Here is a 72,089-nt window from a genome sequence, read left to right as displayed (position 1 = left end):
TTCTAATCATTCTAACACAATCGAGTGTTGACAACCGATGTAATTGTAATCTAATTAAACACTCAGCCCAGGCCCACTACAGACAACAATCAACGATGACGTCACACACGACAATGACGCCCTCGTCTGTGTTTTATAGCGTAATTTTTGACAGTCACTCGCTATCGTGTTTTTTCAAGAGGTGGTGGGCGGAATAACGCGAGTGGAGTGAACAAGTCGACAAGAGGTGCAGAATGTCGCTGGAACCACTTGACACTTGTGGACAAAAATGTGCAGTAAAAGTGGAGGGGTTTTGTAAAACGTGTTTGATAGTTTGAGGTTATGTGTGCTGGAATTGAAAGAAATGGTACATTGTAGGTGATTTAATTAAAACTGTCAGGAAACAGTGACTCAGCTTTAACAGCCTATTACCAATATATTTCTTAGAATTTTAATGTCTGACTGTTGAAATGCGATTGAAGGAAGTATAAACTGCTGATTTTCAATAAGTTCGTTTATAAATACAATAATCTGTGTAAACTCGATCAATTCGTCCTTATGGCGATTTGAAGCTTCTTTTTTCTATAGTTTTGTCCATCGATATAGGATTCGAATTTGTTTAAATTCTTATAAAACGATTATGACAGAAATCCACCGGAAGTAAACGTTATCATTTTATGCAATGGCGATTCGAAACTTCCGTTCACTACGTTTTTTCTACAATTATGTTCCTATTGCTCTGCATTTTATGGAATAAAATATAACCTATATCATCAAATAGTTTTTTTTTTTTCATTTTAATAAGCCGAAACAGAATTATTCCATAGTGGATTAGTGAGAAAAATGCTATGTAAAGTACGAAATAAAATATTACGAGTTGATGTAAAAAATTAGTTCTACAAAAGTTATTATTTGTTTGTGTCAAGTAAAAACAGCATATCAAAGACTCAGCGAGCACAGAATAAAAATTTTATTCAGTGCTCGCTGTAAAGACTTTTAAGTTCTGTGTAAAATCAAAACAGAAATATTACAATATGTTCTTAAATGTAACGTAAATAATCTCACAAGATGAATATTGAAGATCAGCGCCCATCTTCGACCTTGTACGGTTACTATTGTTAGTTTATCGGTGTGAATTGCAAGCAGCTCAGAGGTCCGGCTAGACTAATTCAAATGTCAATCACCCTGCTACTCACACATACACACACACACACTGACACACAGATGTGCAGGATGCTATTCCGTACACAACCACATTTTCGCACTTGTCAATTGTTTCTTTCCTTATCCAACAACAGCTGGACTACGGTCAGTCTGCGCTCCAAGTACGACCATTCTATGTTGGATCGAGCTTTCTTGGGTTTTCAAATATTTGCTTTGAACTGTTGATGCATTTCACTATTGCATCTTCTAATTTAACCAATGAGCTCATATAATGCCAAATTTAAAATTACTATACCAAAAAAAAGTAAAAAATAGCGTAACAGAAATAAATGGAAAATAAAATTGACAACAACATAATAGTAAGATACATAGATGGATAGCCTACTGTAATATAATTGATAAATATCAAGTTTAGTGTGATGGAATAAAACCTGATATGGTCCTGTATTGGTTTGATACAATTTTGTGTACTGATTTAAAACCACTTATGCACCTCGCTTTGTATTTATTTTATTTTACGAACTAAATTCAAACCCCATCCTCTATTTTTCCCCTTTAATTTGTTTGTAGTCCCTAGTACAATGATAATATCATCATTTAACAAAATTCAACGAAGCAAAACATCTTACTTTCTTATTAAAAGAAAATTTATAAAAATTAAACAAGATTATGTATGAGTATTCGTTGGAAATACATTACAGTTTTGGTAGACAAGACAACAACGTAACAAACACCTACTTTTTACCATCTCTAACCTTACAAATAAAACGATAAATTGTAGCAAAATAATGTTTTACATACTCTAAAATCCATAAAAAATCTAAAACTTCCCAAAATTATTCTGAAACGCAAGCACGAAACAGCGTAAACATAGGAGAGTTGTAAAATCGTTAGTGACGGTCAGATTGTGTTAGGGACGGCGATATCGAAGTCATTGTGAGGGGGTTGTCATCCCCCTTGCCCCCTTGACCCCAACCCCCCCTAAACAACCAGGATCGTGTTAATGTCCCTCTGGACTTCCCGTCAACCTTTTTTGAATCTCACATCGCCGTTGTTGGTTGCGCCATTTTTGTGAGGGAGTAATTTAGCTCCAACTACACGGATGTTCTGGTTGCTTTTGTGAAAAAACATGTTGCAAGAGAAGTTGTATTATTGCAAGTTGTAAAAGATATGTTATTAAAGTGTTTTTTTTTTATTTTTTATTATGTAGTACCACAGAGAGTAAGATGCGGAGGATATATCTTACTTCTCTGTAGTTAAAGCAAACTCTATACATTATAGAAATTAGTATCACATTACTACGTTGAAAACTTACTCGAAAAAAGCAATAATAATCCGTATACACATACTTCAACAAATACACGCACTTAAAAACGCTTTAAAGTGCCGTGTCATTTTACAACATCACGATCACGTGAACGTATAAGTTTGAATCCGCATGTTATAGTGTTTGCCGTTGAACATATTTTACTAAAACTCCTATATTCAATCGAGAAAAATATCCATCAATCATATGGATAAAGAAATTATGTTTTCTAACACTTCTAAATGTCTAAACCCGCTGTATACAATAGCTAAACGAGTTAAAATTAAACCAGTAACATTGGTGCTCATGAGGACCAATTGAAGACCAGTTTTTTGTTTTATACATATATGCCGACTTGTAAATGTTTACAAAATGGAAAATTGGCAGAAATAAATAAGTAAACCAAGGAGTTATTTGTGCCACCTTTAAAGATTGTAATATTTTAAAACAAAAACTGTAAACATAATTTGTTTACACATGAATCTGCTTACTAAAAAACTCAACAACTAACTAAACTAACTACAACAATCAACAGTTTCCACTTCCCAACATTTTTGTTTTCAATAAAAGGTCAGCCATTGTGCCCGGCCATGCTTGCCCGGTTCGTTTCGCTCCTTTGGGAAACGCCGTGACGTGACGATTTGGAAAAAAGCCCCCGGCCACGGGCGCAGCTGCCCCCTCCCCCCAAAAACGCCCTGGGCAGACGGGGCGACGACTCACTTGCCCGGCTGGCGGTTAGAGAATAGCCGGGCATTTCACGCACATTGTGGTTTCGGGCGGGCTTTCAGTTGGGCATTCGACAACTATTTTGTAAAAAATCCGTGGAGTTTGTTTTGGTTTGTTGTTCCTACAGAAGAGATGTGTACACGATTGTGTGCAAATACTGATAGATATCTTTTTCTGAAATGAATCAAATGAGGATTGATAGTGACAATTTTGGGGTATTTGTCATATTAGAATCCAATTAGTATACAAGAAGAGCAGAACACGATTCTTTGTAGTTCAGTAGTATGACTGTGTTCTTTTTATTATGTTAGAGGGGGTTTTTACTGGGCTGATTTTAAAAAACTTCATAGTAAGAATTACTGCAGAATAATTGTATCTAAAATGAGGTTGACAGAATAGTTCTCGAATGCGTTTATCTGTTAATAATTTTACAGTGTGATTGGTCATACTATAAGTTATATAAATTTCACAATATACTTCTCTTACACATCTGGTCTTCATTCACATTCTGCAAAATTCATATTTTATCTCCTCGACCTCCCTTATATTTTAAAATATATTGTTTTCCTTTTACATTTTATATTTCCGTTAATACATTTCCTTTCCGAGCAAAGTCTTCCTCACCGACAGCCACGTAGCCGTCGACGTGTTTGGAATATAGAAAGTGTCAGGCGTCCAAGGTTCAGACCCAAGTGCGAGGCATACCAAGTATCTTATCATGGGATTGGCCCAGGAGTCACAAGCTAGGCGGGGTTAGGGCCACTGGGTGTGACAACAACCGAGAGCAATGTGAGATTAACAATGAAACAAAAAATGATCACCCAACTATGACTTAAGGCATCATATTTACTTATAACATAGCTGGTAGCTGAATGGTTATTGTGATCTGTTGGTTATCAGAAGGTCCTGGCAACATAACAGCTGGTAATATTCATTAAAAAAAAGTTGGGCAGGTCCACTATATTCTACACCCAATTGAATTACGACCAAATGTGCGTCATTGTCTTACAGAGTTGTTTAATCGGCTATTTTTTATTCGTTTCCGGAATTTGAGTATGTGTACTTGTTCTGGAGAACGTATACAATGCCGAAACGTGTTCCCCAAAGGTAAAGTACCCGGCCAATAAATATTGTGTCCTAGAAATACGCACCAAAGTAAGTATCGATTTATAGAGCTAAAACTGTTATGAATACATTCAATTTTGTGTGCATTTTGAAACGTTATAAGTTTAACACGACTGGTTCAATTGAACGAAGAAAATTTACAATACGTATCATTGAGATTGTCTAAATATTAATAAAGCTATTCAATCAAAACGTCTACCAAGGTAACGTTTTCAAGACGAACAGTAGGAGCTGGCCAGGTGGGATGTTTTCAGGTTTGGTTGGATTGTGACTTTAAACGAAGGGTTTGGCTGGACTGCGCGGCTACATGGAGAGATATATACCTGGCCGTGATGTTTGCTGGACCCTTGACTGACAGACGCGCACTCACACACACACACACACACTCACACAACTAGAGACGAGGCTCGTCCCTTCTCAAGATGTCTGGGGTTCAACGGTTGACCAGTAAAAAATTGAAACGCAATTTGGAATAACCCGTCACCTTTCAGAGATTTGATGCTTCCTAGTTTAAATTCTTCTAGGAAAATGTAGTAATATACCCCTAAAAAGTCGTCAATCTATTTTAGGCGAATCCCTCTTTGTGGTGTGTAAGATATTTAGGATATATTTCATTTATATAATATCAAATAATTATCTAATTTAAGTTCACAATGTTGACGTCAATGAAGACTGTTGACGAAAAACGTTAAACAAAAAACTGTTGTTCCTACGATAACTACATATATGACTTATATAAGTTAAATTCAATTAATTCATTTAAGGTAAACAAATGGTCAAGTAATGTTCAATTGGATTAAAGCATATTCATAAGTATTAATAATAATTTAGTTCGGAATTGTGGGACTAAACTCTGGCGATTTTAGAGAAATCAGTTGGCTTCGGTCAAACCGTGCGTTGGGGTCTTTTGTAGTAAGTGAGAAGCGAAATTATTTTTTGATACTACATGAATTCAAACACAAGCTTAAAGTTTCAAATCACATTACTCTGTTAATTTTCATTTTATATTCGATATATAAATTGCACAAACTTACAATAGGGCATTTAAACTCCCAATAAAGTTTAGTCGCAAGTTTAGTATACGGTAATTAGGTTAGTTCCGATAAGCCATGATTACAAACAAGATAAAAATTTAATTATCCAGTAACGTCGTCAAAGAGTTTATAAAAACACATTGCAGTAAAGTATAAAATAATAAAACCAGTTAAAGGCTAACAACTACTTATAGTTGCAGAAAAGTCTTAGATACGGCTTATTAAACTTATTAAAACATGATTCCCAATATTTGTTTTTGAAAAGTAACTCGTAAATACAGTAAGATCGCGGATATAAATAATTATTTTATTTTGTCCGATTCCCAACTTGTTTCCTACAAGCCCTGTATGAAACACGACTTGTCAAATTATAAAATAAGAAAGTAACGCACGAGAGCTTCACCGAACGCCAAAACACGTCTTTCAGAGCTTGTGAATCATTAATTACTTGAGGCAAGATGTAATGCTCTTACTGACATCACAGCCTTCTATAGTAGACGATCAGCTGGGCTGTTGTGGGCGATTTAGATGGCAGTGATTAATTCTATTGTTGAACATTATTCAAGTTGTACCTTGTCAATGTTTACGATTTTATTAGTACGATGAGCTATTACGTAAACCAAATTTAAGTTATTTTAAAACCTCGAGATTTACATTACAAATGTATATGCAGAACAAAACGTAATACTTAACTGAAGTTTTCTTGTATTAATTTAATATTAATTTGTATTAGTTAAATATGTCTATGAGTACAAAATACAAAAGACCATTAAATTAACTGTTTTTATAGACCTATTAATAGTTAAGTGTATTGTATCTATGAGTGCAATAAGTATAGGCTTATTTATTCCTATACATGTTATACCTTCTATGCGCTGTTCTAATTGGTTGTTTCAAATTAACCGAACACAACAGGATTTTATTTTTATAGCTTTGTTTATGTAAACAAACAACATATTACCATTTAGCCATGAATATAATGTGAGAGAATAAATTAATTACGACTTTTCTCAACTCCTACCAAGTGTTTTCGAAAGCACAAGTTTCAAAGCCTACAACCAATATCTAAGGTAAGTCGTTGGATAAAAACTTTGCAAGAATCAAAAGCGCAACAACCGGCTCTTTTCGCAACTCCTTCCAGGTGGCTTCGAAAACATAGAGGCTTATTGAAAAGAGCTTTAAAAATACAATCGATCGAAGTAACGTCCATTGGGGTCAAAATTGGGGTCAGAACTGGTCAAGGGAGATGGTCAACCCAGCTTCTGGATCTTCCACAATACAATGGCGAAAACAATACAGAACTGGTTCTCGGTTCTCCATGGGAAAAACCTACAGGGTGAAGTGGGATTCGGCGATAGTGGGAAAGTTTGGAAGACACAGCGTCTCATCTAGAAAGTTGACTATTACTTAGATAATAATTGTTAAAAATGAAGCAAAACTTACTCACGATTACAATATGTAGCTTGGTATTTTATAACTATAAAGCTGACGAAACAGAATACGAATCTAGACATGACAATCCGTATGGAAATTAAAAATATATTCTAGTCTTTTTTGTCTTGTTTTTTTTTTAATTTAAAATAAGTTTGCGACTCTGCTGATCCAATAGTGAAACATTAGCTTAGGTTTTGAGCAATGTAATATTTTTCAAACCGTTAGGAAAAAATAGGAAAACAGAACATTTTGGTTATTTATTATTTTCTTGCCTTTATCAGGAAATTGACTATGCACCCTAAGTTTAAAGTATTAAACACTAGTGTACAGTTAGAATACATTTTCTCGTCATTCAGGCCTAAGTTAACAGTATTTATACTAATAAAATGTAACCCTAATCGTCAATTAAAAATTAAACATGTTTATGTTGTCCAACTACAACTGAATATACTAGATACTAGCAGTAGAAATATTTTTGAAGGTGCAAAATTGCACAATTTTCCACAAGTATTGGTTGTACAATTCGTTTAGTTGAGGATTGTCATAACATTCGAGATAAAATTAAACAGATCAGCCAATGTCTGCTATGGACGCATTTGCAAACTAGAATTCGCTGCATAAGACCTTTCTAAGTTCATCAATATAATGTTACATTTCACTCATAATTTATGATATTATTGGTAACCAACAACTTTTTAATGATAATGCATCTCAACCAAAACATTTTTCTACAATACAAAATGAAATATCAAGGAATAAACCTCTACCTGATTAATGTATCGTTGCAAACGAAATCTCTAGTCTTTCCTAGTAGTTTGTTTCCATACGTTTACTATCCAAACGCGTTACCATTTTCATTATGGATAAATTATTTTCCCAACCAAGGCAAGTGACAATCCACCTACCAAATCACTCTGCTACGAAACGGATTAAACCGGAGTAAAAAAGCGGTTGTGAGCAGGTGGCCAAATTAGAGGCCGAAGTGATAATTCTAGTGTCAACTGGACAATCAGCTGCTTTTAGCCTCTCATAATTTTCGTTACGGTTTTCGTGTAGTACACTTCTTATCTGGGATCGCGTATTTCAAGTCCTCCGCAGCACCTGCCCCGGGTAGGCTGTCCGTCTTCAGTTGCCCGTCCACTCCCCAAGTTTCCGGCTGATCATTATCGCTTGGATGTGTTTCGAAATTTCGTCGACTGCTATCGGCTGGATCTGTTACGGTGTTCATTCATAATTATGATTGAGAGCACGCGTACCGCCCGCCAACCGCGTCTGGGTGCGCGATTGAACTGGGTGTCTGGGTGTAACTGGGTGTCTGGGCATCTTGGGTGCAAAAGTACATGCTAGAGTGTAAGCTAGACGCCTAGAGTCCACGACCAAATTGTTATTCTGTGTGTCTAAATGTCTTATATTGACTGTTTCAAAGTATTACGCAAATTGAAGTCAGCAATAAACTTTCATTGTTCTGGAAAACAATCTTCGGCATAATATAGTACTTTTGTTTCCCAAATGGTTATTTTTAGAGTATTTAGTATTTGGGTTGTATGTATCGATATTTTATTAGTATTAAGAGTATTCATGAAAATCATGTTGTAAAAATATTTATTGAACAAACCAGGTTTTTGTGTAGAGTGTTAGCATAAACAAAGAAATTCAAAAACGATCATTGTATTTACAATATAAAATAACCGTACACTACACAAAAGACGAGTGCCTATACGATTTTCTTTAATTTATAAGCTGCAAACCCTTTCCTTTTCCTTAATTTATAATTTAAATTAATGTTTCCCCCTTTACAAATATTAGGCTGTACTGTTAAACCATACGAAATCATTTTCATTTACAAAGATCACTTTATTTTACTTTTTTTGTTTTATATTGTAAATAGGTTATTTTAGGCCTACCATGAATGCGTTGTAAATACAAATGAAATATCTTAAGTTTAAAGTGTGACATGTAAAATAATATACAGAAACTGGAAAATGTGAATTTTCAACCAAAGCTAGTACTTAAGGCTGCTTAAATCCTCCCTTCTACGAGCAAAGCTCGGCCCCCAAAGACCAGATATGAATAAAATGAGTACATGTACTACAGAGAATGCCTTGTGGCTGGTTCAGTTTATTACACTATAAATTCAACCGTAATCAAGTTGAGCATATAAACCTGCAGCGTAGGCATTGATTTTTACAGTTGCATCATAAACTTCAATGACGATTTGTTTATTAATAATCTCCTTGGTTTAAAGCTTCTTGACAGCAACACGGTTTCATGGAGTGTTTATGTAAGGTTTTATTAGTTTTATGAATTTATTATGTATCTTCACGGATAATGCTTTGGAATTACTTTTAGAAAGTGTGTGTATATAGCTTGTTGATGATATAAAACTAAATACGGAAAGTGCGTAAATTTTACTTCCTATGAAAGTGTGCGTGGTTGATTTTAAAATAAAAGCGTGTATGAATAACAATACATTATGTAATGTAACATTAATTGTTCGTCAACTATGGCATCCTTCTTTAAAATGTGATACTATTTCTTCTTGACTTTAACCTGTCTTTTACTAAGAACATTAATCCAATTTTAGGAATGAGACTGAGTTATCTTAGATAATCCATTCACGTTAACCATCAAGATCCAAACTGGTTGAATTTTACGCTCGAAATTAATTAAAGGAACACATGTCATATTACGATTTCGCTAGATATATTTCTCTTGTCGTCTAAAATAATGTAAAAAACTAGAAAGTGTCGTGAATAATTTGATATTTGACAAAAGCTACAGTACCTACTCCATTTATGTCCTCTTCATTTTCATAACTTCAAATCGTAAGAAACTTTGTCATACATTTTTTTACAGTTTATTATTTAAACTTAGAAAATATTACCTTGTCAAACCAGTCCATTTAACATGATTTGTTTCTTGCACCATAGTCGCCATTAAATGGCCATGTTAGTTGTATTCCATGTAATCAATATATGCATTTTTTATGAAAAATACTTTTACGTGTAAACTACGCTAGACACTTTGTGTAGGGCTTGTTTTATCTCAAACAAACTTTTCAGACAAAAATATATTCTGCTTTGTTTTCTTCTAAAAATATATACTTTACCTATTAATTGTTGAACACTGTCTTGTTAAATACTTTTCTGAGAGGTAAAGTAAAATATTTAGAAGTTTTGTTTTAATTGTAAAAATGATTAACCTTTAGGCTGTAAACTAACAGTTCAAACTGACGAATCTAACTAGAATTGCTAACGAGATCTTTACATTATTTGTAAACCAATTATTTGTTTAAAGTTTTGTATCATTATTACAAAGATTGACAGGTCCTCAGAAGTCTGTTTATGTATACAGAAGAAATCTAACTCTTTTGTGTGACATAAAAATGTGATAGTTTTGTGATCTCGTGCACTAAACATTAAAAGTCATCAATAAGCCTTCATATTGTTCAATTGGGCCAAGAGCAGTTTAAATCTGTTTCAAAACATTGTTTGAATTTCTCTTTTGTCTGCACACTTGAAACATAGCCTTTATAGAGTTTGATCTCAAATTGAGTAAAACAAAGTCATCAATACGCCTGAATATTTTTTTATTTCGGCATACAGTCTGTTTCAAAATATAGGTACCTCAGAATCTAGAACTTTTCTCTTTTGTTTCACATAAGATTAAGATAGAGTTATGTTCTTATCTCATTTATTTTAGTATGACAAATTAATAAGATATTGTCAATTTTTGAACACTTTGAAATAAATTATTTCAACAATAATTTGTCTTTGAACAAGTCAAGTGTTTACTCAAATTCTAGTGAAATTCTGTTTTTTTTTTTTAGCTTTGATGCTATAAATCTGTAGGAATTTGGCTCACGCCTAAGTATGTTTTTAAACTTTTTGATGGTTCAACATAAAAATTACTTTAAAACACCTAAAATCAACCATTTTAGTGCATCAGCATGTTATAAGTTAAAGAAGCATTGCTCATAAAAAGGCTACTTGAAGCCATATGGTGAATACACATTTTATAATTTTTCTATCAAACCAAATTAATTTAGAACATACTATAGGCCGGCTGTTGAAGGTGCCCAAATAAATACACTGATTGACGTATTATGACAAAAACACAATATTTATTTCTTAATAAATCCCTCATCAACTAGATTCTTTTGTTACACAAACGAAGCCCCCAAATAGGGAAAAGGAAAACAAAAATACAATAATCGATATTAAGAAACTACTGTACACAGGGGCTTCGCACTATACTATATTTACAATTCAGTTGATGATTGCATTTATATACTGTATTATATACAATATGAAGTAAAGTCAGTCCTGTAGGGTTTAGTGATATTGAGTTATAATCACAAATAAAACAACAAAACCTTAACGAATAAGTTAATAATACATACATTTGAAAAGCTAATCTAAATGACTAAAACATCACAACTCTTGCTACACACTGTTTTATACCAAATTAAATAATGCCCTATAATAATCATTCTAATGCTGTATACTCGATTTATTTAAGTCTACTTTTGCCTAACCGAGCTTGTTTTATTTAATTAAATTTTCAATGTATTTTATAAGAACATATACTGAAAAAAGACGTATAATTTAGACGTTAACGTTGAATCAAATATTTTTCCACGACGTTTGAAGATCTGTAGAAAACAAGTACAGTAGTTTACACGTTTAGTAGATTTTACTCTAAGATCTTTAATCAACTAACGATTATAATTTGAACTGCTATGACGGTTTACTAGTTACGGAAAATAACAAAAAATATGTTTGTGCTTATAAACAAATTGTTTAAAACTTAAATTTTGTGTACGCTTATGTTATTCAAAAATATTTGGCATAGGCCTACAAAAGATTTAATTTAAAAAAAAAAATCCTTAATACACGTCCCACTTGTAACTCAGGTAATTGTGTTATAAACGGTGTTTTATTGACAAAAAACTTTTGACCAAATGCCATTTTTTTATATTTAAGTTAAACGTCTGAAATAATGTTAACTACAGTAGCTTAATAAGTTGCATTATTTTGCAAATTTTTAATCATTACAAATTAAGTGTATTGTAGCGTTTTAAAACAAATCTTATTTTACTATCCTTAAATCATATCGAAACAACAAAACAAACAATTTATCTATTTTTAAATAACAAATACTAATAGGTAATATTTACTATTTTTGATCTTAAAACAATATTTTCATAAAATTAATGCGTTTGAACACTCTAAACTGACCAAGACCATATTTAAACCATTAGGATCTGAATACAATATAAATTACCCTGTTATGCGTTATAGTACATTAAAAATTGAATTACAATGAAATATTAGGTAACTGCAAATAAAATTCTAAATTTGAAAATGTTAAATATTTTGATAGGCCTGTAGGACGTATATTTTATATGAATAAACAAAGAGATTGAACGCGATTTAATCTAAATTAAATCAAATATTTCTATAACATCTACGTGTATGGGCAGTTTATTTTTATCTGAATATTGCTTGATAAAATGTACATTTTAATTTAGAAGTTCATTTGCAGAATGAACACATACTTATTGAAACATTGACTCGTAACGAAAATGAATTGGAAAAACATTCAAAATGAAACGATGGATTTAAAAGGTTTGTGCATATATACTTCAAAATCACTGAATGCACAAGATCACAATCTATTTTGGTATGACTTAGGTCTCCTAAGGACAGACCTAACCTCAACACTGGCCACTACACTGGATTGGAGTATCTTATGTTAGGAGAAATGGAAGTCTCCTACCTTGAGAACGATGCTGCAGACGATGAAAACACGGCGTCCTGCAGGGTTCAATCTTGGGCACTTTGATGTTTCACAAAAATAATTTTATTTAAAACACTGTCACTGTTCTGGGGGGCTTAGAAACACTTGTACTCGATTTCGATGGTCCGTAAGAAGCTGATGACGTTGTTATTCCGGCAACAGTTTCTGGGTGTAATTTATCTTTCGAATTAAGAAGGTTTTTCGGATTCGGGCCTGGACGAAGTCAAGATTTATACTCAGGGAATTCCGAGCGAGGAACTCAGGTGTGCTGGCTAGGGTCTGTGCCATAAAATTCTCGTTTTGACACTTCTAAAGGGAGTCATTGTTAGTCGGCCCTTTGTAGAAGGTCGGACAGGGCGATGTGCCTTTGTGGACCCACACCCTCCGATACCTGGCCTCGGCTGGCCGAGATTCTTATCGTGTCTGGCCCCTTTTTGTACCTCGACTAACGTTTACGGTCCAAAACTCGCTTTGATTTCGCCGTCAAGGAATCATGTTTCGATCGGGTTATCAAAAAATACCAAAGCCGTAAAATCGGGAAAAATCTTTAAGTATTTCGAGAGGCAATAATTTATGTCCGTTGTACTTACTGGAATGTCCAATGGTGGTAAACATTAACTATAGGCCACTGTCGGAGATATAGTCTGTCCTAGGGTAACCGGAACTTAGCGGAAATATTTACAGTTTCTATATTCAGCGTCTATAAACACAGACAGTCCCCTTTAGAAAATACACATCGAATATATAAACGATCTTATTCCCCCCGAACAAATCTACACCGTTTTCACAAATATTTACGATACACTTTATTTACATCTGTTAAATGTCCATAGGCACCCGCGGGTGCGGTAGCGACACAGCAGGAATTGAAAATGTCCATCCTCACGATCTAATCTCCAGGCATAAGAAAACAAGGCACGCGGCATCTTTAAAACATTGTCCGGCCGCATATGCGATGAATTCTTATTAATTATGCACACAAATCACTCCCCACGTGCGTCCTCCCCCTCCACACTCCGGGGTTTGAGCAGTCGGGGTGTCCGGCGAGGGCACACTGGGCTTCCAGGTTACACGTACTCTCGTTGCATCTTGGAGATATGTCGTGAGTATTCAATATCCCACTGGGCTAAACGTTAGTGAGCCGCAAGCGATTGGTGGGTGGGCATCGTCTGGGGCGACAGCATGGGCGGGCTGTGGGAGTGCGAGTGAGGACCCATGGGTGACCCGTGCATGTCCTGATGATGGTACTGGTGCAGTCCGTGGGCGCCGGGGTTCATCTGTCCGTCCAACATCCCGTCCTGAGGTCCTAACGTGTTGGGAGGCGTCATCCTCTTCTCCTTCTGTCTTCTGTTGCAGAACCATACCCTGACCACTTCCTTCTCCAACTGTAGACTATCCGCGAGGGAGGTTATCTCTTGCGCTGAGGGTTTAGGCTGCTTGTGGAAGTGTTGTTCTAGGGCACCTTTCACCGACACTTCTATGCTCGTTCTCTTTTTCCTCTTCCTCCCCTGGGCCGCTATTTTGTCGATGCTCGTAGGGGATCCCGTCGTAGAGTCCGCTTCTTCAAGCCACTTCTGGAGCAGGGGTTTCAGTTTACACATATTTTTGAACGATAACTGCAACGCTTCGAATCTGCATATCGTTGTTTGTGAGAACACGTTCCCGTATAAAGTACCCAGTGCGAGACCCACATCCGCTTGCGTAAACCCCAACTTTATTCTCCTCTGCTTGAACTGTTTGGCGAAGGCTTCCAAGTCGTCGGAGGTCGGGGCGTCCTCTTCGCCTCCCGAAGGCGCGTCAGGGTGCTGGCCGGGCGGGTACGAAGGGCTGTGGTTCTGCATGTCCCTGAGTGTGTGATGCAGCTGTGCCGGGCTGGCCTGGTGGTGGTGTGCCAACATACCGTTCATGGCTGCATGGTAGGCGCTGTGAGCGTGATGCTGTAGAGGTGACCCGGCGCCGTTGTTGTAGCTGGACACGACGGGAGCGTGCCAAGTGTGGGGCGACGCCATACCTTGCTGGTGGCCTCTGTGCATGTCCGGGGGTTTGATGTCCACCGTGGCGGTCTGGTGAGGGTGGTGGTGGTGCGGATGATGGTTGTGGATGCCCATGGAGGCCGCCCACGGGTCCGCGGTGGCTCCGGGTTGTAGCGATACCCAGGGGTTGTGTGCTACCCCCGCTGATAGACTCACTGTGTGTCCATTAGGCGAAGGTGATGACGGCAGCTGATGATGGTGGTGGTGGTGGTGATGGTGCTGTGACGGCGGCATGTACTTCATCTCACCCTCGGTTGCCGACCTCGGCGACGGACTGGTGTGGTACCCTCCGCCACCGATACTCGCGTTCACTATATTCATCACTCCGACACCGGAACCGTCTAACTCCGAAGACACGGCAGTACTAGCTGGCATGTAAGTCGTCGTAGCCATAACACTCTACACTGATCTAAATTGTAAAAGACCGAACGGACGGCGCGCAGCCGGCTCATGTGTAATGCATGCCGAGTGCCTGTCGACTGGCGCTGGCGGTCCTGAGCTCTCCTCGCTCCCCCCGCCTGCCATTGGCCGCTCGTGACGTAGCACGCAGCTCGCCCTTTCATTGGTCGTCTCTCCGGGCCCGCCCCTCACCCCCTCCCCCTCTCTGTAGCCTGGCAACGCCACTCCGATCTTCTATTGATTTAAACTTCACTTCGCTGTCGAGCTATTACAATACTATTAGACCCGTATTATTACAATTAATACCACCTTCGACCAAAAGTGAAAAACACCGCTGGGCCGCGCGCAGTGGGTCACACTCGATCGATGCTGTTTTGTCATTCAATCTGATACAACGTCGCGTCCACGGAAACATCTCCTACACGTCACGTCACGTCACGACGTAGCGACGCTGCTGTATCATGTCATATCTCGTATCATACACATACCACTGGGCTATGTGGGAATATATGAATACGTGTACAAACAAAACTGTACTACTGTAACTTATGTAGTACATTGTACAAACAATAATTATTGTAAATCAAACTCAATGGAAAACCGTTAAATATTGTTGAGTTATTCTTTATTAGTTACTTATTTAGACTTCCCTCACAACTTTGGACAAATTGACAATCTGTAGAATACCAAATTAACTTAAGAATAAAATTAATCATCTACAGTTCTTTTATTGTCTGTGTTTTAAATTTAGCGTACTTCAGGATTTATTATTTCCTATTTTTCATCATACTGTATAACTACTGCTGCATTCCAAATCGATAAACAATAATATACTCGTAATAAAACTGTAAATATAATGTAGCCTAGTACCTTACATGTCTTCGAATACGAAATTCGTAATGCGTCAAGCTCTTTTTTTATTAACTAGTTAAAAAGTTTTTCTATTAACTATCTACTATTCAATAGAAATTTCTGTACCCTAACAGCACTAAAAATTATCGTCAACTCCTTGTATAACCTTATCTTTTATTCTATAAGCTTTATGATAATTAACGAGCAATAAAACTATACGGTCTATAATTTACATTGCTTATCAAAATAATTCTGTATTCGTGAGAAGATTAATTAGACTATATTTTCCGAATTGGTTTTATAATAAATATAGTTAGGTATATATTTTATGGTAGTGGACTTAATATTGCATAAATAAAAGTATATTTCCTTGAAATAATGGGCAGTAAATAAAACCATTTTAATTACAATTTGTATTAAGTTTAATGGCATACCTTATTTATCAAATATGTACCAATAGTATGCATATTGATTTGATTGGATTTCATAACTAGCCTGAGCTTATAATTATCAACTGTGTATCCATGGTATGCGTAATTTGATTATTGTTTTAGTTGGATTGGATAAGTAGTCTGAGTTTATTTCCCTAGTGTTTTTCGTTAAAATCATGTATCATGTTTTGTTATGACACAGTTAAAATATTTAATTTACTTACGTATTAAACTACTCTTAATTTAAATAATCTCCGGATTGCCTTCTAATTAAATTCTGACCTTTAACCTTACTCCAAAATTATAATATTATAAATAATAGCATATTATATATAATATTATATTGATTACTATTTATTTTCCTTTTTATTTCCCAAGTCTTACATATTGAACTTGGTTATGGCTTTGTTCCCGTTTAATGTATTTTATGTAATCAAAATATTGAATTTATCTTATACAGTAAAACTGACTAAAGTTATTATTCTTTGTAATTCCTTTAAATCCATTAAATCACTACCTTACTCTTAATATTGACGTACTACTGTATTTACTAATATACAGCATACTGTTAATCATGATATATTAAGTAATTGAAAATAAAACCTTGTTTGGATTCTTAATACTATATTTGCATGTGAATATACAGTAACCGAAATATGGTATTTTATAGATGTTTGTTCAGTAATGTATGTGTACGTATGATTTTGTCAAGTTGAATGCAAAAAAAACTATTTTCCTTATTTTACAATACTTCACTCTTCTCATTTTATACGGATTGGCTATTTGTACAATAATGTTGAATTTAGTAGGCCTACAACATTATATTTATAATGTAAGTGATAACAAAAACAATCAATTGCATTCATCTAACAATTAACCCAACACTCATGATTATTTTATTCAAAATTAGTTTCAGCATAGTCAGCGATAGTTATGGAATGATTTGACAAAGAACAATCCCCAAGTCAAACGTGTAGGTATACGCTATGGAGGCAAGGTGCGTATGAGTGTGCGTGTGCGTGTGGGGGTGGGAGAGGGGGAGAATGTCGTGTAGAAGGGGGAGGGGGATCTGCGCCATTGACAGCTTGTAACGCATGAATATGCATAGCCTAGCGCTAAGATTCTCAATTATTTATTTGTTAATTACACTCTAGTTGTCACTTAATCTCGCGCTGCTGAACCGGTAGCTGCGTGGTGTCACGGGTTTTGTCACGGTGTTGCCACAAGATACAGGGTAGTTATACTATGCCATGGTGGTTGTCACGGTGTTGCCACAAGATACAGGGTAGTTATACTATGCCATGGTGGTTGTCACGGTGTTGCCACAAGATACAGGGTAGTTATACTATGCCATGGTGGTTGTCACGGTGTTGCCACAAGATACAGGGTAGTTCTATCGTGTCCCGGGACAAGATACAGGGTGGTTAGACTGTGTCACGGTGTTGCCACAAGATACAGGGTAGTTCTATCGTGTCACGGGACAAGATACAGGGTGGTTAGACTGTGTCACGGTGTTGCCACAAGATACAGGGTAGTTCTATCGTGTCACGGGACAAGATACAGGGTGGGTAGACTGTGTCACGGTGTTGCCACAAGATACAGGGTAGTTCTATCGTGTCACGGGACAAGATACAGGGTGGGTAGACTGTGTCACGGTGTTGCCACAAGATACAGGGTAGTTCTATCGTGTCACGGGACAAGATACAGGGTGGTTAGACTGTGTCACGGGCTTGCCACATGATACAGGGTGGTTCTATCGTGTCACTGCTCAACTCATTATTGTCATAGATTTATAGCATTATTTTAGGTGGCACTTAAATTTTCTGCTACAAAAGATATATTTTGTAATTCCAGGGTTTACAGTTGAAATGATGGCAAAGGGTGCAACTTACTACGTTAGAAAATGTAGAAGAATAAATAGACATTATAATATTTTTTTTGTCTTTTTAAGTGGGGTATAGTCGGTATTTATTTTTCAAAACTGATGTGCAAAAACGTAAATAAAATTTGAGAGTAAACACCTGTCTGTTCATATTTGGATATGGCCCAGGTACCTTAAACAAAAAGTATAGTGGTGCTTGACCACTGTAGTTAAAGAGTTATTTTAATTTTTTAATTTAAGAACAGAAACTACAGTCCGGACATTGGTCTGACGATCAACATCTTTCCTTAAGAAAGTTCGTGAACCCAACACAATCATGTTTGGAAAAATCTAGTACAATAGTACAATTTTTAATTCTATAAAACCTTTTGGATAAAACAATATCATACTTCTTGGCATTGTCTGAGTTTCCTTTCGTAATTTCGTATACAAATGGAAAGATAAATAAGCCAACCTAAATAATTTAAATTTACCCATATTCTGCCACATTGTTCGTCTCTTAAAGCCACTCCGTAGATGATCATCGACGTTACCTTAGCTTCTTCGATGACCTGTCTTATCGTCAGACTTATCACTTATCCTCAGCTCCTAATGAGGGTGAGATAAGACCTCATCGCGTGTTCACTCATCCCTTATCACACATCAGGACATGCTGCGGTAGGAATAAGTCTGCCATAATCACCGTCTTCCTTCCCAGCTCCTGACTGATTTTACAGCAATTAACACTGAAACTGACAAGAATCTGGCAACGCCGCCATTTTCACATAATGCGACTAATTAGTGGGGAAACAGCGGTTTTATGAGCGAATCGCGGTTTTAAAATCGCTGATAAGTTTTCTGATAAGTATTGTTTGAAATAAAACATAAAGGAATAAAAACGGTAGAGAGAATAGATGTAGATTAGTAATATAATACTACATAATGGGCGATATTGGCAAAACGTGATAATGTTTAGGGTAGAATAACAATTGTTTATTGATGTTATATTGATACGGAATAGACTTAAATTTGGACAAAAATTGTAATGGTAACTTATTAGTTGTGTAAACTTAAACCTAGAAAATATGTGGGTGTTTGCTGGCTGTTGTATCTGTCTACAAAATGGAACATTATTTTAAAATTATTTTTATATATATATGAATTTAGTACAGTAATGTATATCGTATACGTGAGTAAAAACTTGGACAATTCTTCCAAAATATAACATCAGTAAGAAAAATACGCAACACTTGACTAAGCAGAGCCTAGTAATCCCTATTCACTGTCCCAGCTAATATGAGCCTTTTTAGCGAAAGTACATAATTTACTCTAATATAACTTCCCTGCAAATTTCTTCTACAAAATATTCTACAAAATAATTTGACAACAAATAAAACAATTATCATTGTATAGTTTTAGGTAAAATAGTTTTAGATAAATTATCATCTAACTCTCCTAATATATATATTGTATACAAACTTATGCACACTTGAAGGTTTATTAACAATAAGTGTTACTTTTCCTGCTATTTATATACTTATATATATATATTATATATACGCTTATAAGTTGCTTATTTATGTACCTTAGCCAAGATATTTTCTTAACATTCAGTAATAGTGCTTGTAGTGAGATCAATTCCAATAAATAACTTTATACAATAACTTATACAATATTTATTATATAATTAGTAGATTTCTGCAACGGCAGCGATTTTAGTTTGTAACTTAAGTCTTAACAAAGTATATTTAGATAGTTTTAAACTACGTTTTGGTTAAGAAAATATTTTAAACCTTATGTGGAAACCTCAACACATTTTTATTAGTTCTTGAGGCTGCAAACGTACGAAAACATACAAAATGACACTATCCAAACTTTTTTTCAACCAATGACTCATATACATCTTTACCTGACTAGTATAATCTTTACATATGTTATATTAATTAGTGTAGCTCATTCACTTCAGTGTAAATTATTGTATATTAATATCATACAAAACCCCCTTATCTCTATGGGGGTTTACCCATACTGTACTGGTTTACCCATACCATATGGGGGTTTAAACCATACTGGCTTATAGCTTATAGAACGATTTGTAGACAAAGGAGCTGTATTGACTACTAGTAGTTGTAGCAACACCACACTACACAACTTGTAGACCCACAGCAAGGAATGTTCAGCCCCTCTACATTCCATCCCTTGCTATTAGCTCATTAAAATATTTGTCTGCTTCCGAATGTTTCATTAAACGAATCCTTCCAGGTAGCTGTACTGAAGAAGCTATCACGACCTGCCCCATCTATTAAATTTAATTGGCCCCCGAAATTACCGAAAGGGGTTGGAATGTGTCTTAAATATTTTTTAATCGGTCTACATAAATTATATTTGCTCCAGTGATTTAGGATTGCAAAGGAAAAATGCATTGCTTAGATGAGTACCTAATACATGTAAAGTCTATTTGTACAAAGTGTATAACATACGTATTTGCTGATAAAATATTGTTTAATTACTTTAACTAAACTGGCTTGTGTATGGTTATAGTAGTTTTCAAACCAGTTTACTTTCACTAATCGTCTAGAAACTTTTAATTTTTCTTATATTTTATACACAGTTTGCTATTAAAAGTGGTTCTTTCATCATTGCACTATTATTTGAATTGTATTTCTGTGATCCTTGAACAACATTTAATAGGATTACCCTTCTTTTGTGATTAATTTCACATTATATACACACTATACAGTATAAATTACATACATGTACATGAACATTACACAAATGTAAACCTATACTTTGTGTTTATATCAAGACTTGATTTCCGATTAAACTTCCTTTTATTTGTTTAATGTAATCAAGTTATATTTTTTCTACATTCTTATCTAGACATAATTGCCTATTTCGATTATAAAAGAGTGTAATGTAGGCTACACTTTGTTTGGGTATTATGTCACTAAAATGTAAATGACATGAAGTTAAATTTTAGTATTTTTAAAACTAATCTTGCTCTAAAAAATATATTGCAAGTCAATGTTCAATATTTATCAGGGCTATAGTTTAAAGAGACTGAAAGATGTGCAATTGAGCAGTAGCTAGTTTTAATTACTGTATGAATAATATGAGTAATAGTTTTCGCTAGCCGTTCTAAGTTTAGTCATTATAGTTAATTTATAAGTGAGACAATCATAATTACCATAACAATTGTTAATATAGGTAATCATCAAAGAATGCATTAGAGATATTCATTGACGGTATGGATAATTAGTGTATCTAAACAATTGTATTTATTTACAAGTTTCATAAAAGCACTACTAAACTAGTCAACAGCGGAGCAAGCTACAAATACACTGAAACCAGTAGAATATCTTTCACACCCTTCCATCATACACAATCAATAGCGCGAAGGTGCATTCAAATCAGTCAGCTCTCCTTAGGGATGCGGGGGGTTGAAAACTGAGTTAGGCCCAGTTGTAATTCGGTCGGCAAGGGTAAGTGCAGCTCCAAGGTACGTAAGACCACACGGGGGGGGGGGAGGGGGGTATAATCAAATTTTCATTGTGCACAGACCACAGCCCCAACGCAAGACTGGTGATGCCAATTTGCATGTGTTACACACACCTTAGTTTAGTTCTCAGTGCTCAATTATTTCTAACTTGCAAGTGTTTTGGTTTCCCACCCTCCTCCCATGGTACGAGGCTTTACACCTCTGTCACAGTTACATCACCATCTTTAGTGGTGAGATGAATTGGTGTTCCTTTTAAGGTATTATTTCGGTTTAAAAGTTATCAAAACCATTGTTTTCATTGAAAAGCTGTAATTTGACATATATATTCAATTTAAAATAAAATTATAAATACGATGAAAGAAATTTGTTAATACTTTGTCGTTATTGCTGTAACTTTCAATTTAATGACTGCTAAATCAGAATTATTGTTAAAAAAAGTAATGAGTTATAAAATTTTTTTCTTTGTTACAAAAGGTAAATTAGTTCAACAATAACTACTTGAGCTTACGGATCTATTATATTGTATAAACTCCATTCCTTGCGTGAGAAAAGTGGAACAGACATATAATATTCTGATCACGAATGCTAGGAGAGTATAGCATAGAGTTGATGACTTGTGTAGTTTTGAAGATCAGCTGTTTTTAAACAATGGCCAATGATCATGGCCAGATAGGTCCAATTTCAAACCACCACAAAGCTACTGACAAATCCACACTACAGTACTTGTTTTGTAATGTTATCAATATTGTGAAAAACTAGTAAGAAATTGAACTTGAATAGTAGCAAGACTTGAAACAGTTGGTCCATACACGTGATGTATTTCCACTATACAAAGTCAATTGTAGAAGTTGATTTTTCGTCCGATCTGTTCCACCTGTTGGATACAAGCTACAAAGCTTCCAAGTCTCCTAGGTCTGCACTACCCTGAGTCTTCTTTTTCCCACACCGCCAGGTCTACCAACCCCGGGTTTCCCAGCACTAAACTTCTCACGTCTTCACCTGCAATACCATAAATCCTTCCCGGAAGACTTGTGAGGCCTCCGCCTCAGTTTTGACACCTTCCCGCCGAAATGACATCTGTCACCAATTTGGCGGGTCGCGATTCCAGAAACCTCGTCGGAAGTTTCAGGTGTTGAAGGTTGTGGGAAGTCCAAATCACTGACTGCTGTCAGTAAAAAGTGTGAATTTATATTTTTGCGAGAATCTATACTTTTTTGGTTAAAATTATATTATCAAAACCCAAACAACTTTTGATTAAGTTGAAACCATTTTTTATATTTGGTTGGCTTTTGCAATACTGTAATCGGTCAAATTATGAGTAAAACATATATTTAAAAAGACCACAACAACTTAGAATCAAATAGAATATAATAAGAAGAATTGTGTGTTAAATTAAAAACAAATATCTACTGGCATAAAATGATATTGAAATATACGTTTTTCTGCTTCAAGACCAAACCCCACACTATTAGCATCGATTATCCTAAACAAATAAAAACAAAATTTCACACACAGAAATATGCTGCAAATTATAAACAACAGAAACGTTTACGTTATAGAAGCAAAAAATCCTTCACGTTGAAAGAAATATTATTTATAACAAAATACCCCCGACGTAGCAAACCTGCAGACTAAGCGAATTTCTATTTATCTGGCTGGATTTCTACTAAAATATTCCCTGAAAATTGTCAGATTTATTTCCTATTTAAAAAACAATAATTTTAATGATTTTCCCTAATTTTCCCTAAATGGGAAATTCGCTAAAAATGAGATTCTTTTGGTGTTTACCCTTTGGTTACAAGTGAATAAGAAAAATGTATACAATACTCTAAAATATTTATCTTTAATAGATAGTTTATCCATTTATTCGTGTAGGCTTACTGTAATAAGAAAAATTATACATTGCGTATAATTGTCATCGATATTATATGGAAGTAGTGTTTTTGTAACTAGTAATAGTCTTACTACGTTAATAGAAGAACTATGTTGCATTTTTGGATACATCTATTGTATTCCACTCCAAACAAAATTTATTGTTGTGTTCAACATGTTAACTTAATTCCGTGTTACCAGAGAACACAGTGCTTGCTGCTTCTTACATTATACATTTCATTAATTTACTAAAACAGTTTTTACATTGTGTATATATTTTACACGATGCGCACTGGCGCAGTATGTATAGAGAACAGATCAGTGTATGAAAGAAAAGCATTTCAAACATTCACAGCAGAATGACAAAGCTCTCACAGCAGGGAGGTGTATAGAGGAGAGGGAGAGAGAGAGAAGATGAGAGAGAGGGGAGATTAGTTGACAGTTTAGCCGTCTAGGTAGCAGCACTGCACGGCACTTGGTTAAACAGCGTATTGAGGTTAGACGGTAAGTTGTGTTCGTAAATTATTCAAAAAAGATTTTCAGTGTAGTATTGTAATATTGTTGTTTGGTAATAAGTATAACAACAATATGTATACGTCCCAGCAATTAATTTAAAACCAGTATTTGAGTTAAGGACCCTAAAACTACTTGGGAAAGTAAAAAGATTAGAATAATTTTCACTTTTATAACTTGTTTTTCAGTTGTAACTAGTTTTTGAATTTTCAGTATCAACCTATAAGTTTGCTAGTGATTTAAAAATATTCAAATACTTTTAACAGTCTGTTTTATAGATTACAGCCATTAAACGTATACTTTTTAAAATAAGCGTCAATGAAACAAATTTTGTGGTGAATTCTCTTCAACCAACGAAATTTTTAGTTAGTTATTTCAGCCATGGCTTATAAAATTAATATACATCTACAACGATGAAAAATAAATTCTTGTCATCTACTGCATTCACTCCAATATTTTAATATTTCAATTTGCTGGCGATTATGAATATTGAATATTAAACTACTGTACAGTAAGTTAAAATAAGTTTAAAGGTTGGGTGTGATTTCCAGCTCGGTTTCGATTCTGTACCCAAATGCAATTTGTCATTGGCCTATCAAAAATTACATAAAAAGAAAGGAAACAAAACTAAGGTTTAGATTTTTTTTCATAAAAAATATTTATGAAAATCACAAATGTAGTGTAAAACACAAATACATGGTGTCTCCAAATGTCTACAATTCTGAACTTTAAGTTAAAAAAATGAAATTAATTAATTTCCACGGTAACACCTTTTTACAAAGATGTACAGTAAGTAAGCTATATCAAACTAAAATTATTAACAACAAATAAAGGCTATGACTAAATAAATAACAATAACAATAACAAGAAAAACAAATCAACAATGAAAATAGAAAACCATGATAAACTTTGTAAAACAATAACAAAACAATACAATACACGGTTTGGTATTGTTTCAGTTATAAATTTATACTACAATTCCATCAATACCAAATGTCTGAAAATAGGTTCATAAATAAGTGAGAAACCCTATTTTAAGATAGTGTAATCAAACAATACCTGTGGTCATTTGGTAATATTACTGCTAATTAGGTAAAAGAATCAGCTGTTTTCATTGTTAGTTATACACAATGAGTGCAAATATTGTTGTATACTTTATAAATACGTTTTCTCCCTTATTTATGCAACGTTTTACTTACATTTTGTAATACAACTTCAAATTGTAATACAAATTTCGAACTAATGATTCTTACTTTGGTTGTGTATTTTTGTCCAGTTTTACCTATTTAAGTTTTGAAATATTGTAAATTGTGATATCAAACGTTAAACAAGTATTAATTTTTTTCTCAAAATACATCTTTGCGTTATAAACCTATTCACTAAATTTCAATTTACAAAAACAACGTTAGAAAATAAGAAATCGTTTTGTGAAAACACAGAATGGCGGCTGATATACAATTTCTTGTGAGTAGGTGGCATTTATTTTAGTTTCCCATTGGTCCAGGAATAAGGAATAATGTCTTTAAAGGTTAATAAATAGTTTGGGGAATTTAATAGTAAAAAATTTAGCTATTTAAATTGTTAAAGATAGCATATTTCACTAATGCTCATGGGGATTTCCACCTCAGGATGGAGCTAGGGGGTATTAAAAGCCTCAAGCACAACTGGGTAAATTCACGAACCATTAACCAAAATGCTACTGACTTTTCTCTGAATAAAACCGCTAACCTTCTGATAGCTGTGTAAATACACTCAACCATTCACTGGCATAACCGTAGGTTCAGAAAGCACCAAGTGGAGGTTATTTTTACTCCCGAGACCAAATCCGAGCGTCGCGTGAACTCCTACTAGCCGGAAGCCGCGGGTTCGTGATCGATAAATTAGGAAATTCCTCAAATGTTGGACCGAGGCGCATCTCAGCTGTAATTTGGGTGTGGATATCAATTATAGGCCCCGGGTGTCACGAGTGCGGCGTTAAACCGCGAACTATAGCATGGGTTGTGACTGAGGCACATTGGGAAGTTTTGACTATGGGTGGAGCTGGATATCTCCCATGTTGAAGTTTTAGCATATAAAAACCAACACAAGTAGACTTGGAACTCGTTTTCGTGTCCAGTTCATGTTCGGTGATTTGACCGCTGTTGACGAAATTTTGTTCCTATTATTGTAGGGTTAATTTCATGATTCGTGCTTTATGGTTACATAACTAGGGGACGAGTTATTGTTTATGATTGGTTTATCAGGTTAAACGAGGTTTTACATGACTTAGATGCCAAGAAACAAATTGTTTACAAAACACGTCTTATACAGTGCACTGGACACAAAAAAAAATTGGTTTCAGCTGTTTCATAAGGATGAGAAATCTAATAAGGGAATATGTTTATCATTAACGCAGGGTAGACTTCCCATCCAATGTAAAATTTGAAGTCATAAAGCGTGGTGCAATCTGTTGCGATGGTCTACCAACTAATAACAATATTCTGTGTTGGTTATAAATCAATCAGCTGTTGGCATGGATTTTAATTATCTAACCTAATACACTACTACCCTCTATTGAGTTGGTCCTGAACTTCATATATTTTCTTGGATTCAAATTGTTACATTACATGGGAAGTATATTCTGTGTATAGTCAACGATTTTATCTATGGTTTTAGCTATTTTTAGAATTGACATAGTTGTATTCTAACATGCGTTCTAACCACCAACAGAGATCACTGATGTAAATGGAAGATTTATGTACAATGTGGCTACTTTTTAACGAATTTTAGTTTAAATTCGTAGGACGACTTATTTTAAGCTGTCACATATTCGTGTCACATCAACTTGCTCAGTTACAAAAAACTACGAAGGAAATAGAATTTTGACTTTAAAACACTTTGTAAGTAGCTTAATCCACAATGTTCTTTTAAAAAAACCAAAGCAGGTGGTATGTATATGGTAAATGTACTTATGTATCCAAAAGGCAATAGTAAAACGTGATGTGTGAAGATCACAAGCTCTTTAAGAACAGTTATGAAATTAGTTTCCTCACGTAACAGAAAAAAATAATTTAATTCACGTTTCTTGAGGAAATCATAACATATATTGAGTTTTGATACACATTTACCATTTATAAGGGGTTGAGTTAGTCCTTTACCGACTCATTTCTATCGATGATATAATCCTCTAAGAATCCATCTAGTATGTTTAGGTAACATTAGCAACATTAATATTGCTAATGTATTGTGTGAAGGGGTTCCCGTTGGAATAAATAAATAAATAATAAACAACAATCCTTACTCACATTTATACTTTTTCACAGTATCCCAATTAAGAATTTACTTCATTTTTTTTTGTAAAAAAAAAAACTGGTTCGATTTCACGACCTAAATAAAGAGAAAATACAATTAAATTTTTTTACTATTTACGAAATTGTAGCGAGACGCTTCAGGTGAAAAACGCAATTTAACATTACTGCAACATGAAATTATCCTGGTTCGATATCGGAACCGTATCAATTTCGAAGCAATTTGTTACGATCGACCCGGTAAGGACTGCAATTTGTGAAATTTCAAAATTAAAAGGGTCCGATGCACCTCTATTACCCAAGGGGATTTTGCACGGGCCAGACAGTGTCATTTTGGGGCCGCCGACGGTATTTTGGGCAGTCTGGGTCCAAATTGTGGGGGATGGAGCCCCGTACCCCCACGCGAGATGTTCACGACAACCCTATATAATCACTAGTTGTAACCCGTTTAGCCTTTCCACAGAACGCGACCAAAAGTTCCGTGAGGAATTTCATTATGATCTAATAGCACTTGATTTGGGGTTCTTATTTTTAATGGGAGGGTGAAATTGGGGCATTAAGGGTTAGTTGAAATTGTCAATTTTTCAGTGTCCATGTTCAGGGTTTGTCTTCTTTATTTTACCCGTTTAGGCTGTGAATAGGGTTTAAATGTAAATACGAGTTTAATTAAGAATTGGCGTTTCATATTTTGTGAAAAATTTATTTCAAATTTATACATGGTGAAATACAGAAAGCGCTCATCAGCTACGTTGAAACAGTTTTACTACGAAATACAGGGACTTTTAGTTAATTCTGTGACTCCAAAAGTAAAGCGCCTCGACTGTACTTGGCCACCTTACCAAGTTGGTTGCTTATATCCTATGTTTTCCTTCTTCTTCTTCCATTAACTCATAGATCAGTGCCTTTCTACATGTGTATAGTTCATCCCACTGTTTCCTGCTCGTTACAATTAAATTCATCCGTTAGAAGTGGAACTGAGATTCTTAAGAGAGGTAAATAAATTACAAATTGCAGCAATATAAATAGGCTTACATAGCTTACATCACCGATTTTAAAATTGGAGGCAACGGTGAATAACTCAGCAGCAAATTTGACGTTCAAGTTTTGATACTACGTACTTCTGACTGTATATCTTATTAAATTAATATCGACGAACTGCTAACAACACAAGAAACATAGACACAACATTTTGGAAGAATTGAAGATATTTTCCGACTAGTTTTTAGTAATTCATTGTGGGAGAAGGAGACGCAACTGTTCAAGCGGTTCGAGTGCAGAACCTCAGCTCCAATGAAAATCACACCAATAGAAAATAGTTTCTTCAACTACTGTTTGAAAATGACTTTGGTCCAAATGACGTCTATGGAGTCATTTGATGTTCAACTATCAATAAAACGAAATTGTACCCGGCTGTCAGTCGACGTTAACGCTCTAGCACTAGATAACTCCCTTCACTAAAAGTTATAATATACCTTTTTCAAGGCAACCCCTTTGAATCTTCGACTCCGCATTTGGTAGCCGCGGATATTCCTCCGCTACCGCGCGGCGAAAGGCGCCGATAAGCGACGCACTAACCGTAAAGATACGAGCGATAGCCGGGGACACCGGTGCCCTCAGTAGCCATCAGATACCGTAATTACATTATTGGAAGACGAAAAACGAAACAAAAGAGGCTCGGAGAAAAGAAGAAAACAGGAGGCTACGGCTCCGAGGGACAAAAACAATTTGGCCACGAGGCACGGAGCGATAGCATCAGAAAATAGCCGTCGAACGGGGAATTATAAGGGCGATTTTTTACATCGATTCCGAGTACAGTGATTCCGCGCTTCGGGCGGAGAAGGACTAATAAAATGATTACACGGTCAGCCGACGACGACCGCTACCGGCCAATCATCGTCATTATCTCTAATGTTACGTCATTAAAGTGAAAATCGTTACCATTATTTGATGTGACTAAATGAACGCCACTTGTGACCAAATTATTGTTATTCGATAGTGTTGTTTTCGTTAGGTTTACGTTTGTTGGTTCCTCCAGTGATTACTTCTGACAGTGATTTGGATTTTTGAGTTGATGATTTACGGTTCACTTTCGAGTGTTTGTCGCTTTCAGTTTAACTATACAAATACTTATGTACAAGTTAGGACGGATAGCGATCGTTGTTTTAATCGGTTTATAGTGTGGAAAAGAGCGACATAAGTATTGGTTGCATATGTCGAGTGTATTGGTGACTTACAGTTATGTAGCAAGTGGTGATTTCTACATAAGCCTTCAGTACTCATTTAAAATATCTAAACAGATCATATCTCGGATAGTACCAGAAGTCAAGTATGTGAAACATTGTTTCTTGTTTGCGTGTTTTCCATTCTGTTGGGAAACAATAAACTCGCCTGAAACACAAGATTTGTTTTTCATTTGTTTGTCAATTGTGTGCAAACTGTTTGCAGACCGTTTCCAAACATCACACTCCAGTATGAAATGTTTCTTGATTGTTTTCAAAAAGTCTGTAAGATCTCCAAACAAATGAGAAACAGCCTGCAAACAATGTTTCTGGAAACAAATCTTCCTGTGTGGACGAGGCTTATGGCAACCTTCCATTATAACATTTCTTACACGACCTATGGCAAAATATGCTACAAAATCAACTCTACAGAGTTCGTAACAACCCATTTACGAATTCTGTAGGCTCTTTACTCTTTAGGATTGTTAATAAAGGTAGACAACGCAAGAGGATATCAGAGCCTGAATTTTAAAAGAACAACATTTTATCAAAACATTATTATATTGCAAATTCATTGTCTGTTAAGATATTGTTCATGCCACAAATGATCCCTCAAAATTTTGATAAGAATGAAACCAGGTTAGGATTTAAGTTAACCTGGTTCATACATTATAAAGTTTTGTGTTTTTGACAAAAAAATATGCCATATAAAAGCATTAGGTAAAAGGAAACATTCTATAAGGTAGCCTAATCTGGTTTTATGCAATTCACCTACCCCCTGAACAATTAATAATCGTCCCCTACAACTTTTTATCACACCATATGCCAAAAACAAAGTTTTCCTACATTTACCTAACAATGTAGGTACGTGTTCTCTCATTGATTTGAGAAAGCAAAGTGGCCAATTCGCTCATCAGTGAGACAATGTTAACATTGTCTCACTCTAATTACTTTGTCTCACTCCAGATTTGCAACGTGAAGGCACGTTTCTTTACCAATTTATTTGTTTTATGGTAACTGTAGGAAAAATATAATGTGCAACTCGAGTGCAAAGTGCACAAAATAACAATTTCCTACGATGAATTTATAAATACTAGTTCATAATTTTTCAACTAATTGTCTAAAAATTCTAAAGGATTCCGAAGAGGAATCCAACAGACAATAATCTTTCTTCCTCAAGGGGTGATGTAAAATGTGTCTAGACAGTAGCGCTGCTAGCGGCGCCTCTTGTAAACACAACGGTGTAATGTTAGAGCGGTAATGTCTATAGTCTACATCTACAGTAGCTGTTATAGACAACCGACCGTCCGATAGCCTATACTTTGGCTGCATGTTACTTGTTTCCTTTTTGTTGTCTGAAAACCAGAACGATCGGTAACGATTAGATTAAAGTAGTATAGAATATTATTCTATCGAGAGTTTTGTGATTCTACCACAAGTAGGCCTACAGATAATTATTTTGTATGTTTTTAGTCAAATATTTTCTAACAATATTTTGATAAAAATAATTAAATCGTCCATGAACATAGTATTGAATCCGTCATATTTATTCTCTGATGAGTCCGATTGTATTTGCGTCATATGACTCATATGAGTTTGACTTTGCGTTCACTTTACCCAAGTGACAGAGGTGAGATGGCCTGACAGCTGACAGTTGACATCATACCTCCATTAGAATGTCACTTGTCATATTGTAACATCTTGACATTGTCCAATGGCTTCTATGTGTTTCGGTAAATTGCAAACACACTTTACACACTAGGCGGATAGTTTTAAATTATACGCTAGGGCCATTAAAATTTTTGCAACATGCAAGTGTTAGTATTTTTGTCATTTTAATTATCATAGATTGTAATACAGTATCATTGACAAGTAGTAGTATAATTTTGTTGGTATCTATAACATCATGTTTGCAAGATAAGTTAGTTAGTTTCATTATTCGCCATTATGCTTAGTCTAAAACTTTTTATCTGAACATGTAAAACAATTTATTGGCTATAAATGATAATTTTGTACATTATAGAGACATAAATCGAACTCCAAACAGTACATTGATTTATAATCACAGTTTTAGCTCCCGTGTAGGCTAAGCCAAGTATACATTGCCGAAGACATTCTCAAACATTGTAGGAGTACAAGAAAAAGCGTTTCATCTTGTTCAGTGCTCTAGTTTTCCCGGAGCCAGCGCTATAGTACCACCAAACATACAAAATCCCGATAGGCTAGATGGACAAAAATCAAAAAGACTTATTTCGATTCCAGTATGCTTTAAAAAATAAAAATAAAGATGTTCGTGGTTCTAAACACTGTGGCAAAACGTTATTTATTTAATTTTGACCCTTACAACCTTCTCCTACCCCATACAAGGCACCACCTCCCTACATTTCCTTGGACAGTTCACCCTCCGACATACGGAGGACGTAGTTCGACCATATGGGCGTCTACGTCTGTAATCGTCGCCGTTTAGGACTTATTGAGAGGAACTCCAAATTATCGGGTAGACATGACCAGGGGCGTCGACCAGGCTCGCCGATTTACCGCGCAGCGTCGGAACTATTACCTTCTGGGCGATTTCCGAAAATACCGAGTCTCAAGGAAACGCCCCGACCTTCGGGACACGTTTAATTGAGAAACACTTGGAAGGAAATGTACGTAGAGATGTTGAGTGGTGGGAAATGATTCGGGTGTGCCTTTGTGAAATGGTTGTTTTAAAGGTATATTGCCACATATCAACAAATATCAACAGGACAAGTCAAAAACACTACACATACATACAATCAGAACAATGTGTAGCTTTGAGGGCATACAACCTCATATTATACCTTTTTTGCTATGTGCAAGTGAAAGTGGTTCGTAAATTTAACAGACTACAGCTAGCTTTTCAGGTCCCTTAATGTAAACAACGAATTTCTCGTCTACAAGGAGTAGCTACAGAAACCAAATACTTTCTGTGCAGTGCGGCAAGGAATAAACAGGCCGTAAAGCTCCTCAGGCATGACGTCATCATAGGCGACGGCAATGACGTAGTGTTATTTTTAGTTATATTTTTGTTAAAAAAGGAGATTAAAACAAACAGCTGATCACAAATGGCAAACATTACGTCATTGCCGTCGCCTACGATGACGTCATACCAGAGGAGCATTATGGCCTGTTTATTTAGTGTTGCCTTGGGTGTGGTGAAAATAAATATTTATTGAACATTTGACTGGAGTAGGAAACAATTCTGATTCTGGGGAAGTATCAAAGAAATGGGCATCTGAGTGAAAAATGTATCAAGTGATGAATTGACTGAGGTAGGATGGACCAATTGGCTTCCGGTATAAAATCTTTCATATTCATAATAAGTTTGAATGAGAAGCATTGCAAGAGTAATGAATAGAAATATACGTAGACCAATTGAGTAAAGTAGTTCAGTCTTGAGGAAAAGGTCGTTCCTGTAAAAATAACCGGACATTCGTTAATAGAAATATAATTTGAATGATTTTAAGTAAATTTGAAATCATTTGAATGTAAGGATCAGGGAATCATTTATTTGAGGATTCATTAGATGAAAATGTGGTATTTCATTCAGGTTTAAAGGAAATTGAGGGAGTTTCGAGTAACTTTGATTGGAAAACACTTGTAGATTGAAGATACTTAGAACAAGTTTTTGATTGAGATTACAAATCTTTAGACGAGTCATAAGAAAGTTATTAACATCGGGGCACTTTTATTAGAGGGATATTTTAAGGACAGTGAAAAAGACTACGAAGCTATTTATGCATAAAATCGTCCAGGTGAGTTTTAAGGACATCAATGAAAAATCACTCATCGTTTGAGTGGGACATTTTTGATGAGCTATACAAAAGAAAGTTTGCATAATATATGCTTGAGGCAAGCTTATCTTTCTAATTATAGCCTAGATTTCATAATTTTAAAACATGAATTTCATATTCAAATATTAAATATTTTCTGAAGTTTAAAAAGACGAATTCCTTGCGAATCAATGAATCAAAAAGTCTTTGACAAAATTGGTGAATTGTAGATGTCACTCAATCTTGTAATAGTACATTATATGATTGAAAACCCAAATGTAAGTTTATTTTATTTTGAACATGAAATTCAAATAAAGAGTTTGCAAACGGGAAATTTCTCTTTGATACTTGTCTTAGTGACATCGACACGTTATCTCATGTCAACCTCTGACATTGTATAATGGGTTTCTCTTGCTTACTGGAATGCCATTCTGTTGTCCTTGTCATTCAAATCACACACAACGATGTCACTAAAAATGGTTTTGTGATTTTTGATTAAAATTTAAATATAAACCAAAGGGATTAAGACAGTGTGTCCCACGAAGAGGTTTAAACGTTTGATTTCATATTTTTTGCCCATTTATAGGCCGACATTTTTGAAACCTTACACAATTTATAAAGAAGGTTTTAAAAAATATTCTGGGAAAATTTCAACTCCCTAACCCTTGTAGAATCAAAATAGTGGCATATTATTTATTTTTTATTAACTAATTATATTATATTTATTTATTTATTATTACTATTTATTAACTAGTGATGGTTCACAGTTTGAATGATCTTTTACTCTACTTTTAGGTTTTTCACTAGGCTATGTTTTAATTTCCTGATGAAAATTCCTTATTTCCCTATGATGTGATAATACAAATATTTAAAAAAACAAAAAACACTATTTTTAAAGAGTTTAAAGTATCATTAGCAATATGCCTCCATTGGTAGGTAGCTGAAATTTTCCCGGAATATTTGTAAACCCGACTTTATAAACTGTGTAAACAATAGCAAAACGTTCAAACGTTCAAAATGATCGGAGCATAAATGGGCAAGTAATATAACATCAAACGTTTAAACCCCTTCGTGGGACACCATGTATATCGACATTTGGGGAGTATAACCAAACGTCCGCAATTCAGGAGAATAATCGTATTAGTATAATGTCTTAGGCAACTGAGGAGGAACTAAAAACTCATGTTTAAGTCCCTAGGCCATCTTAGAAGTTGAAAGCTGGATCCACCTCCAACTAGAATTTAAGTTTTATTCTTCACTTAAGCAACAAAAAAAGTCAGATTCAGCTGTGTACAGCTAAATAATGAAGATCGTTCTAACTATAAGTAATTTTAGTACTGGGCACTCCCTCACGACACAATATAGATTCCAGGTGTTGTATAAAGATCAAGACCTACAAGGAGTAACATTGGCATTGGACACCCCCTGGTAGGTCATTGGGTGCGAACGCATTGATTTGCTGGTTTTATCTGTCACTAAATTGGTAAATAGTGTTCATATTCGGGAGAGAGACGACCAACTGATTGAGGCAATGGCATAAATATATGGTTGCGCCTACTCTCATCGTATCCCCTCTTCTTTGATTCCCGATTATTTGCAATGGCTCCTGAGATAAAATTCAAAGATGCTCCACTTAAGAGTGTTCTCAAAAAATTGTACAGTTCCTAGATAGAAAAATTAAATATAATTTGATTTTTGGTCAATCATATAGTATTGCTTTGAGTTTCTATTTGTAAATACTGTAAATAGTTATGGTGGTCGTGTAATCTTAACAGGAAGTTTCATTTTATGATTTTGAAAAATTTTAGTGCCCCCCAAAAATGGGGTCTTAACTTTTTATTCACCCTATAAGTTCTAAAGAAATTCCATTCTTATGTTTAATCTGAGATAGATGTTATAATACAAATAATTTGTTGAATTTAGCATCCGACAGAATGAGTTCCTTTCAAGTACGGGTTTCTGTTTGTGCATCAAACTACATTTTAAGATCACTCTTATAAACCATAGCGTATTTTACGTCAAACAACCTACAGTATCATGGAATTGGTAAAACATTTTAGATGTTTATTTAGATTTAATTTATGAAAAGCCTTGAGGGTTTAGCAGCCTTCTAAGTTATTGGTTGTGATGAGCGTTTTCTACTATCTTTACGTAAAACGTCAACGCAATGGCCATTGATTTGAACCCACAAGTTTTCTAACTGGCCAATATACGCACTAGAACAAGACACTATCGATAGAAAAATCGTCTAGAAGTAGGGCCTATATTATACTCGCCTTTGGCTCGCTGGGCGCTCCACCCCCGAACCCCATAGGGTGGTTGGGGAGTTGGAAATATCCCCGGAAAAAATCTGTTACTGAGTAAAATAATACAAAAATAAGAAGTTGGTAAAATACTAAGCACCGTAGCCTAATGCAACTAATATGTTTTGATACAGAAAAATTAGATTGGGGGGGTTGATTTCAGGGGTGGGTTTAAATAGTATACAATTTTCTAAACTATTCGTTGGTTTTAAAACGAAGACTAGTAACTGTAAAAGATTTCAAATTTTTACCACGATGAAAGACAGTGGTTCTTTAGAAGACACAAACTTTAGATGTATACTTGGTTGAGTCAGTCAGTCAGTCAGTGACACGCGTACACGTTGTAACTAGTTTTATGAATGTAGACGCTTCGTGGCAGAGACTGTACCTCGGCAACAACGATTACTAAACTACGACAGGTAACACCTATCCAATTAATCATAAACATATGGACGTAGAATCCCACTCAATTACGTCAGTCTGTTGTGAAAGATCGAATTATTAAGTCTGTACTTTCAGCTTCAGCATTAAATTTCTGCATTTTTATGTTCAAATTTGTGTGCACAGGAGAGACTAAATTGAGTACTTAAATGGGTGTAAATTCAGTGTGTTACTATACGTTGTGACAGATTAGTAAACGATTAGGTTGGTGTGCTAGTTTATGTTGTTAAATTTGCAAGGGTTATCAGATTGAGCTGTATGTAATGGTGGTAAATATTCTTAGTTTACTTTGGAGGTTAAGCTTAGTGTTTGTGACAATTTGTGTACTTGAAACCTTAGGCGCAAGATCTGAGTTTTCACGGCCAGATGGAAGAGCAAATAATTTACATAACATAGTAAGTAATCGTACTAACTTATATTTAAGGTTTGCGGTTAGTGTAATATGTGTTGCTGATAATATTTCATTAGTAAAAATATTGCTAGAGTTTCGTTCAGATTTGGTTTTGTGTAAAAAGTGACTATACGTAAACGTCTTAGAAGTAAACTCTCCAGTACCTTGTTTAATTAATTTGCAGTATGGCTTATAATAAAAAGAACTTAGTTGATGAATGGATCCACCAACTAAGTGGTAGATTACTGTAAAATAATTTGTCTACAGTTGTCAAAGAAAGAGACATTAGTTCACAATAATTAGTTAGCCAAACAGCTCATTCTCAAAGTTACTTTGCTCACTTTTCTAGTAATTTGGTTTTGTTGAATTGCTATCCGTAAAGAAAGTAATGAACATAGTAACATTTTAACTTTTACCACTAGTTTTTTCCACTCGGGATGACACCTAAACAAAACAAAATTTAGATTCAGTTTATATTTTCTAACACGTAAACTTTCACAATTAAAATGTTAGTGTTTTTAACTACTCTAGCCAGTAATAACTCTACACAAGACATCTAAAATCACTTCATTCTGTTTCATCCCTTTCTATTCAGGTTTAATTACGCTGTATTTTAGTCCTGCTTCAATCTAATGATGAAATTGTGTTTTCAGTTAACTCTGGTCACAAAATGGGGTTACCCAATAGAGAATCACGTAGTGACTACCTCTGATGGGTATTCGCTGACGTTATTCCGTATCCCAAGTCTATTTGAAGACCCCAAAAAGTCGCCGGTGTTCTTGCAGCACGGATTGGTATCTTGCGGAGGGGTCTTTCTCGCCAACAAACGAAGCCTGGGTATGTTGATTTTCATCCTAAACAAAATGCTTTGTAGCATCCAACAGTCCGAAAATGACGTTATGCAAACGTCAAATAAGAAAGACAGGTTTACTTAAATACCCCCGCCGCAGCAAACCTGCAGACTAAGCGAATTTCCATTTCCCTGAATGGATTTACACTCAAATGTCTCCTTAAAAATATAACATTTATTCCCTATTTAAATAGAATCAGTTTAAAACATACTTAGGTTTGCTGCAACAGGGAGGGTAAAAGTGTTATTTATGTAAAATGTTAATAGTTGGTAAGTAATAAAAACATTTTCCAAATTTGGGCAAAATATGTTAATAAACAAGCAAACTACAACAGTTTACTTATTCTCCATAAGAATAACATGGAAATTTTAAATTTAAAATTTTTTGGAATTTTCTCCGTAACTATTAGGCGCATTCTAACGCTTCAATATACTAAATTATTTGTTTTTTTTAAGCTCTACAAAATAGTTTAGAAAGAAATTGAAAAATTTTATGTTTTTTGGGTCAAAAATGGGAAAACCCATTTTTACCAAATAAAAGCCCCCATAAACCCCCGTTCCCATGGTCCGATCATGCTGGTTCGTGAACTCGTTCGAATAAACGTAGATTTACACATTTGTACCAAATTTCATCAAAATCGGATCATTTTGCTCGAGTTATCGCGCTAACGGACACATACATATATATATATATGAATTTGAACGGATGGTGTTTTTGGCCTCTAAGGACCTCAAAACGAAAAAAAAATCGGTCTCGGGTCCAGGTCTTACCATGAGTACTACGGTAATAGCTTATTCCCTATATGGGAAATTCGCTAAAACAGAGGGTAATGCTCTAATCTAACAACGGTTTCATAATCTAATCACACTTTAAAAGCTTCATGTCAAAGATCCGTTGCTGACTATGGGTATTTTATCAATTGCCTGGGCCACTTCGAAAGGAAATATTGAACAGTTGTACAGCAACACTCACGCTTATAGGCCAAAGTTTGTGAATGTAGGCTACACTGGAAATCGTGTGGATGTGTTTCCTATTATTTTGTCCCACCTTCACGTCGTAGCAGGTTCTACACTTTACTTAAGGCTAGTCATAGAAGGTTGCAGCATTAGAATAGATAAGATCTTTCGCTGATTTGTGGGATTTGAACCCAGGATTTCGGGTTCCGAAGGCACGAGCTCTACCACTAGACCAGCTCGGTCTTCCACCGGAATCAGAGATACGGAGCGTTACAGACATATGATATAAACAATTAATTATTAATAAAAACAACAATTAACGATTAATATAAACATAAGATCAAGACATAAGAGCTGCACCACCTTTTACTATGTAGATCTAAACATTTCAACCCCATTTTGAAGTTGTAAAGAATTAAATGGGAATTTCACACACTGAGGGTGGTGTTGTCAATTCCTTATTACATTGCAATCTATTTGAACTTGGTGAGTCAACGGCTCAGCCAATATCGAAATAATGTGTTATGGTGCGGTGAAATATTTCTAAAAAAATGTAGACAAATAAAAATAAGAAGAGCTTTTAGGAATTGTAGTAATACAGTACTTTTAATTGAAACAGTAATCAGAACAGGTGAATAACAACTGTTATATGCCTAACCAAACAGATAACAGTAGTGTGTTAGTAACAGTTCCCTCACAAACTGTTTGTTTTTTGCTCCAGCTTATTCCCTATATGTGGAAGGGTATGATGTTTGGATTGGGAACGCCAGGGGCACCCAATTCAGCCAACACCACAGAAAACATCTTACTAATACCAAAGAGTTCTGGGATTTCAGGTACAGTAGTACATGTACCATTTTGCGTAATCAATTTCAATCCTTATGTACTGGTGATTAATGTGACAAATATTTTGTTCACTTTCTCGTGTTTTTGGTATGATAGGCCTAGTCAGCAACAAAAGATATGTATTACGTCAGTATTTTGAGGAGCTGTTATCCCCGTCTGACCCTTAAAAATATATAATGATGTTTAGTGCCAAAAAAGGCCTTTCAGAACCAGTTAAAATATGTTTCCTGAAACATAAGGCTACTTATTTGTGGCGTTTCAGGGACATTTTAAATCCATAGACAGTTATTTTTGCTTGTGATAATGGATTCCAATAGAGCCAAAATAGTCATATTGAGCTAGATGGTGAATGATTTTAAGTATTTCGACTTGAAGAAATCTTGCACTCTACGAGTTGCCAACAATGCATAGGAAAATTCCTTATGAGACTATTCAAAAATGACTTTGTATGGACGACTTCATGCCTGGACGACTCCGATTGACCCCTTAAACATATTCTGATCAACATGTTCACTCTTCAGATAATATATTTTCCATTTTTCAGTTTCCACGAGATGGGAATAAAAGACGTCCCGGCAGTCCTACAATTCATCAGGGCGAGAACCGGGAAGTCCAAAATCCACTATATTGGGCACTCTATGGGCACTACAATGTTTCTGGTCATGGCCTCACTTCTTCCTGAAGAACTCAATCACATCGACACCGTCACCCTGATGGCTCCAGTTGCCGTGCCAAAACATATGGCCGCGTTTGCTTCGAAAATCAAAAGGCGACTTGCCTACTTTACAGTGGTAAGCATAGTGACTAATGATTTTGTATCTTTTTTTACATTTTGGATAAAGTTTTCGAAATGAAATCCTATATTTAAATATTAATAGGCAAGCATGTTTCTTGAAAACCTTTTTTCTCAGCTCGTGTGCATCGAAGGGGAAATTTACGCATACTCTTTGTACATTAATATAGGCTCAAAAATAAACACAAAAATTATTTTTTTATAGACGATATGGGTTGCCATGCTGAAGACCAAATAACAACGAAATAAAAACAGAAAATTAAAATAAATGGAGAAAATTCCAATCACATGTTTTATTTACAGCTTGGGGTTAAGTAGAGAAGTCTGTATATTAGTAGATTGCATATTTTTGGTCGAGCTTTCGACCACTGGACTACTTATAGTGTTGAAATGGAAAAATCACAATCATAAATGTCTATACTCTACTTTCTTTTTCCGATAAAGATACGATATTTATTATGCAACACGGAAGATAGAATTTAACCAATTGTACCTTATCAAACTAAAAGGTGCAATGAAGAATCTGTGATTAACTTACCTACGTAAATTGGGGTTTAACTGTTTTCATTTTCTTTTAACGAATTTCCCATAGGGAATAAGCTATTTATAAGTTTCATAGCATGAATGAAAATAATCCTGTAAACTCTTTTATCTATGTCTTTATCCAATATTATGAACCACTAGTAACTCAGCGTGTTGTAATATAGAGCTAGATTCTATGTATCTGTTCGTTCGGAATAAACGTTACTGCTGAACTTGCTGTGCTGTATTTTACACTATTGTAGATAATGAAAACTACCAACATTGAAGCCTATGAATGAACCTTATTTTCCTTGTGCTACCCTCAGTGCAAGTCGTTCCGAAATAAATAATGAGTTACCAGTGAGAAAATAAAACACAACAATAATTAAATATGCTATATTCACATTATTTTTACTTTTTTAGAATTCCATTTAGGTTATTTATTGTATTTTCTAAGCAGCTTATTTAACTTGACCAATGAGAATTTCAGCTTATTTGTCAATGTCGACACTTAGTTCGCACCAGTTAGTAATTCGGTTTCTATTTTCAATCGCTCAATATCAACAAACGATAAACACTTTATGAGATAGACTTTTTATTTGTAGAAAAATCTTCGAAACATCGGAATGCAGAGGCATAAACAACAAAAGTGGCTTGGCAGATTTGTGTACAAAACGTGCGAAGCTAACAACTTTGTTGGAAGGATGTGCAAAAAAATCTTTTGTGATTCTCAAAATGAGGTTCTTGTGGCACAAGTCGTCTTAAAAGAAGATGAAACTTTAAAAAACACACGTGAAAGTGGCGAAATTGAGGAAAATAATGAAACAATTGAAAGTGTAGCGGGACCTATTAGAATCTTAAGGGAAGGACCTATTACAGTGGACAAAGTATGTTACCCAAGTAAATTCGACCATGTAAGTATAACACGTTAATAAAACACCATTTTTAACTTGTGCACTGTATTGACGTGAATAGTGTTAAATGTGTACTTTGTGTCAAAGACCTCGAATGCTGGTTTGTAAAGGTTTATATTGTATATTATTTTTCTCAAATTTTTATTTGGAGCATTATTGATTTGTGGTTTGATTTTAAGTTTCTCGTAGTTTAACAGTTTTAGTATCTTCCGTCAACGTCTTCAAAGTTAAATTGTTTTGGATTTAACTCCGTAAGTGCGCTGGTAATAGCAACCATGCTTAAAAGTAAGTAAAGTTTTAGTCATCGTGATGCTATGCAGTTCTAAGCATCGTTTCTAGCAAAATAATTAATCGGCAACTAGTTGTTTTATTAAATAGCTTATCATACAGGGAATAAACTATTACCATGGTAAGACTTGGACTCGGGACTGATTTACTTTGTCGTTTTGATGTCCCTATATTAACCCTTATTTACTTTCTATATTGATGTGAGTGTTAAGTTAGGATGATTCTCCAGCAAAAATTCCTAAAATTTCGATGAAATTCGGTTTACACGTGAAAACCTATGTTTATTTGAACGAGTTCGTGAATCAACATGATTGGACTGCAGGCATGAGTGTTTGGATGTAAAAATTGATCCTCAAAAGATAAGATGTCGCAGTTTTAAATTGTAGAGCTTTAAAATCGTATAATTTAGTATATTATAGCATTGTATTGAGCTTAATAGTTACAGTTAAAATTAAAAAGAAACTCGTAGTTTAAATAATATTCCTATGTCACTTATCTAGGGTAAGCAAACTGTTTTACTTTGATAGTTTATGGATATATCATGATAAAATCTGGAAAATGTATTAATTTATACTAAGCTATTAATATTTTACTAATAAATACACATCTTAAATGTATTTGAATAGGAAATAAATCTTTACGAAAGCCTATCAGCTGAGTCAGCAATGTTGCGGCGGGTGCATTGGTATATTTAAAATTTGTTTTTAGTAAATTTCCCTAAATATAAAAAGGCATTAGCGCGGGTGGAATGGCAAGACACAAAGCCTCTTAACTTCTTCATTTTCATGCCCCAGAGGCCAAAGATACTATGCATAAAAATGGCGATGTGTTTGTGTGTCCGTGAATACGATAACTCGAGTAATTTTGATCCAATTTTGATGAAAGAGCATTGAAAGAGGATATCATTTGTTAATATATGTATAACACATATAACTAACTATAGACAAGTTGCAAGACTTTTGCCGCCGCCAAGCAGGCCGGTTTAAAATCTGATATCAACGTCGTGTTCTTACTATTCTTTATCTACTATATTTTCGATAGGCCTACCCATCCCTATTCAGTCTCGTCAATCGATGTATAATACTTCCCGGGATTGTCTTGTTACAGTATGCAAAAACCTGATGAAGAAAATTGACGCTCCGCCAATATGAATCACTTTCTGTGATTAGTTTTATCTAAAAAGAGAGTTTCTATCGATTATTGTTGTCAATTGACGGATGTGTAGACGTAGAAAACGTGCATTAGTGGCTTAGGGAGTTCACTGAAGCACTTGCATATTTGCCGGGGATATGTTCATTAAATTAATTACATTTACAGTATATGTAACGTTATACTGTTACAAAAACGAAGCTAGGGCCAAAGAACATTCGTCTAGCTAAATAATTATTAAAAAATAAAATTTACTCTTATGACAAATGTGGTATTATTATTTTACATTTTACTTAAGACTTTTTGTAACTAAAAAAATACCCATATTTTAATAGCAACATGATAAATGACTTCTTAAGCTACAATAGCAAAAACTTGAATAGTGAAAACCATATCAAGTCTTAAGTAATTTTAAAGCTTGAAAAACACACCATCCGTCCATATATTGTTAATACATAAAAAATTGTTTCCTATTACCAAAATGAAAACTTTTGTTGCAGGCCAATGCAGAAGAGGCCATTGAGTACTTTTTTGACGGGACATCGTGGAAAACTCATCAGCATTTCCTTCAGGTCATCGAGGCAGGTAACGTACTGTAATATTGTGATGTCTATCTATAGCTGCGTAGCTCAGTAGTTACAGTGCTCGCCTAGCTAAGGTAGGGTAATAAGGTAAGGTGAGCTAAGGTATAGGGTATAAGGTCGCCAGTTCGATTCTGAGAAAAGTGTTTAGCTTTTGATGGTTCGAAACTGGGCCAAGCTGTCCTTCATCATTGGGCTTTTAATAAGTGGTCCTGACTAATGAAACAGCTGGCTCCAGTCAGTAAAAGGGCTACACAAGGCATCACACTCCATTCCACATTCGTACTTAGGCTAAAAACGGGGGCGTCCCCATCTCAATTGATAATGATAATGAATACAAAATAATTCAGGTACTGATTTAGTTTAGGTATTTTGCTTTTGAGTTTTTTACGAAGAAAAGTCGGTCCATCCATGCGACGAAAACTCTCGGTGAGCAATTAAGCGCATACATCTGTTCCCTGACGTACCTTTTCTCTAATAGTTGTAAAACTAAAAGTCTGAGATGAGGAAAAATAGTCTGAGGGTTGAGAGTATGTAATCTATTTAACATCCCGTGTGCTAACCTTAACAACCGGGTAGTCATAGTAATTTCGTCGGCGTGCGGACGTCCGTTTGCCGACACACGTACTCGGTGTGTGATGGCCTTTAACTCAATTTAAATGTTAACACACCCGGTTATACACCTCTTTAAGTATACACGGTGTGTATAAGGTGCGTTAAGTAACCTTTACAAGCTCCAAGGTATTTGTACTGTACTAGGAATAAGACAAACATTTCCTCTCTAAACCAGAGTGGAACCTGGGAAGTTGTCTGTTTGTCTCTGTATGTCATTTTCAATAACTCTTGGATAGCCGGAGTTAATTTTAATTCTAAAATCGAGTATTTAAAGTATGTATTATGATAGAATTTAATTTCAATATAACTAGGATAGAAAATAGAATTTGAGGGTGTAGGTCTCTCTGTGAGTAGCACCATTGTAGGTATATATAGTCAATGGTAGCACATCCAATTTTGCCAATAAAAGATTGGCATGCTATTGGGGCTTACCCTTACAATATAATATTATTCTCAACTAAATTAATATTAATATAAAACATTGGCATTGCAAGTTAGTTATGTTTTCTCTATAACTGTTTATGTTTTGTATCCAAATCCAAGATACAATGTTTTAACATAACAGTACTTAAATTTCACTATAGTTGTAAATATATTGTATGGTATATTATATTTTATTGTTAATTTCAGGAAGATTCCAAAAATTTGATTATGAAAAAGACAATCCGAAAGAGTACGATGGACGAACTACGCCTGATATTTATCCTATAAAGAATATAAAAAAACGAATTTACCTTATGTCAGGAGGCAAAGACACCGTAGCTCTAACCGAGGTGATCTATTACTGTAATAGGAAACGACGTTCTAGGTTATATTTAAATAAATAATGTAGCATTTACCTAGTACAGAATAAGCGCTTAGCAGTAACAAATTAGTGATCAATTCAAATGTTGACTACATGTACATTTCCAAGAAGTACACAGCCCAACATTAAAATTATCGCTAGTATTGAAACAAAGAAACAACTGTATTATACTGAACCACCTTCAGCATCTGTACTGATTTACACATTAATTTTACTTTTTCCACTATGCATACATAGGATATGGCGAAAGTATTATTTTGGTCAAGATTTTCGAGTTTCCGTTTTGGGTGGATATGCAGTAGTGTATTAGAGGTGGCTGTGACAGTACCCGTTTTGAGCCCCCTGAATCCCCCAACACGTGGTTCAGAATTGGTGTGTTGTACTGTACGCATCTACGTCTGGATTTCTCTTGTATGTGTTGCTGTAAACATTAAGGTCCGAAAAATGTTGCAACTTTAGTTATTTCCCCGTAAGAAATCATAGTACTCCCACCACTTACCCATGATAGGGTAGATAATGTGCTAATGGGAGAAAGTGTGTTGGATTGCTTAAACTGTTTATTTTATCATAACAAACTAAGAGAATCGTATGTCTACACGTAGTTGGGAATTTGATTAAACCTAACTTTTATCCGCTACAGGTTAAGATTTGGGACTATTTATTAATGCTCGTTTTGCTTAAAGATGCATGTTAAATAATAACTAACTGTACAAATAACTTCAGAATTAATGATGAACAACTCCAGCTATATTTCAAATCAGACTATATAATAAAAATTTTCGAAATTCAAATGTTTATTTAAAATGTATCTAACACTTAGGATTCCACGAGTTAAATTTTTAGTTTCTTTCAACTCAACCAAAACGATATGTGTACCATATATAAAATAACATTGCGAAATCTAAATCAACCAATCTAGATCTACATGTTAATTCAGATGAATATAGATCTAAATTTGTATTTATATTTATATATATTATATATATATATACATCTCCATTTACACATATGCACCTGTAACTAAAACTACATTATAACTAAAATTTTCATATACTTATTATACTCTTAGGTACTTATATATATTCTTCTTAAGTTCTTAAATATACAGAAGTAATATACACAGTAACCGGTCTCTTCATCCGATTTTAAATCTACATCGACATTTCTATTTACATCTACGTTCATATCTAAATGTTTTGTGAAATGTAAATCTACATCTTGACTTACATTTACATCTATGTTTATAACTGAATCTCAATCTATCAATATACATCCATCCAAACCCATTTGCATCTCTATTTTAATCTAAATGCCATCCCACTTCTTCATCAATATCAAAGTTTACATCTACGTGTACATATACATCTAAATATATTTACATTTTGTACAACTTAACAAAATCGATAAAGCAGAACTGAAGATTTAATTATACAAAGTTAAAAAGTAATCTTCGACTTTTTTACCACTAGAAATTTGGAGGTTACTTGACGTTTTTGCAAATAACTTTTAAATGGTGAGGAAATCGACATCAAAATGCATTATGCAAGTATGAAATAACTAATATACATATTATAATATACAAAAATGTTAAACGATAATCAAGGTAGGGTTACCTATGAGACTAATAATTTGTACAAAATAATTACTAGAACATATATATATATAGGGGCTATTGTCCCTACAAGCCACTAGTATATTTTAAACCTGTAGTTCCATCTACATCTCCGTCTATATCTACCCCTACACAATTGTTGACCTTTATCTGGACACACATCTTCTGTATTTACATCTACATTACATCTGATGTATCTAAATCTACAAGTATATCTATTTATATTTGTATGTATCACGTTTCTGTTGCCAGGATGTCAGATGGCTCCATGATCGTTTGCAAGATTCATGGTTGATAGAGGAAGGTTTCCAAGAGTTCACCCATGATTCGTTCCATCTCGGAGAGGATGTTCAGCGAGTGTTCATTACCGTGTTGCGAATCATTCACTCCTCAGAGGCTGGTGTGGAACCGAGTGGCTTACCGGAGAATGTAGTAAAAAGGAAGGTTCCTCCCACCGAGGATTCGGAGCCTGGAACCATCCAGAAGAAAACAACAAAAAAATGGTTTTCTTGGAGTAAAAGTTCATCTAAGCTCGATGAAAATCCTAAAGGAATTTAACAATTGTTCACCCTTACTTAAAAACTTTCACAATGTTGATGTTATCATCAAGGAATATTAAATTTTTCAATATACAAATAATCCTGGGTTTTACTTGGTTTTTTAGTAGTGTTTCTTACATTAAAGCAAATTGTATTCTATATAAACATAGAATTAAAGTGTTAATCATCCCTATGTCTATCAGTGATTTTTAACTTAACAATGGTGTGAGGTACAAGATTTAAACTATGTCCGAATATAAAGAATGTTAAAAACGCTTGTAATTAATTGTAAATGTACTTGTAGACACTCGGGCCTATCTGACGGTTTTGACAGTTTATAACCCCCACGGCTAAGAATAGAACGACACTCTCTCCGTTTCCCGGTTTGGAGACGAAGAGGACGAGTTAGAAAACTGTAAAAAGCAACTTAAAACGAATGTCCGAAAAAAATACTAAAAATCGTAAATTTGTTAATTGATTAAGTTAAAACATTTCACTTGATTAAAAACTATCTCAAAAAGTTTCGTCCGATTAAGGAAAATCCGATTCGTAATATCGCAATGCTTTGAATAAACTGAACATGTGATAATTGGACATAACCTGGGATGCCATACCAACTGTTGTGTAAATTGCTCATCTAATTGTTGGTTTCTAACCATGCTTTAGCCAGAAACCGTTTGCACTAGTCTAATTTTCATCCATAACATTTAACATATTTTCTTAGTTTAATCATTTATAGAGTGTTTAATTTTCGTTGTGAGTAATGACTATAATACAGCATAAGGTGTTCTGGCAATTAATAGTTTTGTCAGTTATGTTACGCAACTGTTTAGCCGCAAGATCTGAGTTTTCAATGCCTAACGGGAAAGAGAGCAAGCTAGATGATGTGGTATGTACTGTACATGTGATCATAACCTTTAGGATTTGAAGTAAGGAGTTACACGATGTGGATCAACTAGTATTAAAAAGTTTATGTCTATATTCAAACAGAACACAGCTATGTGAGCCTCACACATTGCAAGCTACAGCCGAAATTGTGTTTACACACTTAACCTATTTTATATACTATAATGGACAGTTGGTTCGGCATAAGAGATTCTATATTTTACAAAAAGACATTTCAATTTAGCTTGGTTATAAATTGGTATATGTCACTTCAAAAATCAATTATTAACAAACAGTGCAATTCCACTATTTTTATTTTATGAAAAGCTAGCTATAGCTTCAACTGGGGATGAAATAAATGTCTAGTTCTATTCCCAAGTAATGGATACTGAAATAAAATTATTTCATTATACTGTCCGAAAAGCGGCCTTTTTAGTTCTCTATATCGTCAGCAAAATCACCTTTTCAAGTAACTTCAAATAGGGAACAGAAAAAAACATATGGTAAATTTTTCGGTTCGCTAACCTCAAAATTTTATCAGTACATTATGGAAACGCTACTTACAACACAATATTTAAAGTTATTAACTCGCTTGATGGAGGACCTCTAGGATCGTGGAATAAGTGAACACCAGTGCCAGTATAATAATTATGATTTAATAAAACTAACTAAATGTGCACACCATTAATAAGTACATAAAATAAAGAGAATTGTTACACAGTGATATAATAATAATTGGGAATAGCAAAATCACAAATAAAATTGAAATAATATAATTAAATATTTACACCCTATGTTTTGGTTTTATAATCTGTTTCTTTATACAGAGATATAAAATGAAATATTTCCCTCGACACTTAAATTTTATTAGTTATATAAATCGTAAACTATTAAAACATTCTAACCTAAATCAAAACCAATATTTACATACAATTGAGGTCATCCTTCTGTGATTTTAAACAAACAAATATTTAAAATACGTGTTTGCGTATTTTACTAGTTTATACCGCTTAGTTTTCAATTATTTACAAACATTAGCCTATAAATTATCCGTATTACAATATATATCTATGTTCATGTTCTAACTGATAGGTTTATTTACTTGGATTAGTCTTGATTCCTGTATTATTCAAACTTCAAAATCGCTCTGTTTAGTTTGACCCCTTTTAGTTTAATTAAGGGTTAGTTTAAGTATTTTACGGGGTTCCTCCCTTAGTTTCCTAAACTACCCTTTTTCTTTAAATTTTAACACTAAAAAATATCACTTTACCGCATTGTTTAGTTACTTTACAGCACTAGTGTGGTTAACAGACCAATGTGGTTTAAGGATTGAGAGAAAAAAAGTTTAATCATAATGCTTCAAACACTATCTTATAAGCTGTCAACAACCAAAAACAATTTAAATATTATTCAACAATCAAAAACTAATTATGCTCAATCACAAAACTAGTTGATTGTGAACGAAATAATTTAACGCTTCAGAAAAAAAAAGTTTAAATGACGGTCACAAAAATTATGACATCATAGCATAGGCCTACTCGGAATGCTGTACGTACATAATATAATTTCCTCACAGGTATCTATGGTGAATCGCTGGAAGTATAACTTGGAACCGCATAGAGTGACTACAGCTGACGGCTACGTTTTGACAGTATTCCGTATTCCAAAAAAGGATTCGTCCAAATACCCGGTTTACTTACAGCACGGCCATCTTTCTTGTGGGGCTGCCTTCCTGGCGAACCAAAGAAGCTTAGGTAGGCCACTAGAGTCAAATATATATACGTATAAATACGTCACGATAAACTACTTTTAGCATTGTTTAACTCTATTACTGATTGAGAAACGTGACATGTAAATAAAAAATTTACTTTCGAAAAAATGTATAAATGAATTACTGAGGTAAGCCACACTAGCTGAGGCGGAGCCTTAAAACGCTGTGTAAGGTTGCATTTATTATTTTTTTTGCTATCGTTTATTTTTAACAATACTAATAATGATCTATATCTTTTAAAGGTGAGATCCTAATTCAAAACTTAAAACAAACTAACTAAATATTTAATATTATTTACGTTTACAGTCTCTATTTTTACTGAGAGCCAACTGTTTTGGCGTTGGTTTGGCATTGGCCTCAGATTAAACACTGCTGATGCCATTTCACATTTGCAACCTGGCTTGCAGTAAATTTCTTCTGAATATCATCTGCTTAACACAAATAAAACCAACGCGAACAAGTAACCAACATTGGAAGGCCAAGTATGAAGAGTCCTATATTTAACAGTGTTTGTCAAACGTGACATAATTTTGACAATTTCAATTAACAAAGAGTATCTAATAGTAGTTTACGCAACAATTGCGTTAAGTGAGTCTTTACGACACGAGTAGAAAATTTAAGGCACGAGCCTTGGCGAGTGCCTTAAAAACTTCCACGAGTGTCGTAAAGACTATTAACGCGAGTTGCGTACACTACTTTACCTACGACCGTTTTTTAATTATTAAAAATCTGGTTTTTGATTACTAACAATCACTACTCATAACTTCCTAGGGAGGTTATGTTTTCGTTTATTGTCATTGTCACTGAAAGTGATGCAACGACTTATTGTATAATCAGCTGATTTCATGTAATTACGTGTTTGTAAAACTTTGTTAAATAATACGTTACTTTTTCAGTGAATAGGTTCTGCTAGCAGCATTCTTACCATAAATAATATCAGGTACATATAGGGAAATATTGCATATCTTTTTGGACAACTGAATAATATAGTGAAACAGTTAATTTACAGTTAGATCTCAGCATCGAATATGTGGTCCACAACGAGTTGGGTGAAAAAGTGGTTAAGAGGTTTTCAAAATAAACCAGAAGAACATTTTCATTTATCAATTTAACCTTATTTTGTTTCGTCCATTTAATGAATTGCTGGTATGTAATTGCATATGGTACCTTTGTTTTAATTTTGGTGGCAAAAGATTAGCACAAACAGTTTGTGCTCTCATTTCTATCTCGTCAACATCACTTTCACTAACTGATATTTTAAAATCAACTTTCATTTAACTTCCACCAACTTAGGTTAAGAATACGCGAGTATCAACAGGAACAAGCCGGATCAAGAATTAAAATTGTCAACTGATCAGCTGATCAGCTGATTAGTTGACGTTCGAAGTATTACAATTGTACTTCTTTTCTCTCAAGCCTTGAACCTCATTGGTCCGTTACCCGTGTTGATATGAGAAAAGCTATGCTGATATGAAATGAAACTATGCTGATATGAAAATAAACAGCTGTTAAGTGAAACTTTTCAATTCTAAGAACTGAACTGAAATGGCTACTTTAAAAAACGGTCGTAGGTAAAGATATTTACAAGTTGTATGAAGTACTTAATTCATAGTACTTGGTTCTATAATTAAAACACGACGCGATAGTTTTATGGTATCAGGATTGACGGTTTTGTGTGATTTAAATTATATTTCTTATTTCACAAAATTTTTCTAGTGTATCACCTGTTCAACAATGGTCACGATGTTTGGGTGGGAAACGCGAGAGGAACTCAGTTCTCCCAAAAACATCAGCGTTTTGATACAAACAGCGCTAAATATTGGAATTTCAGGTAAGGCAATTTAACGAGATTACATTTTGGAAGCAGAAATTCGGATCTCTAGCTAGATATCGTTAAATGTGTAACCAGTAAAATACATTTGATTTTCAATAATACTTACATAAATTAGCAGTAAGTATTGTCTTGACATTTGAAAACCATTTTTCTTAATTTGGATAGTTTTATTTACCTAACAGTAAGTTTTAAACTTAACCCCATATCTTCTTATATCATACAAACTTATAAGTGTGTAACTAAAATCTTGAAAGAACATTTTGTAAGTTATATTTACGGGAAAAACCGCTTTTTGCAAAACCGGTATGTATTAAAACAGACAGAAAGAACTTGACCCTAAAGTTTGGACAATGTACTGATAATGTAGTGTTGTGGAAATCGTGTTATTTAAATAAAATCGAGCCCCCAAAATGCAGCCTTGTTCAACCTCAAATAGAATTCTTTCAACAGAGTTAGCTTACAGTTCAAACTGTAGCTTCAAAACTGTCGGAACTTTACCTCTTAAGAAGCTAATTGTTTCTACTAAAACTATGTTGTATAGGAGAATATTACACAACAATGTTTCACGATTGGAAAAAAACTATTTGAGAAAAATGTGGGAGTATTCCCCAATAATGCCTTAAAACACAGTTTTATAAAATGTTCTATGTAATCCCATGGCATCTCTTAAATGTTAAATGTGTGCAGTTTTCACGAAATGGGCAAGTTTGACCTCCCAGCAGTTATACAGTACATCACTCACACCACTGGCAAATCCAAAGTGCACTACATCGGCCACTCTATGGGAACCACAATGTTTCTGGTTATGGGATCCTTGCTCCCCGAAAACCTGGTACTCGTTGACACTGTAACTTTCCTGGCTCCCGTCGCGGTGCCCAAGCATTTGACGGCGCTCTCATCGACGCTCAAATGGACCATTGCTAACTTCGCCACGGTAAGTTAATCAACTGGTGGAAATTTGTAGAAAATGTTCTTTGAAATATTGTTTATTTGGCGAGCGCACATATTGTGTGACCTTTTTTGAAACTGAATACGAATGAAGATTGAGTGTTGAGTAATTCAGATGTTTGATGTAGTTTTAGAGCTAAATTAGTTTCTTTAGCCGGCCGTGGTTCATAAAAGCCAATCTAGGACAAAGAAGAACCATGAAAATCTTACTTAATTTTAAAAGGTGTATAACAGTTTTTCTCTTCTAAATGCTTCATGGTTTTAAGCTACTTCCAATTCAACAAAATCGCTCCAAGAGTATTTTTGAACACGTTTGGATAGTTTTTGGGTTATTGAAATCCCAAGAGAGCTGGCCTGGTATGAGGCTATTAAAAACCATACACTTTTCACTATTGAATTGACAACATATTCCATGTAATAATCTAATTTGAATTGTTTAGAAAACTTTACCGATGATTGGTGTTTCCAAACATGGAAAACACCCTTGGATCGCAAAGCTCAAGCATAATATTTGCGGCTCAGAGAAACTTTACGGTGGTCTATGCAGGGTATTGACTGGAACACGAAAGGAAGAGGAGATAGTTGTAAAACGTGTGAAAAGTGAAACCGATGAAAACTCTGCAGTAGAAGTAGTACATACAGTTGTAAGCTCCAGCAAGTTTGATCGAGTAAGTAGTTTTATAACATTGGTATTTGGTATTTGGTAATGAAAAGTGTGAGTCATAAAATATTCCCCACGATGAAGCTTAATTTGAGTGAAACTGTGGATAAGTTTATGTATAACTAGCAGAGTACCCGTCCTTCGTACGGGGTTGGAATACAAGTATAAAATGCTTATTGCAGTTATACTCAAGCTTTGCGTTTGCAATAAGGGAGGACACAGTTTGATAAAATTTGCTTTTTTAAATTTACAGTATTGACAGTTCTCATTGCGAATCAGTTTTTTGTTGCTGCTTAGTTCAAATTAGCTGTTATCATAAATGCAAAGAAAATATAGCGCTGCACCCTGTTGGTAAATCTTATAACTTTTCAATGCTTTTCCATATCATAGAACCAAACTTTTTTTAGTTGAAACAGCTGACTAAATTCTTTAATTCCCTTTAAATATGAATACTCATTAGGTTAACATGGGGAATTACAGAGCCACTGGGGCGGAGCCCGAAAGGATTTTTGAGATAACAATATGCCTATATGTTAATCGGGAATGTAAGCTATCATCATGCCAAATTTCAGCCCAATCCGTACAGTGGTTTATGCGTGATTGAACTTCAAACACACAAACAAACAAACACAAACACACAAACTTTCACATTTATAATATTAGTAAGATAAGATGTAAAAGAGACAAATTTTAAGCATGCGAGTATTGTATATAAATATTACTTATAGTAAAATTAGTCCAGCATCTATAGGGGGTTGAGTATGCACTGAAAGTGTAACTCTTTTTGACTTTTGATTGTTGTTTGGGGCATCTTGGAGATGACAAAAACCGATGTTGTCGCCCTCCCAGCAGGTGCACAACTTGGGGAGGAGGGGGGGAAGGTGCTCTGAGACGCGTTCTAGAAAATCGCTTATATCTCGTGAACTAGACACGATAGAAACAAGCTCTAAACGGCATTGTATTACCAACTTCATTTGCTTTAAAAAAGTATCCAGGAAAAGTCCAGTATCTATTATATTAGTTGAGTTATTTAACAATTTATTTAAAAATTTTAATAAAAACACCTAAAAAAAACGTTAAATTATCCATTAAAACCCCTTTAAAACAACAAAAAGTACAGTTTTTCATCGTGCATAATATGTTTTACACGGTAAAGTGACTTTATATGGTAATTACATCGAAATATTACAAGGTTATGCAAGGTTTCCGATAAAGCGGCACGGTGACGCGGATGACGCCGCTGCGCGGCAGAAATCAACGTGTAGTACAGACTTGTAAAAATTGGGTATGTACCGAAAGTGTAACGCATTTTGACTTTTGATTGTTGTTGGGGGCACCTTGGAGATGACAAAAACCTATGTTGTCGCCATTCCACTAGGTGCACAACTTGGTGGGAGGGGGGGAAGTAGCGTTGAGGCGCGTTCTAGAACATCGCTCATATCTCGTGAACTAGACACGATAGAAACATGTTTTAAACGGCATTGTATAACAAACCGCATCTGCTTTAAACATTGTACAACGAAAAATCCCATATCAATGATAATAATTGAGTTATTTAACATTTTATTTGAAATAACAAATTTAAAGTCAAAATACCGTTTATCTGCCCATATAACTCTCATAAAACAATAAATAGTACTGTGTTAGGAGTGCATTCTATGTTCAACACACGAATTACAAAAAATTAAGTGTACTGTACTTTCCTTAAAATAATATGTACGGAGTTCTCGAGTTTGCGAGAAAATAATTATAAGCTGTTTTTAACACTAGGCTATTTTAAATATAAAATTCAAACAAAAATCTAGGTACAACTACCAAAGAAAATGCTTCAGTTTTTGAAATGTATACGGTTTTTATTAAAAGAATATTAAAATAGACTTGGAAATGCTGTACTTCATTTTAAAACTTAGCTACCATATAAACTACACATAAGAAAACAACGGATACTATTTCGGTCATCTTGTTTGAAACGGTCTTAATGATGAGGATTTCTACAATTTTTAAAACATTTGTAGTAGGAGCAGCAGGATTAAGAAGAAAAGGAAGCACCTGCAATGACACCTGTTATATAGAAATCACAACTAATCCATCTGCCGTCAAGGACATTAGTAAAATGCCTTGAACACCAGACAGCTTTAAATTACACCTGTTACGGTGTAGTGCCCAACTATATTTTTGGGAAAAGTCCTTGACAGCAGAAATAGAGCCCTTAGATCTATTCCAGTACGAATTTTTCAAAGACAGCTCAGGAAAATTGCGCCCCCTTCTTATCACCCTGCCCCCGGCACCTACAAATTTGATAAAGCCATGTATATGCAAGACTTGTTCTAGATCAACTTGTAGCTGCTTTTCAAACAAGTCATCCTGCTGCTCCTACTGAAAATGTTTTAAAAATTGTAGAAATCCTCATCATTAAGACCGTTTCAAACAAGATGACCGAAATAGTATCCATTGTTTTCTTATGTGCAGTTTATATGGTAGTTACGTTTTAGTATAAAGTACATCATTTCCAAGTCTATTATAATATTCTTTTAATAAAAACCGTATACATTTCAAACTGAAGCAACTGTTAGTTGTACCTAGATTTTTGTTTGAATTTTATATTTTTAAAATAGCCTAGTGTTAAAAACAGCTTATAATTATTTTCTCGCAAACTCGAGAACTCCGTACATATTATTTTAAGGAAAGGACAGTACACTTAATTTTTTGTAATTCGTGTGTTGAACATAGAATGCACTACAAACACTGTACTATTCATTGTTTTATGAGAGTTATATAGGTAGATAAACGGTATTTTGACTTTAAATTTGTTATTTCAAATAAAATGTTAAATAACTCAATTATTATCATTGATATGGGATTTTTCGTTGTACAATGTTTAAAGCAGATGCGGTTTGTTATACAATGCCGTTTAAAACATGTTTCTATCGTGTCTAGTTCACGAGATATGAGCGATGTTCTAGAACGCGCCTCAACGCTACTTCCCCCCCTCCCACCAAGTTGTGCACCTAGTGGAATGGCGACAACATAGGTTTTTGTCATCTCCAAGGTGCCCCCAACAACAATCAAAAGTCAAAATGCGTTACACTTTCGGTACATACCCAATGTTTACAAGTCTGTACTACACGTTGATTTCTGCCGCGCAGCGGCGTCATCCGCGTCACCGTGCCGCTTTATCGGAAACCTTGCATAACCTTGTAATATTTCGATGTAATTACCATATAAAGTCACTTTACCGTGTAAAACATATTATGCACGATGAAAAACTGTACTTTTTGTTGTTTTAAAGGGGTTTTAATGGATAATTTAACGTTTTTTTAGGGGTTTTTATTCAAATTTTTAAATAAATTGTTAAATAACTCAACTAATATCATAGATACTGGGCTTTTCCTGGATACTTTTTTAAAGCAAATGAAGTTGGTAATACAATGCCGTTTAGAGCTTGTTTCTATCGTGTCTAGTTCACGAGATATAAGCGATTTTCTAGAACGCGTCTCAGAGCACCTTCCCCCCCTCCCCCCCAAGTTGTGCACCTGCTGGGAGGGCGACAACATCGGTTTTTGTCATCTCCAAGATGCCCCCAACAACAATCAAAAGTCAAAAAGAGTTACACTTTCAGTGCATACTCAACCCCCTATAGATGCTGGACTAAATGTATATTACATGGATAGTGTAAATGTGTGATAAATTTAAACCAAAATTAACTAGGTAATAAGACCATTGACTGTACTAATACCCAGGGTAGTAATCCCATCAGTATGGGCCTGGATGTCTTTTTGTTAATTTTTCTTCATATCAATCAACAATAATAATATCAATCGTAATTGAATAAGCCACTTAAGGCGTTAGCAATTGTCAAACATTTATCTATTTGATTTTGATGCTATGATTTTTTAAATATAAGATAATATTGTTTACACCGAGTTGAATTTCGTAAAAATGTTGCGTATTCATAAAAAATTAGATTAATTCTGTTTATCAAACAAAAATCTAGTACTCTTAATCAAGTTAATCTTCCTCAAGCACTTGTGGGGACGAGATAACATACCTCACAATGCAGTAAAGTCCAATCGCTGAATGTGTCAATTGTATGAGCCAAACAGTCTGTTAACTGATGCGAAACCTGTTCCCACAGGAGAAGCACCAACCCGGAGCAAAACCAATGTTCATCGACGTCCTCTCATTCTTGGATTTGTATATTATTTCAAGATTTAAGAGAAAACAACATAATGCCAAAACGCAAATTATCACAAAAACTATCTAGTTGATACAGATTTATCCAAGCCTTAAGCATCTATTTCGTTTGTATGGTACATGATACATTAACATTTTTCTTCCCCTGTAAACAAAAATATACTCCTCAATCCAATTTGAGTTTAAAAATTAAATTTTAAGGAATAACTAAACAAATTCAACTCATAGCATTGTTGCTATAGTTCGCTGCAGAAAATGTGATTGAGTACTCTTTTCATGGCACATCATGGAAGACCCATCGCCATTTTCTGCAGATTATTAAAGCAGGTAAGAACGTTTAACAAGGAATTATACGAAGTGATAGCTTCATATTCTGTTTGTTTCTTCAAACATCGGAGTAGCCCAAATTCACACATATTTGTTCAAAATGGTGTTGGTTCTCATGTTTATAAATATTCATCATTTTTGCAGTTTTACTGTCAATCATGCATTTTAATTAATTGTGTTTTGGCCTCTCGGGTCCTAAAATGAAAATATACAGGGTCCCTCCATTTCGGGGTTTCTGAGACTATCTAGGTGAGTACTTCTTCCAATGATAACATTGAAATGTGCCAAAACATAATGTCACTACAATAAGTTTCTGAAAAGTTTGATCTGATATTAATTAATTTTAAAACTCTTAAACAAGGGTTTTGGAAACTGGTTACTGAATTTAAATTGTAGCCTAAAAGATATTCTATAAGGTTACTTCAATATTCAACATTTTAAAAACTAAATCCAATAAATAATTTTCTAAATAATTATCAGGAGATTTCTTATGGAACTATATCGAAAACTTTGAATTCCAACTCAACTGGCATAATACTTTTCACTTTTGACCATGCAAAGAAGTCTGTACTTGAAGTAAAAACACCTTTTGAATTAGTTGTAAGGCTGTTTATAATTCAAGCTACATTTTCAGGAAGGTTCCAAGAGTTTGATTATGGAAAAGATAATCCAAATGTGTACGATGGAAAAACAAAACCGTTTATGTACAAACTACAGAATATAAATAAACGAATATATCTGCTTTCTGGAAAATTGGATACCATAGCTCGACCAGAGGTTTGATCATATCTTTAAGAATGGCATCATCTTAGTTATATGAATGACTTAACAACAAGTACCTTACGTGGTGGGTTTCTTTTCAAAACCAACCAACCAATTTCTTTTTTTATAAAGCAAAAAGGTCTGTAGAAACAACGACATAACACAGACAAATATTGTTTCCTAATTAAAATTAGGGCTTCTTTAGTTATGCTAATTGGTCAAGCACAAATGTTGATGTCCCTACGAGATATCCTGAAAGCCACGACGGCAAGACCAGGTGGGAGAGACCTGGGAGAAACGGGAATTTGGGTTTCCCTTACGTAGAACAAAGCGGGTATAGCTGTGAGGGCTTATAGTTTGTAGTCAAAAGGTAGATTTCATCCCACTCAAGAAAACTGCACTATATCTCAAATATCCCCATGTAGGCTATATTAAAGAACTTATCCAAAACAATGCTTTTATGAATTTCACAGAGTTCAATTTAGGCCAAATTAATATTTTTTAAATATACCATTGATCAAGTACAAAAGTTGCCCGAGCACACGTGTCGATTTGCGAAAAGACCATCAATGTAAACAAAATGTAAAAAATTGGTACATATTTGACATATGATTGTCTGAATTATTACACATTTATTATTTAGATATAAAAATAAAGCTAAAGATGCAAAATTTTACTAATCGAACCTGCAGATGGTTTGCTCAAACCTGGTAATTAAAAGGTTTACAAATCCTGTAAATTCGGTTTACAAATCCTGCATAGTGTTAGACAGTGCAGTATTTTATATCTAAGTACTAATAATCTTTTTAAGGAGGGTTTCCGAAAGAGATAACGCTGCAGTGAGAAAGGGAGTTTTAATTTCGGGCTTATCCTAACTCCGCGCAGTGGTCAGAATTCTGTCAAAACCGACTGTCCAACTCCGCGCGGTGGTCACTTCGGGTACCTTGCGGCACATGTCCAACTCCGCGCGCTGGTCAATTTTGGCGCTCACCACCCTGACTGCTGAGAGTTTGTATTTAAAATTGTTTTAAATGTACATAATTTACAACTGTACGAAACCCCAGTAACTAATAAAATAAAGTTAGCCAGTACTATATGTTTAATTTGAATTGACCTATCATTAACCTAACCTAACCAAACCAAACCTGACCTGTCATATGAATAAAGTAGTTATGAACAAATAAAAGTGTAACATTACTTTTGGGACACAAGGTATATATAGAACATGTCATATCTCACAGAGAGCACAAGTACAAGTATTGATGTGTAATCCTTCACCCTGACGGCTGGCCGTTGTAGCTTTTAAGATAGTGGAACCCTGCGTCTCGAAGGAGCGCATTGAGGTCTGGTTTCCGCCAATGAACGTATTAGACAGGAACAGCATTAGAAATTGAAATTGTTTTGGAAAATTCCCTTCTGGGAGCCGTGGCCTAGAATATCTTTACGTTAATTCAATTTATCATTGACTTTGAAAAGTGCCAGTAAATTTCTTATCCTATATTTAAAAATGAAAAGCCTGTTACGGTGTGTTTCATGTTGTTTAGTTTTGATTGAGCTTAAACACGTTACCGCTTTTCGTATGAACTTTTTCAGTTCTCAAAATGTATACTTCTACCCTTGAGGACTAATTATGTTTAATAAATAAACAATAATTTGGAAGAATTTTACTGATTACTCTTACTTTAACTCTATCTTATAGTGCAATTTTTTTTATTTTTTTTGCTGAAGTAGATATCCTATTACATTACACTATACCTGCTGTAACAACATTTTTATTCAAATTTGACAGTTCCATGAGGCACGCACAGATGCCAATATCAAACCTAAGTTGCTCCATTAGTTTCTGATGACAACTGTGGTTGGATAAGGTAATCATAATTATTTTATCAATAATATATTCCAACCAAGGGTCACAATGAATAACATTAGTTTCTGTTACTGTGATAGATTATGTGTCATAAAATATTACATTGTTCACAATTAAGTTGTCCTTTTAGTCCTTTGTTAATACATTGTGTACTATACAGAAACCACTACTTAATATCCACTGAAGATGTCAGTGGTGGAATAAATAAACTGCTACGTTCAATTTAGTCTACAGGTTTAACACATTAATGGAGTGTCTACTTCTACCAATACCTAACTTACTTTCTGTATTTTCTACAAAGATGTTGGCTTTGTTTGTTTTAAGGACGTGGATTGGCTAGCCGTTCGTCTAAATGATCCCTGGTTGATTAAAGAAGGGTTCGAAGATTTCGACCACACTGCCTTCAATCAAGGGCGAGGTATCGATAGGGTGCTTCAAACTGTTGAAGAAATCATAGTAGCCTCTGAACAGGAGAGGGTTCCAGATTTGCCAAAGGATTTTGTAGTACGGGATTCGAATATCGAATATGAGTCAAAAGAAGAAGAAGAACACCAAACACCAGACAAATTTAGCTTTTCCAAATTATTCCGAAGAAATCAAGATAAGAAGGTTGACAACGGTGAGTACAAAACTACATAGCACCAGTGTATCCAATTTGATATTTCAAAACAGATATTTTATTTGATATTTTGTTTACTCCTCTTAATTATTCAGATAATTCATTTTGGAACAGTCGCTTGAATGCCTCTCAAAACTTTTATTCATTGATAATAAGGATGTTTGGTCTACTGTTTTCCAATGTACAATAATGGGGTTTGTTAATAGGATTTTTCCAATTGAATGTCTATTCCTCAAGACAGTTCTGTTTTATTTGTTCCTTGAGTGGTTCAGTTATAAGCAAGAATAAATTTGTCAAATGATTTATGAAGATTCACTTTTTTAGTTTCCTGTACTGTTTACAAACATCGCTTGTGATTCATCATATAAAATTGTTAACTGCTGTGTTTTTACTTATTTGATGTTTTTTACGGAGATTTAATTGGGAGTTATTAAAGATAATGTCAGAACATACACTTTTTTATGGTATAAAATTCGAAAAATCTATTATAAGATACGAGATTTCTAAAAATAGGATTTACCTTCGTAAATCCAGCTCAAATGGTGTTACGGCCGTTTCGGCATTACAATGCCATCGTCAATTAACGAAATCTCGGCTGAAGTAGCGTCGTTGAATTTAAAAACAAAAAATATGGCACACACGAACAATATGAATAACATTTAAACATTTTACAAAAACTATCAGGCCTGTCGTACTAACTGCATCGGTTGACATATTCCCGTTCCGATTGTTGTGACATTTTTCGTTCAAAATGTTCGTCGACAGTTTTGTATAGTCATGGCACTCTTTTCTTTGATTGTGGGCATGTGTCTATGACGACTCTTCACAACGATATACATGAGGAGGAATAATTGTCGTTTAGCGTTCAACTTGTTATCGAATCGAACCTTAATGTTCGGTACCTTCGTTCGAAACGTGAACCAGAATCTCCTAATATTAAAATTTTAAAGCTATTTAAACTTTATGCAGTTTAAAAGTTTCCTGACGTCTAAAACAGATTAATAAAACATAGAAAGAGTCCCGTAGTTACTTAAATATAGGTAATTTTCAAATTGTGAATTAAATCCGAGCAATTCCGCAAACCTATCAACGGTACATTTTATTAACCGGTCTTTTAATCTGACAAATAAACAAAACCAACACTCGCATTCCAGCGAAGAAGGTTCTCAATCGAATTCGAGATGGACCATCAATGAAACATTGACATGGCGCGAGTGGAACCGCCTTCTTTCATTAGGCCAGATCTGATATTGGAGGCTTGAATGGACCAGCCTGAAGCAACGCCTGTCTTGTCTGAAATCTTGTCGATCGCTAGCAACTTTAGCGCGTTTTGAATTCTATATTTAATATATAAGTTTGTAAACTAGTTTCGATGAATGTCCCAATTAAAAAATACACGTATAAAATGTTTAGCTGAGTAAAATTGATATTAGTAATAGGGTAGTGACAGATGTTATATTGTCTAGGTATAAGAGTATCATTAGTTTCTTGCGTTGTAAATTGTTTCATATAGTTCCGTTCAATATTAATTAACAATAGAAGTCATAATTTATTTGTCTTTGTTTTGTTTTGAACAAATGTTTTATTTTTTTACAATGAGAAGAACCAGAGTTGATTCAGTTAAAGTTAAACAACTACACATTAATTTTTTTAAAGAGGATGAGAAATGTTCAAATATATTCATTACATTTAGTATCAGAGTTAAATCAGCGTTGTTACTTATTGTAATAGTTCTTGTGATTCAATCAAAATTCTAACTTCTTGGTTAAGCTTTGATTTGAAAGACTCCTTGATAATATCGTACTAACTGTGATTCCAATCTACAAATTGTAACTACCTCGCCAAAAGATTTTTTCCATAACACAAGCACTGTTTTACACACTCAAAGTAGGTAGAAGAACTGAAATTCAGCTGCAAAATTAAACTTGTATGAAAAAACTGCCTCCACATTTAGTGTATACGGTATTTAATATTTTTCAAGTGTTTTTGAGCTTTTACATATTGGACGAAAACATACTGTAAAAATATGAAAAATATAGTTAAATCGCATGTGTCAAAAATGTCTGTTTTACCTTGACTTCATTGTATGACTTGAAATCATTCGAAAAGAGTTACCTTATGCCCTAGTCCAGATGAAACTATGGCGTTGCCTGGGACATATTTTATATTTCCAGTCGATTATTACTGGAGTGTTAAACTCAACCACTCTTTGTGAGGTAAGTTTATCTACTCCGCGCAGCTAAACAATGTGTTCTCCGTACGTTTAAGGCGATTTACATGAGCGCATCTCCCGCGCTTTGCACGACAGCTAACCACGGGCGAGCAGATTCCGCGGGTAATATATGTGTTTAGAGGGTGTTAACTCGCGCGTTTACAGGTGCAGGTGCAGCTCAATTGTTCCCAAGTGGGATAAATCATGCAAGGATCATACCAGCTGCATTCCGAGCCGCCTGGCTGACTACACAGCTTGCACCTAGGTGCTCGGAGGAAACAGGACGTTGCAGTATCTATGTGTTACACTAATATCTATTTCCTATTGATTTATACAAGCACTTAAGTATACGGAGTAATTTACAAACTAATTACATTGATTGCGATAGTGTGGTGTTGAAGATGGTGAGTCATAATAGTTACATTTGGCCGATTTATTCATGTTTTCGGACGTACGTTATGATGACTTCCCAACCCCTGTGTTATTGAGGATACTCGGTGTGGTGTTAATAGATATAGAACTTAATAATATTGACTGTATTTCGAAACCAGTACCCGAACAGTAAGATCTCCTGACATTACTTCGTTTAAGCCTTTTGTTTATGGTATACTCGTCTCATCAGGCAGAATCGTAGGTCATTATTCCACCGTAAACTTCAACCAATATTTGTCTCCTGACATTTCTCCATGTGAAATTCAGACCAAGCTTTTGGTTTATGTAAAAGGTGTGTTTTCACAGTTTATTGTGAATTTTTGTGTTCCATGTATCCTGGTTTTCAATGTCAGGCATACAGGCATAATTCACTATCAGATTAGTTAAGAGATGAAAATCAAGACTCGTAATTAGTTTATATATGCTAAATTAAGTGTTAAATAAACGGCCCCAAAACATTGTTTTTTATAGTAAAAAACTAGAAAATCCTTACAGGTGAAATAAAATTAAAATTAAATGTGGTTTTGTATGAAAGTAATTATGATGAATATCAATAAACAACATTTATTCAACAAAATCCTCATCAACCACTCCTCGAAGATTACATTTCAGAAGGAGACAGGTAACCTCGAGTCGAAGATGGATCGAACAATTTTGTAGAACGTCCCCAAATTATCGGCGATTGTTTGACGCTAAGGGAGTCTATTATTGTAACAGGAAGATTGTGCCATTACCCGAACCTAGGGGACTCCCAATTTCCCATTTTACTGCCCCAAAGACCGACAGAGCTCTAAGTATGGTGATTAACTTTGACGTCCAAAAAACTCAGTTTATGGGTGACATTTAGTCCGGGTATTATTTCGGCAGACAAGGTAGTCAAGAGGATTTAATTTTTATGGAATACGTTTTGTGTGTTTTTTTTTCTGGATTGAAAATGTCGAATTTAATTGTGTCGGGTAGGGTATGAACTAGAAAAATTAAGGGGTATGGGATTTATATGATGAATGCTAGAGTTTTTTAAGCCTTAACATCCTTCTAAAATATATATATATATATATCGGTGGAATTGCCGTAGATTTTATTATATTTTACACAAGACATTTTGACATAGGTACCCAAATTACGTAATTTCTTGACGTTTATCTTAAGAAACTCCTTATTTTAGCATTAATTATTTCCTATTAGGCTATCTAGTACCCTGACGATTCCAAAATAGGTTTCCTGGACTAATCTTGTCCCTATTGTACAATTAATTGTTAGGTACCTTTTCATGGAAATTTTTTTTAGAATTATTTTTTCAATGTTTAATGCACAAACAACCAAGTTTTTGAATGTTGTGCAGTTGTTACTCTTAAGTAGATTTTTCATTAGATGTAGTAGATGCTGCAAGTTTGTTAAGTTACGTAGGATTAGTGGTCTATATTAAAGACGTCGATACCGTGGTCCAGACCAGATAGATCATCCACAATACCACCCAGTATACATATAACACTAAGAGATGTGTATGACCTAATTTCTCTAGAAAATTATACGATAAACTACACTCAGAAATCCTGTTAAATAATTGAACTTAACCCTACAAGTTTACAAATTTGAAACCAATATTGTGTGTTGCTCATCACCATACTCGTTTTACATTGTTAGCTGATCAACAACATTTCTTCTAATAACTCACAACTATTGTATTTTATTCTTGTCCTTCTAGCCCTACTTTGTATATTCTACTCTACATCCCGAAACGTCTAATGGGTGGAGCGGCGCTCAAATCTGTAAACTATGGAAATTCCAGCCTAAACACTCGAAGGCGGGTCGCAGGTAGCTCGGTCCTCCTCTGTTATTAACACTAATAAATTGAGTTGAGTTTTTGCAGGTGTTATCTGATCTGATGGAGCGTCGTAGGAATGAGACGGACAATAATGTGTCGGAATGGAAAAGGGGCGAAATAAATTGACATGGCTGGGGTGTGGGAGGGAGGGTTGTACAAGACGTACGTCTGTCGGCAACATCAACAAAGATGAACAAGATATAAAGTACTCACCCTTGGACCCACCAGGGTTTAATATTCTGGGTAAAATTGGTCCTTTTAAGATTAAAAATCCTGTTTAAAAGGGAAATCTAGATCTTAAATACAAATTAGCTTTGACTCATATAGCTTTTGGAGACTTGGTAAAGCACAAAAAGGATAATAGTTCACTATCTGAATAGTACGAGGTTTCAAACTATAAATACTGTTTTGACTTTCGCTCACTGCAAAGCTATGAAGCTATTGATAGTTAATCTGTCACGATGAACAGTGGATCACAACGTGGACTAAGGTATTGTAATATTTATTTATCATGCGTAGGCCTACCATGATCCACAAAATAACACCATCATAAATGTATATCAATCACGAAAATTAGAACAGAAGTGGCATAGATCATAAACATAGATAAATGATGTAACTGGAGGTATTTTTAACATTAGGTATATGGAAAGTTCCTTTTAGAAATGAATTTCAACCTTAAAGGGCAATTAATGATATAATGGATAGTTTTGCGCGAGGTTTCTCGTCATGACGAACATTTTAAGTATATTGGTTATGGGGATGTAACTTTTTTAGTTTTCTCAAAAGGTCATGGGTACTTTGGGATTTATACATGGATATTTTTTTAATAATAACAGGAAAAACGTGCCAGAAATATATTGACAGTTGTATCAAGTAACGGGCGAGTCTAGGCGAATATCACATCATCACCTGTGTTGTATGTAGCAATGTTGTCTCCCATCAGGCTGGCAGTGATTGACATTCTTGATTATGGAGTTCGGTGTAAAAATCACAATATTGTGTATGTATTACTTTTGTGACAAGCGGAACGAAGAAATCATACTATGGATAAAATAGAGATAATCCGATGGAAGTATGTAGAAAACAAAGCAGTCTTCATTCTGTTGTAGAGTATACCACTTCGCTTAATAGAGTCACATAAGTTTGTTATTATTCTGGTTCCAACTCTAACCACATAGCCTACATACATCTAAATACAGGCTCAGCGAGGGGAATAGTTTTATGATTTGGCATTTTCTGGCCATTTAGACTGCTTACGTAAAATTTCTCTTGTAGTTTAGGTCTGTACACACTTTAAACTATTAAAATAAAAATTACTTGTCTTTTCTACACTTTTTAGCTTAATGCCGTCTTTGACTATTCCCAGAATTAAACAATCCATTGTTATGTTTAATTTGTAGACAGTTTTAGAATAAAGATTGACTTATTCGAGTTTACCCAATGATACATTGTGCAGCTGTTGATTACAAGGGGATGCGGAATACTACCCCCCGGAAAACTACCCCCCCCCCACAGGTGAAACGTGACGTCACAAAATCTGCCAACTAACCAAAATGGAAGCCGTGTCCATGACTGGAATACTACCCCCCCCCCCAGACAAATCATGCTATTTAATTTGAATTTTAATTCGAGTAATTCCATTGGATAATTGAAAAGTCATGTGGTGAATATAAAACAGAATTTTGAAATGTTACAGCAAGTTTGGTTGGTTAGGTTAGGTTAGATTAGAACTGTTTGACAACTAAATTTGAGTGTCCGTGACTGGAAAACTACCCCCCCCCCCCCCCCGGTCTCTGACGTTAATATGACGTAGGGACCTGTTTGGGGGGGGGTAGTTTTCCGGGGGGCAGTCTTCCGGCGACCCGATTACAGTTTGCTACTTCTACATCAACTTATTATCCAAGACTGACTGAATGGTCGATTATCCACTGCATCTTTTATATCCTATTACCAATACGCCAAACGTAGGGTCACATGTAGATCTACACATACACTGCACCCAAATGATTACTGTAGCAAACTCAAGCGTCGATGTGTTTACAACAAAGTTGGAATCCGGTCTTTTTACCCTCCCTCTTCCTCTACACGTATTCTGTGTATACACCGACGATGGAGTTTCTTCTACACTGCTGTAACGTATATTTACCAATCCTAATAATCTGACTGAATCTACCTGAAACTTAACGATCTTTTAAAAGAGACAGCACAATTAAGATACACGACTTTACCCCAAAAAAGGTATGAAATGAGCATCTCTCAAGTATGTATTATCTGGACGTCCACATTGTCCACGTGAATGCGCATCTTCCCGCCAATATATGTAGATTTCCCGCCATTGCTTAAGTGACCGACGAATACATATGAGGCCTAATGCCACCCATCTGTCACATGCTGGCCCAATACACCGATGACATAACTTGGATAAAAAAATGACTTTACATGAAATCCCGCAGTTGATTCAAATTCGTTATATAAGCTGGCATTGTTGGGTCTTACAAAAGTGCGCCCGTGCCGCATGCAGACAAATAAACACTTAATCTGAAAGTATAGTTGGTGTAGAACATGTCTTGACTGTTAGCTTGTGAGGTAACAGTCTACTTGCAGTGGTCGTTTGAATTTTGATAGTGGAGTAACTTATCCAAAAAATACATGTAAACTTTTAAAAATACAAGTTTCCAAAATGTTTGTTAGATCTCAAAAAAGTCTTCTTTAGTGAATAGCCCTTGTCAACCCTGCCGTTACTTAGATCACTGTCTAATCTAAAACTGGAGGGATGCACTTGTTAAACAGTTTTCGTTGATAGTTTCTTCTGCGACAAGGTTCCAAGAAACCCTAAAGAAGACATTAAACATTAAAGGTGGGACTTTTCTATGGCTTATGAATATCTCATACTGGCTTGAAATCTGCCCTGAAGATTGATACAGCAACAAACTTGTAAACTTGCAATAAACTTGTGTATATTTGTTTGTCTTTTATATAATTTATCCACCACATTCTGTTAGTGATAAGCTATTCAAGGAATAGAATTTATCAAAGCAACTCATCTAGTGTTAGAAAAAAAATTGCTTTTATAAGCGTTAGTGTTACCAATATAGTGAAAATTAACAATACTCAACCTATATTTTTAACAGAGTTTAAAACCTAACTTAAAACAAACTCAACAATAATTTCTATGTCTCAAAGCTTGCAGAAGTATTTGAAAAACACAACAACCTAAAATGATATTAAAATAGTATATTCCATCACTAGAGTCTAAAGTGACTTTGTTCGATCCAAGGTCAAGTTTTACGATCGAGGCGAAGACGAGGTCGGAAAATTAGGGAGGGTTAAAAAGACACTTTTTGCCGTGGTGAACTATATTTTTCGTCGTATTGTACCATTATTTAAAAAATCTATGTGACTAAATTAAATTGTTTTAATTTAAAGTAACCTCTCAAAACTACTTCTTAAGTGTTTTCGATTTATTTGCTAATGGAAACAAACTCTTGTTTAGTAAGTGATTCAATCGTTTCGTATATTACGGTTGTCTTGTACATTATCCTACTATCGATATGACAAACTATTTACAATAAGGCAACAATAACCTATAATCGATTAAACAATCGATACATACTTTCGATACATGCGATTGTTTACGATTAAAATCTACAACAGAGTTGACAGCAGCTGATTTTTACTCCCTTGGGGCTAAAAACGAAAAAAATGCCACTTTATACCCGCAACGCATGCATAAAACGGCTGATTTTGCTACAGAATGGCGAAAAAGCACATATCACTTATCCCAAACCTCAAAACCGATTGTTCCAGCGATTTTTAAGAAAATGATATTGCAAAATTGTAAAAGGATTGCAATGCTGATCCATTCTCTATAGCCATATAACCTAATAACAACAATTTGCAGATCTCGCAGTTTTTGAACAATTAAAAACACTAAATCTCTTCTTCCTATTCTTGTGGAACTAAGTTCATTTCATTTTTATTTAATTCTTTGCAATTACCTCTCGAAACAAATATGATCTTTAAAATAGACAATATTACCACACCGACCTCCAAACTCGTCCCAACGATCGCCTATAACAATTTCCGATCAACATAATGTGTGCGGGCACAGTAGCTACAGCTAATTATCAGCTACCAGCTAGAAGCTAGCTACCGAACGTCTCTCGGTCAGTGAGTGCTGTTTACTATGCATACCGCGACTGCCAGTGATTACTTCCAAACGAGACGCCATAGTCTTGTCCATTCAAAACTTGCACCTTCCAGCACCTCCCACACCTCGTCCTGGCTACCGGACGTACCTGGAGTGGTCTGCTGGTCTGCTACGGGACTGAGAAGTAAGCGGACCTGTGGAACTGAGAAGTCATTTATGTATTTTCACTGAGTGACTAAGTATTTATAGTAATAGCAATGAGAGTGCAGAATTGCTTTCATCATGTAATCACTCTATTATGGAAGCGTCTCACTTATGTGAAAATTGAGTTTGTTGATTATGAATTCCAAATGAGGGAAGAACATAGAACTAAACGAGATTTTGTGTAACTTTGTGCTGGCTAAGTCAGTTGTTTCTTTGACAAGTCCATTTTAGTCCTTTAGCCCAATTTAACAAGATACGCTGGATCCAATTACTAATTGAACTAAATGTAACATAAGTTTTTAAATTTGAATCCTTGTACTAAAATATCATAAAATCTACCATCATATCAGTTATTTAATTTTGGTCCACTTAGCACACTGACATGTTTCCAACATGAAACACAACACACCAAAGCTTACAATGAGACAAAAAGTCCACTTGTATTATTCAAAGTTATAAAGTTATATATAGTGCTTATGTACAAAAAAATACATAACCATCCCTCACGAGTTGAACTTTCAGCCTTACAAGGCCAACCGCTTTTACCCCAAACTCCTGAAATCCTCTTTATCACTTCTCAACATTTCCTTTTGGGCAACGAACAAATATCATATTCCAAATTATTTTGAAGTGTCTGCTGGTCCGACAAACCTTCTACTTTTGGAACCAAATCTACCCACTGTGAATCACAATTCACATCCACGATCACAATTCATCAACAAAACCACAAATTTTCACAGGTAACGAAAAGTGTCTCGCCACAACGTTTCGTCACCGTTCTTTTTCCTCAATCCAGGCTTCTAACACTTGATTTGCTTTTCATAAGGGATTAACAAACTTGACTGATGTGTTTTCTGTCTCTCTCGGACCACGTGACTGTAAGACACACGTGATCCGCGCCGGAAACAGTTCGTCATTCCACCGTCCGTGTCGCTATTCTTTTGTCTCAACATGATAACAGATAGATCTTCCATCCTTATCTTTTCATCACCTCGTCCTCGCTGAGCCAGCGGAAGCACGATCAGAACTAAGACGTTATCTGTTTTGTATTCCGGTTCCGTCAAAGGAACACGATCCGGAGCACGGAAGTCGGATGTTCGAAAACATGGGAAATGTTGATGTTGAGTTTGGAAGATGTTTTCTACAGAGATGCATTGGGGAGGTGTTCTCTACAGGGTAGAAGCATTGGGAAGGTGTTCTCTACAGGGTAGAAGCATTGGGGAGGTGTTCTCAGCAGAGTGGAAGCATTGGGGAGGTATTACTACATATTATTATTATTATACCTATCATTGGGGAGGTGATATTTATTTGAGTTGTCACCTATGTTTTGGAAATAGTCACCAAATTTCTCTTACCTAGAAGTACTCGAAATATCCATAACCCATTAATTCATTTTGAATTTTCAATCCAACTACCCTCACAGCTTGACTCCAACACGCTTTGGTTTGTTGTTGTTTACGCTCAAAACCAAAACCACCCTTCAATGTACAGTCGACGCCGCTATTGTACGTCAACGTTCACCTCTTAGTTCCCCGCACGCCCGCGTGGCGCGCTCGTGTCGCCGCATAATTCAATTATCCAACTCATCTGTTTTGGGCGCTTTCAATAAATCACAAACAGTGAAATAATTGGTACCGATATGAACGCCGCACGTATAATCACCAATTTGCCCACTTTTGTTTTCCTATGGGAAGATCCAGTGGCGTCCAATTTGTGGAGGTATGAATTGGATTATTATTTCTTTGTTTGGTTTATTGTTTTCGGTGGAGTACAGGAGACAATGTTGAGTAGAATGATTGTGATTGGTATGCAGTTTCAATCGATTGGTGTTATTATTTGGTGTAAATTATGCAATGCAAATAATTATTTTGTCATTTATCTGATATAATGTATATAATATTTATTTATTTTATCAAATTTGTTTCGTTAATTCTAAGTGTAGATAGATAGCTTTAATGGTCACACACATGACATTATTAAGTTTTCTTTTTTTACCTTTGGCCATCTGTAAAAAAAAATAATTGAAATGTACAATGTAAAATTGTGTTTACCGTTAAATATATAAATGTAGGATGGAATGTTTTTTTGTTGGTTATTGACAAATATATCTTTAGTGGATTGATTTTTATATTTTCTAGTGTAACTAATAAACTATAATCATATTTGTGTGTACTTGATTAAAAAACAATCGTTGCAAATCTTTTTTAAAGTTCAATATTGGACGTATTTTTCAAATGGGTGGTTAATATCAAATTATGCCTCGGAGACCTTACATTTTCAACAAGTCTAGTAAAATATCAGCTACTTAACACAGATAATAGAACAATTTTTTGTTTATTGTCTGTGCTTATAGTCAGGATTGTCATAAACTAACTCAAGGGTATTATGCAAGTAAGTGCATATTTAGTTTGTTCATACGTTGTAAGGTACTGTGGTATGTATGTTTGCTTAGTTTTCCA

General features: G+C 34.9%; 3 protein-coding genes across 5 annotated transcripts; 2 read left to right on the top strand and 1 right to left on the bottom strand.

Moving 5' to 3' along the window:
* Positions 1–10,869: 10,869 nt before the first annotated feature.
* Positions 10,870–15,082, bottom strand: LOC128986659 (POU domain protein CF1A-like). The gene has a single exon (XM_054407134.1). It carries the CDS (start codon positions 14,994–14,996, stop codon positions 13,704–13,706), a length of 1,293 nt encoding a protein of 430 aa, XP_054263109.1. The 5' UTR covers positions 14,997–15,082; the 3' UTR covers positions 10,870–13,703.
* Positions 15,083–36,178: 21,096 nt separating this feature from the next.
* Positions 36,179–47,001, top strand: LOC128987234 (lipase 3-like). Of its 2 annotated transcripts, XM_054407984.1 has the most exons (8): positions 36,179–36,469; positions 37,119–37,302; positions 38,994–39,108; positions 39,663–39,909; positions 41,039–41,347; positions 43,285–43,369; positions 44,611–44,753; positions 46,650–47,001. In XM_054407984.1, exons 1-8 carry the CDS (start codon positions 36,338–36,340, stop codon positions 46,953–46,955), a joined length of 1,521 nt encoding a protein of 506 aa, XP_054263959.1. In that variant the 5' UTR covers positions 36,179–36,337; the 3' UTR covers positions 46,956–47,001. The 2 variants fall into 2 exon arrangements, with proteins under 2 accessions (XP_054263959.1, XP_054263960.1); XM_054407985.1 differs by lacking the exon at positions 41,039–41,347.
* A 645-nt stretch (positions 47,002–47,646) lies between these two features.
* On the top strand, positions 47,647–61,034 carry LOC128987852 (gastric triacylglycerol lipase-like). 2 transcript variants are annotated; one of them, XM_054408904.1, is made up of 8 exons: positions 47,647–47,825; positions 49,398–49,575; positions 51,309–51,423; positions 52,114–52,360; positions 52,815–53,042; positions 57,472–57,556; positions 58,191–58,333; positions 60,510–61,034. In XM_054408904.1, the coding sequence occupies exons 1-8, from the start codon at positions 47,700–47,702 to the stop codon at positions 60,822–60,824; spliced, it is 1,437 nt and encodes a 478-aa protein (XP_054264879.1). In that variant the 5' UTR covers positions 47,647–47,699; the 3' UTR covers positions 60,825–61,034. The 2 variants fall into 2 exon arrangements, with proteins under 2 accessions (XP_054264879.1, XP_054264880.1); XM_054408905.1 differs by lacking the exons at positions 57,472–57,556; positions 58,191–58,333.
* Positions 61,035–72,089: the final 11,055 nt, after the last annotated feature.

This window comes from Macrosteles quadrilineatus, unplaced genomic scaffold (assembly GCF_028750875.1).
Source record: "Macrosteles quadrilineatus isolate MER2022 unplaced genomic scaffold, UCM_ALF_1.0 Scaffold_2__2_contigs__length_208266976, whole genome shotgun sequence".
Lineage (NCBI taxonomy): Eukaryota > Metazoa > Arthropoda > Insecta > Hemiptera > Cicadellidae > Macrosteles > Macrosteles quadrilineatus.
This window is presented reverse-complemented; position numbering and strand designations above follow the sequence as displayed.

What these genes read in the sequence shown, in the direction of transcription:
- LOC128987852 (XM_054408904.1), top strand. Translation starts at nt 47,700, where the DNA reads ATGACTATAATACAGCATAAGGTGTTCTGGCAATTAATAGTTTTGTCA. An exon ending in AGAGCAAGCTAGATGATGTG is followed by an intron (nt 47,826 to 49,397) that starts GTATGTACTGTA and finishes ATTTCCTCACAG; the next exon opens with GTATCTATGGTGAATCGCTG. An exon ending in ATACCATAGCTCGACCAGAG is followed by an intron (nt 58,334 to 60,509) that starts GTTTGATCATAT and finishes GTTTGTTTTAAG; the next exon opens with GACGTGGATTGGCTAGCCGT.
- LOC128987234 (XM_054407984.1), top strand. Translation starts at nt 36,338, where the DNA reads ATGGTGGTAAATATTCTTAGTTTACTTTGGAGGTTAAGCTTAGTGTTT. An exon ending in GACTTGCCTACTTTACAGTG is followed by an intron (nt 39,910 to 41,038) that starts GTAAGCATAGTG and finishes TTTTATTTGTAG; the next exon opens with AAAAATCTTCGAAACATCGG. An exon ending in CCTTCAGGTCATCGAGGCAG is followed by an intron (nt 43,370 to 44,610) that starts GTAACGTACTGT and finishes TGTTAATTTCAG; the next exon opens with GAAGATTCCAAAAATTTGAT.
- LOC128986659 (XM_054407134.1), bottom strand. Translation starts at nt 14,996, where the DNA reads ATGGCTACGACGACTTACATGCCAGCTAGTACTGCCGTGTCTTCGGAG.